The sequence below is a fragment of the Bos indicus genome, chromosome 15 (assembly GCF_029378745.1).
Source record: "Bos indicus isolate NIAB-ARS_2022 breed Sahiwal x Tharparkar chromosome 15, NIAB-ARS_B.indTharparkar_mat_pri_1.0, whole genome shotgun sequence".
In the NCBI taxonomy this organism is placed as follows: domain Eukaryota; kingdom Metazoa; phylum Chordata; class Mammalia; order Artiodactyla; family Bovidae; genus Bos; species Bos indicus.
The window spans coordinates 48,243,172-48,315,260 of record NC_091774.1 but is presented as its reverse complement, the minus strand read 5'-3'; the positions used below and the strand labels follow the sequence as shown (position 1 = coordinate 48,315,260).

General features: G+C 39.1%; 5 protein-coding genes and 1 pseudogene across 5 annotated transcripts; all 6 read left to right on the top strand.

Moving 5' to 3' along the window:
- Positions 1-9,874: 9,874 nt before the first annotated feature.
- Positions 9,875-10,832, top strand: LOC109569412 (olfactory receptor 52H1-like). The gene has a single exon (XM_019974757.2). The coding sequence runs from the start codon at positions 9,875-9,877 to the stop codon at positions 10,814-10,816; it is 942 nt and encodes a 313-aa protein (XP_019830316.2). The 3' UTR covers positions 10,817-10,832.
- A 16,750-nt stretch (positions 10,833-27,582) lies between these two features.
- Positions 27,583-28,532, top strand: LOC109569406 (olfactory receptor 52H1-like; annotated as a pseudogene).
- An 841-nt stretch (positions 28,533-29,373) lies between these two features.
- Positions 29,374-30,702, top strand: LOC109569955 (heterogeneous nuclear ribonucleoprotein A1-like). Its single transcript, XM_070803777.1, has one exon. It carries the CDS (start codon positions 29,399-29,401, stop codon positions 30,359-30,361), a length of 963 nt encoding a protein of 320 aa, XP_070659878.1. The 5' UTR covers positions 29,374-29,398; the 3' UTR covers positions 30,362-30,702.
- An 8,831-nt stretch (positions 30,703-39,533) lies between these two features.
- Positions 39,534-40,484, top strand: LOC109569489 (olfactory receptor 52D1-like). The gene has a single exon (XM_019974845.2). The coding sequence runs from the start codon at positions 39,534-39,536 to the stop codon at positions 40,482-40,484; it is 951 nt and encodes a 316-aa protein (XP_019830404.2).
- A 2,519-nt stretch (positions 40,485-43,003) lies between these two features.
- LOC109569509 (olfactory receptor 52E4-like) lies at positions 43,004-51,691 on the top strand. Its single transcript, XM_070803235.1, is given in 3 exon segments — positions 43,004-43,166; positions 50,663-50,703; positions 50,705-51,691. Coding segments are annotated over 3 exon segments (1,191 nt in total).
- Positions 51,692-69,641: 17,950 nt separating this feature from the next.
- Positions 69,642-70,619, top strand: LOC109569551 (olfactory receptor 52E4-like). Its single transcript, XM_019975020.2, has one exon. It carries the CDS (start codon positions 69,642-69,644, stop codon positions 70,617-70,619), a length of 978 nt encoding a protein of 325 aa, XP_019830579.2.
- The last annotated feature ends 1,470 nt before the right edge of the window (positions 70,620-72,089 follow it).

Here is a 72,089-nt window from a genome sequence, read left to right as displayed (position 1 = left end):
GATTCTGTGCAGGCAAATGCCTGCAGGAATCTGAACATTTTGCAACATCTGGGAAGAGAAGCTCTCTTCATCTGGAGTTTATATCAGGATGTTTGTGTTTCCTGTATAAACTGAGAAAAAGAATCAATATAGGTCAAATAGTAGAATTAGAGAAACACAGATCAGATTCTGAAGACAGTGTTTGAGTATCAAAATTAAACTTTGATTAAAATGGTGACTGCTTCCCCGTTCCAATCCTGCATTCTTTCTCTACTTATTCTAGTCTAATTTGATTTTTGTCATATACACAAAAGAGACCTATTGTGGAGAGGTTTTTTTGTTTTTGTTTTTTCTTTAATTCAGATATTGTCATAGATTTTGGTGACATGGGGAAAGTAAATCTGCAGTAAAGGAGACTAAATACAGTGGTACATACTGGTTAAAATAAATAAAACATTAAATGTAGTGATTAAGAAGATTACATGTCTAAAAAATGTTAAGCATCTGGACTCAGTTCAGTTCAGTTGAGTAGCTCAGTCATGTCCGACTCTTTGTAACTCCATGAATCACAGCACGCCAAGCTTCCCTGTCCATCACAAACTCCTGGAGTTCACTCAGACTCACGTCCATCGAGGCAGTGATGCCATCCAGCCACCTCATCCTCTGTCCTCCCCTTCTCCTTCTGCCCCCAATCCCTTCCAGCATCAGAGTATTTTCCAGTGAGTCAACTCTTCGCATGAGGTAGCCAAAGTACTGGAGTTTCAGCTTCAGCATCATTCTGTCTAAAGAAATCCCAGGGCGGATCTCCTTCAGAATGGACTGGTTGGATCTCCTTGCAGTCCAAGGGACTAAACAGACTCAATAGAGACTAAACTGCAAGTAAATGTCCCAGGTTTTAGAAAGTGAGTGTATACTGGTTTGGTTCAGTTCAGTCGGGTCTGACACTTTGCAACCCCATGAACCGCAGCATGCAAGGCCTCCCTGTCCATCACCAACTCCCGGAGTCTACCCAAACTCATGTCCATTGAGTCGGTGATGCCATCCAACCATCTCATCCTCTGTCATCCCCCTCTCCTCCCACCTTCAATCTTTCCCAACATCAGGGTCTTTTCAAATGAATCAGCTCTTCGCATCAGGTGGCCAAAGTATTGGAGTTTCAGCTTCAACATTAGTCTTTCCAATGAACACCCAGGACTGATTTCTTTTAAGATGGACTGGTTGGATCTCCTTGCAGTCCAAGGGACTCTCAAAAATCTTCTCCACCACCACAGTTTAAAAGCATTAATTCTTTTGTGCTCAGCTTTCTTTATAGTCCAACTCTCACATTCATACATGACCACTGGAAAAACCATAGCCTTGACTAGACGGACCTTTGTGTATATTGGTAACTTTATGGAAATGGGTTACAAGAAAGGAGACAACTGGTTGGTGAATAACAAGTTGCATATTAGATATTCTAAGTTACTCTTTCCTGTGGCTTATTTACTACTAAATATATTATTATATATTTAAGAGACAAAGGTGAGTAGAAATAAAAGAGTTGGAAATCAATTGCACGTGAGTATGCTGAATTTAATGGAGTGGAAGAGATTATCAGCTGTATACAAAATGAGAAGAGAGACACCTGTAAAACACCTACATGGATATATTTGTTTGCTTGTACCCTCAATGAAAACCATATGAATAGCTTGAGGAATATTAGAATTATATTAGGATCATGTATTCATCTTTGATTCTCAAAAGCCTGGTTTAATGCTCAGCACAAAATTTGTATATCACTTCAATTTTGTTTAATAAATGATAGAATCATGAATTATTCAAATCATCTCTTAGGTCACCAGAATTATAGGCTTGTTTTTCCCATAAGTATGTCTCATTTCCATATACTAGAAGCCTTGTGCTTCCACAGAGGTTGGAGATTTTTTACCTTTTTAGAAATCTGACAATATCACATTCTGGTATGATTGGGCTCATTCTTGTCTTTACTTTCTGGCTCTCACATTGAAACCATCTCTATTTCCACAATCAAGGGCTGATGGGGATGTAAATAAGCTTTTTAAGTGGGGGCACCTATCATTTTTTGACTCATATTCTCTTTTTTCTCAGTTGGATGTGAATGGCATCATGAAAAGCTACATATGGGAAGCCAGAGATGGTCCTTTTATACTGGTAAAATAATTTAAAGCTAATAGAGTTATCTGGTGGGCAATTAAGATAAAACAATGCTCAAGGCAGAAAAACAGAGTATATATTTAGCTTAGATTTCTGTTCACAAATCATGGCTAGATTGTTCTGTAAACTTTGAAAGGACCACATTCTATGGTAGAGAATTTTGGTCATAGGAAGTTGAAGAGTTTGTGTCAGAACCAGTATTAGGAATAAGATATTGCAGTATCAAAAGCCTGTGACTTCATAAATTTAACTCACACTGTGTGTAACTATGTAACTCAGGTTCCCATATTTAGTATGTGCTAGACATTACTTTGCCAACAAAGGTCTGTCTAGTCAAGGTTATGGTTTTTCCTGTGGTCATGTATGGATGTGAGAGTTGGACTGTGAAGAAGGCTGAGCGCTGAAGAATTGATGCTTTTGAACTGTGGTGTTGGAGAAGACTCTTGAGAGTCCCTTGGACTACAAGGAGATCCAATCAGTCCATTCTGAAGGAGATCAGCCCTGGATGTTCTTTGGAAGGAATGATGCTAAAGCTGAAACTCCAGTACTCTGGCCACCTCATGCGAAGAGTTGACTCATTGGAAAAGAGTCTGATGTTGGGAGGGATTGGGGGCAGGAGGAGAAGGGATGACAGAGGATGAGATGGCTGGATGGCATCACTTACTCGGTGAGCGTGAGTCTGAGTGAACTACAGGAGTTTGTGATGGACAGGGAGGCCTGGTGTGCTGCGATTCATGGGGTCCCAAAGAGTCGGACATGACTGAATGACTCAACTGAACTGAACTGAACTGGTTTATCATGTGAAAGTTGAGTCTTTACCTGTGAAGCACCTAGAATTAGAGACAACTCCTTTATATTTAACTTTCTGCTCTGGGAATAAAAGAGATACAGTTTTTTATTATCTTTCTGTTTAGATTCCCAAAAACAGACTTGAATCTTAAGGAATATTTTGTCCTTGCTGCAAAGAGTTGATTCATCTTAGCCACATAATTTAGGCACCAGAATGGAAAAGTACCATTTGGTGTGAATTTGCACACCAAATGTGTCAGCATCAGACTCTTTACAAACACATGAGATGCAGTCCCCTATTCATTTAGTGTTCATAATGTCTTCTTTTCCAGTGGTTTCTAATTATTCCCAGAGATCATGAAATATCATGCTGTTCTGAGAACCTCCCTATAAGGGAGCAGCCTTTGAAGACTTGGAGACTCTAGACTTTGTTCTCATATCAGATATGTCACAAACACCCAGGAGCCTGATCCAGCTACATCACATTCTGACATCTTCCTGGGAACACATATCTATGCAGTGATTCCACAAATTAAGTTTTTTAGGTACCAAAGTTTTATTAAATTTATCATTTCATATAATTTCATATTATCTCAAGGAGGAAGAGAGGGAGAGGTTAATGATTTCATTTTGAAAAGAAAACTGTCTTTCTGACAGGTAAAGATTATCTCAAATCACCCAAAGGTAACTGGGACACGAGCACATTTCTCTGCCTCCAAGGTCAGGCATCCACTCTTCCCTTTCCAAGGGTTTCCAAGAAGACAGTTCAAGTGCATAAATGGAGTAGAAGTAAAACTCAACAGTGTGGGGATCAATTTTTGTTTTCTCCAGGGGTGAGACCTTGACTCTGAAGTAGCCAGAAACTTTCCCAAAGGAACAGAAGAGAGTATTTTGAACTCCTGATTTGACAGACATACTATGAGTGTTTAATGGTGAGGCATGCTGCCCCGGAGGGTGTCTGTGGGATTCATGTGATGGAGAAAACCTTAGGAGAAGACTCCATTTCTAAGTGTGGGTAGGGAGAGGGAAGCCCGACACTATGTGCTGATGATGTGATCGTTTTTATGGGGAGTGACCAGGAACTTGGTTCATCCTTTCTTTCACCAGTTCACTACTTCACCATAATCTGGAAAAAAATAGATTATAGTGCTGATTCCTTTGCTTATATTTAATATTGTGAATTTTTAAAAAATCATTTCAGAGCTAACAGATGTGTAATGCTACTGGGATAAGGAGACATCACAGTATTATCAAGCCACCTTGTTCTCAGCATCTTTCAGAATTTTTCATTTTCTAGTTGGTCTCATGTTTTGAGACCCATGTTTTCCCTCCCAACACAACAAACATTGTCTTTGCACTGAAGTTATTCTATAGAGCCCATTCAAAATGTCTCAAATAAAACTACATCATCACTCTAATCCAAAAGTGAAAGTGAAAGTTGCTCAGTCCTGTCCGAATCTTTGTGAGCCCATGGACTTCACAATCCATGGAGGGGGTAGCCTTTCCTTTCTTCAGGGCATCTTCCCAACCCAGGGATCAAACCAAGGTCTCCCACATTGCAGATAGATTCTTTATGAGCTGAGCCACAAGAGAAGCCCGCCCTAACCCAACCCAACCCAACTCTATAATTTTACCATAGTTCACGTGACCTTCCATAATCCCACAGGTAAATCAAATATTGCCATTTCTGTGGATGAGAACATAACATTTCTGTACAATAGGAGATACACCTATCAATGGGATATAACTGATTGCCAGGGTCATAACTGATTGCCCAAAATAATTCCTGGCACTGTGGTCAATTAATCTATGGCAAAGAGGCAAGCATATACAATGGAGAAAAAAGCAGTCTCTTCAATAAGTGGTGCTGGGAAAAACTGGACAGCTTACATATAAAAGAATGAAGTTAGAACACTTTCTCATATACAAAAATAAACTCATAATGGATTAAAGACTAACAATAAGACTTGAAACCATAAAAATATCAGAAAAAATCATAGGCAGAACACTGACAAATTGTAGCGATATTTTGGGGGAATCTGTTCTGGGGCTTCCCAGGTGGCGCAGTGGTAAAGAATCTTCCTGCAATGCAGGAGATGTGGGTTCAATCCCTGGGTGGGGAAGATCCCTTGAAGTAGGAAATGGCAACCCTCTCCAGTATTCTTAATTGGAAAATTTCATGGACAGAGGCATCTGTCAGGCTAGAGTCCATGGGGATCACACGACTGAGCTACTGAGCGCTCCTAAGTCAAAGAAAAAAAAGCAAAAATAAACGGGACCTAACTTAAAACTTTTTGTAGCAAAGGGAACTATTGACAAAATGAAATACAACCTAGAAATGAAAGAAGATTTTTACAAATTATATGTCTGATAAGGTGTTAATATCCAAAATGTATTAACATTAATATAAGCAGCTCATACAACTCAGTATCAAAAGAATCCAATTTAAAGGTAGGCTGAAACTATTTTCAGGGCAGCAAAGGAGACACAGAGAGAACAGACTTATGGACACTAGGGAGGGAGAGAGTGGGATGAATTGCAAGTGACATTGACACATACACATTACCATATGTAAAACAGAAAGCTACTGGGAATGTGCTGTATGATGAGAGGAGCACAAACCAGGTGCTCTGTGATAACCTTAGGGGGTGGTATGGAGTGAGAGGTGGGAGGGAGATTCAAGCGAGGTGGGGGGAGGAAGAGACACGTATATATCTATGGCTGATACATATTGATGTGTGGCAGAAACCAACACAACATTGTAAAACAATTATCCTCCAATTAAAAATAAATTACATGTAAAAAAAAAACTGAGCACAAAGCCTCAAGAGACATGTTTCAGAAGATATACAGATGGCCAATAGGCACATGAAAAGGTGTTCAACATTGCTAGTCATCAGAGAAATGTAAATTAAAACTGCAATGAGATATCATGTCACCTTCACCAGAAAGGCTATCATCAAAAAGAAGAGGAAGGCAGAAGAGAAAAGTCAGAGTGAAGTGTGAATATGGAACATTGCTGGCTTTGAAGATGGAGGAAAGGGACTAGATGCTAGAAAAAGCTAGTGAACAGATTACCTTCTAGAACTTTCAGAATGGAACACAGTCATCTTAATCCCTTGATTTTGGCCCAGTGACACATATGCAAGAATTTTGAATTACAAAACTATAAGATAGTAAATTTGTGCTATTTTAAGCACAAATTTGTTTTAGCAAATAGGAAAAAAGTATTCCACATCCAACCAAAAAAAGGGTATTTGTATTTTTTAAGAACATATGGACATCTTAACCCATTATTGAGGAAATCAAAAGACTTCATTGATTCAGTCATATATCATATTTATACTACTTATAATACAAATATACAGTATTATAAACATATAAAGTAGTTCCATATGAATGTACAGATTCCATGCATTCAAGATAAAAACTCAGAGTGTGTGTGTATGTGTTCTTGTAAGTTCAGAAATTGCTTTTAAAGCTATCATGGTAATGCAAAGTGCCAGGAATGGTTAAAATTTTTTGGAAGAAAAAGTTGGAGCACTTATATTCCAATATCAAGACTAGAAAATTTTAAGTGTAAAGAAAAGTGAAAGTGTTAGTCACTCATTTGTGTCTGACTCTTTGTGACCCCATGGACTGCAGCCCACCAGGGTCCTCTGTCTGTGGAATTTCCTAGACAAGAATACTGAAGTGGGTTGCAATTTCCTTCTGCAGGGGATCTTCCCCACCCAGGGATTGAACCTAGGTCTCCCACATTGCAGGTAGACTCTACCAACTGAGCCATCAGGGAAGCTTTTAAGTGTAAACCTACAATATTTATCCAAGTTTATACAACTAGACTAATTAATGAAAGCCAAAAGTACAGGAACATTCTTAGGCCTATGAGAATTCTGTCTCAACAGACTGAATTTTTTAGACTGAATCTCTCAGGGATCCAATATCCACAGCGTACTGAAACCATCAAACTTCATTCCATCTCAAGGGAGAGAAGTTAATACGTTTGATTCTATTCCTTGCCTGGGAATGGGAAATGGAGGGGATATAACTTATGTTCTGTCTCCTGGGGATATAAGAAAATGCATAAGTGTTTTCTTTCATCTCTTTCAGAATCTCTTCCAGCCTAAAATGTTGCTTTCTTCCTTTAAATTGAAACTTCCTACTATTTCTGTGAAGCAAGAGACAGAAGACAGAGTTTGGTAAGTTGAAAACTATAATTAACTAGAAAGAAGAAAAATGTTACACTGGCTCTGTGATTTTATCAAATAACATAGCCTTGAGTTTATTTAGTGTCCAAGTAGAGGCTGTGCCCTGGAGGACATGACTCTGGGAGGAAGATGTTCCCAAGTACTGTGACCGGTAATGGCAGAGGATTCATAAGCAAAGAAGAGCTCTCTGGGTAAAAGGCTGAGGTCAGTCAAATGATTTTGACTAAGGCAGCAGACTGGTTTGGATGTTTCTTTTTTGACTCCCTTTTGTAGTTTTAATGATTAGGGGTTTATTTTCTCCTTTTATTATAATTTTTTTTCCCTGTGACCCTGAGGAAATGTGCTTCTTTTCAGAAGGCAGTGAATTTATCCTCCAAAGGACTGAGTTGCAATCTAGCTTAAATTTACAGTTACATTTTTGAGCTTTCTTGGTCTATTTATTTTTCATGCTACAAGAGATGATGTCACCATCTTTTTAAGGGAGGATTTTGCAAGGTCTGTTGTTTTCTTTATTCTAAAAAGTTCAGTGCCTGTAGGAGTTCAGTCTGCATTAGATCTGGAGGAGTAATTTAGAATATGTATTCTTGGGCTTCCCTGGTGGCTTAGTGGTAAAGAATCCACCTGCAACGCAAGAGGTCTGGGAAGATTCCACATGCCCATGTACCACAACTATTCAGTCTGTGCTCTAGAGCCCAGGAGCTGTCACTATTGAGCTCATCTGCGGCAACTGCTGAAGCCCACACAACCTAGAGCCCATGCTCCACAAAAAGAGAAGCCATAGCAATGAGAAACCCACAGGCCGAAACTAGAGAGCAGCCTCTGCTCTCCATAACTAGAGAAAAGCCCATGCAGCAACAAACACCCAGCACAGTGAAAAATAAGTGAAATTATTATTATTATTGTTTTAAGTAAAGCAGCCTTAAAAAAAATAGAATATATTTAAGTGGCAGAGAGCTGTCTTTGGACAGTGGGGACTAGTTACATTCCTCCTAAGTAGTTACTTTGTTCACTTAGGCTAATCCAGGGCTCTTGCAACAACCAAAACCATCCCTTGTGAGAAGCTCACTATATAAAGCTTTGAGCAGGAGTAGGAAAGAGATATCTCAAAATTCTACATGGCTCAATCCACTTCTGCCTCCTTGCCCACAAAACTCTAGAAAACTGACAAATCCAATGATACAGAGCTGTTATAGCTTGTCCACAAAATCCACTTCCTTCCTTAAAAACTTTTTGAATGACTTTGTAAATATGTGACGGAGTATAAGAACTAAACCTCTCCGAAACTGGCCTAAAGATGGCTCATGTTGTGCTGGGTCTTTCTGATGCTGTGCTTCCTGGTAACAGTGTTCTGATTCTCTTTTCAAAAGTACTTTATAAAACAGATCACAGAATAGAGTTAAAACTCGAGGGATATTTCCAATACAAAAGTCATCTTAAAGGCCGGCTCTATATGGGTGAACTGAAGATTCCCAAAGATGGATTTGCAGTTCAAGTACTGGCAGATTAGAAAATGAAAACACTGATCAAAACTTTATTAGTCTTTATTTCATCTCTTGGAGGTGAAAATATACTCCACTTGACTTTGCCTAGGTTAAATCACTCTGGCTGATATCTAGTATGGAGGCATTCCCAGACCACAGATGAGTAGAGGTGTCTCCCCAGTTTATGTTAGGAAGCAGATCCTCCAAAGCTTAGGGCATTGCCCCTGAAGTCATAAATTATCCTCTGAGCTCACTGCTCTCTGAGTCACAGAAATGTTGCTCACTTATCTTGTGCATTTCCTGACAGAAGCCTTCTCTTATGGGCTTCCCAGGTGGCACAGTGGTAAAGAATCTGCCTGCCAATGCAAGAGATATAGGAGACTCAAGTTTGATCCCCGGTTTGGGAACATCCTTTGGAGTAGGTAATGGCAACCTGCTCCAGTATTCTTGCTGGGATAATCCCATGGACAGTGGAGCCTCGTGGGCTACAGTTTATGGGGTAGCAAAGAGTCAGACATGACTGAGTCCCCATCCCTTTTCTTAATATTCACATCCCAGTAAGCATACCTTAATCTGAACTGTATTTCAATCTCTATGTAACAAACCTCCCATAGTACACACACACTGGAATATGTCCTTTCTTTTTCTCCACCCCTGTCATTATTTTTCTGCTACTTTATTGAAATACCTCAGCTTATTTTATCAAACCCAGTGTCTAAGACATAATATTTACTCCTTACAGGTCAATTACTCCCTTTTTGTCTTGTCACATCCCATTTAATAATTTTAATATTTTTCTATTTTTTTCTCTCTCTTCCTCTCTGTCTCCCTCATACATGTCTCCTTCTTCCTCCTCATATATAACTTATTTCTTCATTTGAACCTATGCCTATCCTAAATATTCTCCATTGGTTAAAGGGGCATGATTATTTAGGTTTAATCATATGAAATTGCTGACCTACAAAAATAACTATTTCACATGGTTTATTAACAAATGCATAAAGAAATGAAGTGGGGCCAACGGCAAAGCAAAGGGGGAATAACAAGTCAATTCTATAGATGCTAGTTCATCCAGGGGAGAAGGTACTTCTCATAGAGGAACGCTGAATGTGACAGCTGCTGTCCTCAACAGCTCACCACCAGAGTGCTCACCACCAGAGTGGAATTGTTATCTTTCATGATATATTCTGACAGCTGATTTGTCCTCAGGGCTCAAAAACCAGTGCATCCCAGACTGAAAAGACCATGTATAACTTGAGCTGTTACAATCCTGGTTCCTTTATCCTTGCTGGAATACCTGGCCTGGAGAAGTTTCACGTCTGGATCGGGATTCCCTTTTGTGTCATCTATGGTCTGGCTATTGTGGGCAATGGTACTCTCCTCTACCTCATTGTTGTTGAGGACAGCCTCCATGAGCCCATGTTTTTCTTCCTCTCTCTGCTGGCCACCACGGACCTCATCTTGTCTACTGACATGGTGCCCAAACTGCTCAGTAACCTCTGGCTTGGCTCCCAGGAAATAACTTTCACTGGTTGTCTCGCCCAAATGTTCTTCCTCCACTTCAGCTTTGTAGTAGACTCAGCCATCCTGCTGACTATGGCACTGGATCGCTATGTGGCTATCTGCTTCCCCTTGAGATACACCAGCATCCTAGCTCCTCAGGTGATTATCAAGCTTGTGGTGGTCATTGTTGTGAGGAGTTTCTCGGTCATCTTGCCAGATGTCTTTCTGCTGAAGCGGTTGCCTTTCTGTGGAACACGAATCATCCCCCACACATACTGTGAGCATATAGGTGTTGCTAGGCTTTCCTCCACTGACATCTCCATCAACATCTGGTATGGATTTTCAGTGCCTGTCATGACTGTTGCCTCAGATGTGATCTTTATTGCTGTCTCCTATATCTTCATCCTCCGTGCTGTCTTTCATCTCTCATCCCAGGGTGCCCGCCAAAAGGCACTCGGCACCTGTGGTTCACATGTCTGTGTCATCCTCATCTTTTACACACCTGCTGCCTTTTCCATCCTCGCCCATCGCTTTGGGCACAGTGTACCTCGAAATATGCTCATCTTATTTGCCAACTTCTACGTGGCCATCCCTCCTGCTCTAAATCCTGTAGTGTATGGAGTGAAGACCAAGAAGATTCAGGACAAATTTGTTCTCCTCTTTACTTTGAAGAAGACACAATGAGTGGGAAGCATCACTGAAGGAGAAATTTAGGTAATACTGATAAGATAAAATTTTGCATAACATTGGAAGACATAAAATAAAGTTGTATCTACTATTTACTTGAAATTTTAGAGTTCTACTCATGTAATAAAAGTATAAGCATGAGGGAGAGGGGAGAAATAAAGTCTTTGGGACTTCTAGAAAATCAAAGATTTTCTTGATTTAGCTTTTCTCACTACTTGTATGGAGAAACTAATGATGGGTACAGAACAGCAGTAAGAGTAAGGTGTATATATTTCCTATTCCTGATTTTGAGATTTGATGGCTAGATACTTCCTAACATGCAACCTATCCCTGTGTTTCCCAGTTTTTTAATCAAAGGCAAAGCCTCCTGCCTTTTTAACTATTAATTCTTTCTACTACAACTAACAAACTTAGGGGTTCACACTTCAGTCTTGATTCTATACATTATTAATTCCTCCTCCTCTGTCCTTTATTGCTTTTTTAAAAATTTCTTTTTATTTTATTTTATTTAACTTTACAATATTGTATTGGTTTTGCCATATATCAAAATGATATATCAATGCCATAGATCAAAATGAATATATCAAATGCCATAGATCAAAATGAATATGCCACAGGTATACATGTGTTTCCCATCCTGAACCCTCCTCCCTCCTCCCTCCTCCATCCCCATAATGTCCCTCTGGGTAGTCCCAGTGCACCAGCCCCAAGCATCCAGTATTGTGCATCGAAACTGGACTGGAGACTCGTTTCATACATGATATTATACATGTTTCAATGCCATTCTCCCAAATCATTCCACCCTCTCCCTCTCCCACAGAGTCCAAAAGACTGTTCTATATATCAGTGTCTCTTTTGCTGTCTCGTATACAGGGTTATTGTTACCATCTTTCTAAATTCCATATATATGTGTTAGTATATTGTATTGGTGTTTTTCTTTCTGGCTTACTTCACTCTGTATAATAGGCTCCAGTTTCATCCACCTTATTAGAACTGATTCAAATGTATTCTTTTTAATGGCTGAGTAATACTCCATTGTGTATATGTTCCACTGCTTTCTTATCCATTCATCTGCTGATGGACATCTAGGTTGCTTCCATGTCCTGGCTATTATAAACAGTGCTGCGATGAACAATGGGGTACACGTGTCTCTTTCCCTTCTGGTTTCCTCAGTGTGTATGCCCAGCAGTGGGATTGCTGGATCATAAGGCAGTTCTATTTCCAGTTTTCTAAGGAATCTCCACACTGTTCTCCATAGTGGCTGTACTAGTTTGCATTCCCACCAACAGTGTAAGAGGGTTCCCTTTTCTCCACACCCTCTCCAGCATTTATTGCTTGTAGACTTTTGGATCGCAGCCATTCTGACTGGCGTGAAACGGTACCTCATTGTGGTTTTGATTTGCATTTCTCTGATAATGAGTGATGTTGAGCATCTTTTCATGTGTTTGTTAGCCACCTGTATGTCTTCTTTAGAGAAATGTCTATTTAGCTCTTTGGCCCATTTTTTGATTGGGTCATTTATTTTTCTGGAATTGAGCTATAGGAGTTGCTTGTATATTTTTGAGATTAGTTGTTTGTCAGTTGCTTCATTTGCTATTATTTTCTCCCATTCTGAAGGCTGTCTTTTCACCATGCTTATAGTTTCCTTTGTTGTGCAGAAGCTTTTAAGTTTAATTAGGTCCCATTTGTTTATTTTTGCTTTTATTTCCAATATTCTGGGAGGTGGGTCATAGAGGATCCTGCTGTGATGTATGTCGGAGAGTGTTTTGCCTATGTTCTCCTCTAGGAGTTTTATAGTTTCTGGTCTTATGTTGAGATCTTTAATCCATTTTGAGTTTATTTTTGTGTATGGTGTTAGAAAGTGTTCTAGTTTCATTCTTTTACAAGTAGTTGACCAGTTTTCCCAGCACCACTTGTTAAAGAGATTGTCTTTAATCCATTGTATATTCTTGCCTCCTTGTCAAAGATAAGGTGTCCATATGTGCGTGGATTTATCTCTGGGCTTTCTATTTTGTTCCATTGATCTATATTTCTGTCTTTGTGCCAGTACCATACTGTCTTGATGACTGTGGCTTTGTAGTAGAGCCTGAAGTCAGGCAGGTTGATTCCTCCAGTTCCATTCTTCTTTCTCAAGATTGCTTTAGCTATTCGAGGTTTTTTGTATTTCCATACAAATTGTGAAATTATTTCTTCTAGCTCTGTGAAGAATACCATTGGTAGCTTGATAGGGATTGCATTGAATCTATAAATTGCTTTGGGTAGTATACTCATTTTCACTATATTGATTCTTCCAATCCATGAACATTGTATATTTGTCCATCTATTAGTGTCCTCTTTGATTTCTTGCACCAGTGTTTTATACTTTTCTATATATAGTTCTTTAGTTTCTTTAGGTAGATATATTCCTAAGTATTTTATTCTTTCCATTGCAATGGTGAATGGAATTGTTTCCTTAATTTCTCTATTTTCTCATTATTAGTGTATAGGAATGCAAGGGATTTCTGTGTGTTGACTTTATATCCTGCAACTTTACTATATTCATTGATTAGTTCTAGTGATTTTCTGGTGGCGTCTTTAGGGTTTTCTATGTAGAGGATCATGTCATCTGTGAACAGTGAGAGTTTTACTTCTTCTTTTCCAATTTGGATTCCTTTTATTTCTCTTTCTGCTCTGATTGCTGTGGCCAAAACTTCCAAAACTATGTTGAATAGTAATGGTGAAAGTGGGCACCCTTGTCTTGTTCCTGACTTTAGAGGAAATGCTTTCAATTTTTCACCATTGAGGATAATGTTTGCTGTGGGTTTGTCATATATAGCTTTTATTATGTTGAGGTATGTTCCTTCTATTCCTGCTTTCTGGAGAGTTTTTATCATATATGGATGTTGAATTTTGTCAAAGGCTTTCTCTGCATCTATTGAGATAATCATATGATTTTTATTTTTCAATTTGTTAATGTGGTGTATTATGTTGATTGATTTGCAGATATTGAAGAATCCTTGCATCCCTGGGATAAAGCCCACTTGGTCATAGTGTATGATCTTTTTAATGTGTTGTTGGATTCTGATTGCTAGAATTTTGTTAAGGATTTTTGCGTCTATGTTCATCAGTGATATTGGCCTGTAGTTTTCTTTTTTTGTGGCATCTTTGTCCGGTTTTGGTATTAGGGTGATGGTGGCCTCATAGAATGAGTTTGGAAGTTTACCTTCCTCTGCAATTTTCTGAAAGAGTTTGAGTAGGATAGGTGTTAGCTCTTCTCTAAAGTTTTGGTAGAATTCAGCTGTGAAGCCATCTGGACCTGGGCTTTTGTTTGCTGGAAGATTTCTGATTACAGTTTCAATCTCCGTGCTTGTGATGGGTCTGTTAAGATTTTCTATTTCTTCCTGGTCCAGTTTTGGAAAGTTGTACTTTTCTAAGAAATTTGTCCATTTCTTCCCCGTTGTCCATTTTATTGCCTTATAATTGCTGATAGTAGTCTCTTACCATCCTTTGTATTTCTGTGTTGTCTGTTGTGATCTCTCCATTTTCATTTCTAAATTTATTGATTTGATTTTTCTCCCTTTGTTTCTTGACGAGTCTGGCTAATGGTTTGTCAATTTTATTTATCCTTTCAAAGAACCAGCTTTTGGCTTTGTTGATTTTTGCTATGGTCTCTTTTGTTTCTTTTGCATTTATTTCTGCCCTAATTTTTAAGATTTCTTTCCTTCTACTAACCTTGGGGTTCTTCATTTCTGCCTTTTCTAGTTGCTTTAGGTGTAGAGTTAGATTATTTATTTGACTTTTTTCTTGTTTCTTGAGGTATGCCTGTATTGCTATGAATTTTCCCCTTAGGACTGCTTTTACAGTGTCCCACAGGTTTTGGGTTGTTGTGTTTTCATTTTTGTTCATTTCTATGCAAATTTTGATTTCTTTTTTGATTTCTTCTGTGATTTGTTGGTTATTCAGCAGCGTGTTGTTCATCCTCCATATGTTGGAATTTTTAATAGTTTTTCTCCTGTAATTGAGATCTAATCTTACTGCATTGTGGTCAGAAAAGATGCTTGGAATGATTTCAATTTTTCTGAATTTACCAAGGCTAGATTTATGGCCCAGGATGTGATCTATCCTGGAGAAGGTTCCGTGTGTGCTTGAGAAGAAGGTGAAATTCATTGTTTTGGAATGAATTGTCCTATAGATATCAATTAGGTCTAACTGGTCTATTGTATCGTTTAAAATTTGTGTATCCTTGTTAATTCTCTGTTTAGTTGATCTATCCATAGGTGTGAGTGGGGTATTAAAGTCTCCCACTATTATTGTGTTATTGTTAATTTCTGCTTTCATACTTGTTAGTATGTGTCTTACATATTGTGGTGCTCCTATGTTGGGTGCATATATATTTATAATTGTTATATCTTCTTGGATTGATCCTTTGATCATTATGTAGTGACCTTCTTTGTCTCTTTCCACAGCCTTTGTTTTAAAGTCTATTTTATCTGATATGAGTATTGCTACTCCTGCTTTCTTTTGGTCTCTATTTGCATGGAAAATCTTTTTCCAGCCCTTCACTTTCAGTCTGTATGTGTCCCCTGTTTTGAGGTGGGTCTCTTGTAGACAACATATGTAGGGGTCTTGTTTTTGTATCCATTCAGCCAGTCTTTGTCTTTTGCTTGGGGCATTGAACCCATTTATGTTTAAGGTAATTATTGATAAGTATGATCCCATTGCCATTTACTTTATTGTTTGGGGTTTGAATTTATGCACCCTTTTTGTGTTTCCTGTCTAGAGAATATCCTTTAATATTTGTTGGAGAGCTGGTTTGGTGGTGCTGAATTCTCTCAGCTTTTGCTTGTCTGTAAAGCTTTTGATTTCTCCTGCATATTTGAATGAGATCCTTGCTGGGTACAATAATCTGGGCTGTAGGTTATTTTCTTTCATCACTTTAAGTATGTCTTGCCATTCCCTCCTGGCTTGGAGAGTTTCTATTGAAAGATCAGCTGTTATCCTTATGGGAATTCCCTTGTGTGTTATTTGTTGTTTCTCCCTTGCTGCTTTTAATATTTGTTCTTTGTGTTTGATCTTTGTTAATTTGATTAATATGTGTCTTGGGGTGTTTCGCCTTGGGTTTATCCTGTTTGGGACTCTCTGGGTTTCTTGGACTTGGGTGATTATTTCCTTCCCCATTTTAGGGACGTTTTCAACTATTATCTCCTCAAGTATTTTCTCTTGGTCTTTCCTTTTGTCTTCTTCTTCTGGGACCTCTATGATTCGAATGTTGTAGCGTTTAATATTGTCCTGGAGGTCTCTGAGATTATCCTCATTTCTTTTAATTCGTTTTTCTTTTTTCCTCTCTGATTCATTTATTTCTACCATTGTATCTTCTAATTCACTAATCCTATCTTTTGTCTCTGTTATTCTACTATTTTTTGCCTCCAGAGTGTTTTTGATCTCATTTATTGCATTATTCATTATATATTGACTCTTTTTTATTTCTTCTAGGTCCTTGTTAATCCTTTCTTGCATCTTCTCAATCCTTATCTCCAGGCTATGTATCTGTGATTCCATTTTGATTTCAAGATTTTGGATCAATTTCACTATCATTATTCAGAATTCTTTATCAGGTAGATTCCCTATCTCTTCCTCTTTTGTTTGGTTTGGTGGGCATTTATCCTGTTTCTTTACCTGCTGGGTATTCCTTTACCTGCTGGGTCTCTTCATCTCGTTTAAATTACTGTGTTTGGGGTGTCCTTTCTGTATTCTGGCAGTATGTGGAGTTCTCTTTATTGTGGCATTTCCTCACTGTGTGTGGGTTTGTACAGGTGGCTTGTCAAGGTTTCTTGGTTAGGGAAGCTTGTGTCAGTGTTCTGGTGGGTGGATCTGGATTTCTTCTCTCTCCTTTTGAAGACAATGGGTTGCTTTTCTGGGTGCCTGATGTCCTCTGCCAGCATTCAGAAGTTGTTTTGTGGAATTTACTCGGCGTTTAAATATTCTTTTGATGAATTTGTGGGGGAGAAAGTGTTCTCCCCATCCTATTCCTCCGCCATCTTCAATGTCCTAGTCCCTTTATTGCATTTACTTTGCTATTTTCCTTACAAATATCAGATTACAAAAAGTGGATTATCTTTTATATCTATTTTCTTCAATTGAGTGCTCCAATAAATTTTTCACTGCCCTTGGCTCATATTTTACAACTGTAATTTAATTTATACTAATTATATTTAACTTAAAAATTTATATTTGAATATTTAACTTAAATTATTTTGAAAATATATTTAATTTAAAAATAACTTGAGAGAATATTAATTTATTTCACAGATGAGGAAACAGAAACATGATTACCAAAAGACAAATAGAGATTTAAGATCCAAACCCAAGTCTGTCTGATTTTGTGTTTTTTATCCCATTGCTTTTTGGATAGCTACTCACTGGACTGGTTCACAGTCTTCAGAAATTTAATTTTCCAAAACTGACCTGTAAATTCAGTAAGTTTCTCTATAAAAAGTGTTCTTCCTTTCCTGTCTTTCTGTACTGAAAATAGCACCACTTCAAACCTGAATTCCAAAGCTAGGTACCTGTGATTTGTCTTTTATTTTTTCTATGTCACTGTCCAACAAAATGAACTCAGTATTTGAGTTGAATATTTGAGTTTGAAGAGGTTAAAGGCCATTAGAGTGGGTATATACATCACATTCTCACCTTTATCATGGCCAGCTGCTCTGGACTCTTATCTATTACTTATCTCTCTTGAGAGCCTTTCAAAATCATCCTTTTAAATGAGTTCCAACCCTGTTCCATCCAAACCACTTTCTCTATAAAAGCCAAAGTGTTCATTTTACAAGTCAAATATGATCGTGTCACTTTGTGCATTGAAACTCTTCAATAGTTTCCTTCTTTAGATCATGAATAAGTATTGTCCTTAGGATCACTCCAGGGAGTGGAAGACTAATAAAAAGAGCAATCTTCCATGAAAATCAGAACCTTGCACTTAATTTACATTTATTCACACTTTATGTTTATTTTCATTTCATTTACACTTCTCGGACTCTTTGAGCAAGTAATTTCAAAAATGTTTTGTTTTTTTTTCTTTTGGATTGTCATACTCAATATTCTGTTATTTTGCAAAACATTACAAACTCATTGCAGGTAGAATGCATGTTGGGTGGATTTGGGTAGGAGTCATCCCTTCTCTTAAGAAAGTGTCCCAGGATAAAACCGACTGTTCTGAAATCTCAACTTATAAAGAAGCCATGTATACCTGTGGTGGATTCATTTTGATATTTGGCAAAACTAATACAATTATGTAAAGTTTAAAAATAAAATAAAATTAAAAAAAAAGAAGCCATGCTTTTAATCAATACGAACAAATTAAATTCCTTCGAAGTAAATAAGAAGTAAAGAGTAAAACTGACATTCTAAAATAAGATCCTTTGTATATGTGTGTATTGACTTTTTTTTTTTTCTTTTTGTCTGCAACACACTTTAGAGAGTTTAGAAGAGACACATGCAAGGACTGTTTTATTCAGAGCAGTCTCACAAACCATCATACTTATTTGCTTATTATTTATCAATCTACTCCTATATTATGAATTCCTTGAAGGCAGAAAGTTAGACCTAGGCCTCTTCTTACACCCTGTCTTATAAAAATACCTGACGCACCATGTGTTCTCCATAAAGGTTTCATGCATACACAAAATTCATCAGGAACCCCTTCCTTCATGCCATTGTCTCTTGCTTTTCCTTTCGCCTCTATCCAGTTTAGATCCCATAGTGTATCATTTTAGTTATTGTTTGTTTATCCTAAATGCAATTTGTCCTAAAATCAACTGTCTCTCTTATACACTCAGTTGACAAAAGATATTCCAGAAAAACAAAGTTAGCCTTACATTTTGAAGAAGTTGGAAAAAATGATCCCACAGGGCACATTGATATTACCATTAATAAAGTAAGATAATATACCTCCATACTTGCTGACTTTCAGCTTCTCAGATGTATCAGATTTCTTCTTCTCTTTTCTACCTGTGTTTTCTCTTTATTCTTTGCTTAGAAATTCCTTTTCAGGCTTCATTTGAAAATCCTTCCTCAGCTATTCCTCCTTTAACTCTGTGTATTAGATTAGTATCTATTGTATACATTCTCATTGCACAAAGTCCTTTTTATTTCAGGACTTATCATGAGTTTAATAAGATGATTGCTAGTATACATAACTATGTCATTGAGGACCAGGTTAGTTTCTGCCTTTTTTCTATCACATTCCTATCACTTGCAAAGCTCCTAGTTCATTACAGGTATGCAATAAGTATTTGCTGAAGAAAATGATTTTTGCTTAATGAATGAAACCCCTATTTTGCATGATGGATTTATGGAGTCACAGAAAAAGACATTTTGTCCACAGTAAGGTACTAGCTGTTTTTCCACTTATTCATCAAAGCTGTTCTTTAATCTTTTCCAAGTTATTACTTTTCCATAGTTGTGGAAACTGAACATTTCCAGAACAGTTTACATATTGTATTAGAGCACAAAGGAAGAGATGAATGGAACAAGGGATAAATTACAGATTTTGACCACTAGACAGTGAAAGTAGACTACCTCATTGAGCTGACGGGCAGTCGTATTGAAGGTCTTCCTACTGGAAGTCTATACCAATAGACTATACCTACACTGGCTATCTATGATCTTCAAACCTACACTTTGTGTTAGAGATCTGCACCACATTAACAAGGAATTACTAGCTTGCAATCTAAATAATGAGTTGAACACAAAGTGATGATTCTCAACTGATGGAAGATGGACAGAATTGCCAAGCAAGACTGAACACTGCAGTAAATGTCTAAAAAGACATTTCTTTTTAGAAATATCTTCCCACCTGGGAAAATGGCAGCCACAGTGAAAATTGTTTCCAGCATTTTATAGTCTAAGGCTAGAAGTAGATGCATTCCAATTTAACAGACATTTTTTGATTATCCGCTATGAAACAAGGGATTCAAAATAAAATGAAACATTCTCTGCACCAGAAGTTTTAGGAGGCATGGCAGAGTTTCTTTATCAAATTACTGATCAAGCTAAGTCAAGACCCCACTGAAACGCAGGTATGCTACCATCCTAGATTCCAGAATTACCAAGCCGCCACTCGTAAAAGCAGAGGTGTCAGTTCCTAAGCTGGGACAGTGTTAATTTGGCTGGATCCTGGCTCCTGCCCTAGATTGGCCTGGGGCCTTGGGACCTGAGACCCATACTTCCCTCTGGTTTAGAGGTCCTCTTCTAACTTGTCTCTAATCCCTGGAGAGGACAAGGGAAGTACTTTTGCACTCCAGTCCTCCAGATTTTGTTTGTCCTTCTCTATTGTAAGCATGGTCCTATGTCTTTCTCCCTTGTTGTGTTGCCTATTCTCACTAACCCTGGGACTGCTTTTTTTCCCCCTCTGATCCATTTTTTGATTGCTGTGTTTCTACAGTCTTCGGTTCTTACCCTGACTTTGCAAAACAGTTCCAGAACCAGGACTTTCAAGGTATCAACCAGTGGTAAACTTTATTGAGTTTCACTCAGCAGGGAATAAAGCTGGTGAGAAACATAGGTGTTGAGAGGGAAGTGGGGAAAGAGTGGGCTCTAGGAAAAAGGAAAGGCCAAGATTAGAACTTTGAATAAGATTCTATTAATAGACATGATATTTATGGTAAGAGTATGACATGAAAAAGAATTATCTATTAGAAGCTTAATTCTGAGTCCCTCTCCTATTGCTTTCCCCAAAATGTTTCTAGATTTTTCTGAAAAGTAAAAATGTTAAGTGCTGCTGCTGCTAAGTCGCTTCAGTCGTGTCCAACTCTGTGCGACCCCATAGACGGCAGCCTACCAGGCTCCCTCGTCCCTGGGATTCTCCAGGCAAGAATACTGGAGTGGGTTGCCATTTCCTTCTCCAATGCATGAAAGTTAAAAGTGAAAGTGAAGTCGCTCAGTCGTGTCTGACTTTTAGCGACCCTGTGGACTGCAGCCCACCAGGCTCCTCCGTCCATGGGATTTTCCAGGCAAAAGTACTGGAGTGGGTTGCCATTGCCTTCTCCTGTTAAGTGCTAAGGATATTTAAAAGAAATTTAAAGAGAATAAATGGTCATGATAGACTTAGGAATGGTTATAACCAACTGGGGCCCACCATTTGGAAATTAAAGTTTGATATGCTGCCTCAGGGGCTTCCCTGGTAGCTCAGCTGGTAAAGAATCTGCTTGCAATGCAGGAGACCCCAGTTCAATTCCTAAGTCAGGAAGATCCCTTGGAGAAGGGATAGGCTACCCACTCCAGTATTTTTGGGCTTCCGTGGTAGCTCAGATGGTAAAGAATCTGCCTGCAATGCAGAAGACCTGGGTTCGATCTCTGGGTTGGAAAGATCCCCTGGAGGAGGGCATGGCAACCCACTCCAGTGTTCTTGCTTGGAGAATCCCCATGGACAGAGGAGCCTGACAGGCAATAGTCCATGGGGTCACAAAGAGTTGGACATGATTGAGAGACTAGCACAGCATAGCACACCACCTGAGAGACTTAGGATATTTTGTGTAAACGTGGGTTTATATTTGTGAATGCGCTTTTGAATGTGTCCTGTTTTGTAGGATGATGGAGCAAGCACTAAGATATCCACCTGTCCTACACACCATGGAGGGGCACAAATAAATACATAATAGAGGTGAATGGTTACTTTCTGAAATGAGTCTTAAAACAGTCTTTCTGTAACCCATGGACCAACCATGAATATCTCCTTTCTCAAAAGGGACAGAAGGGAGATCTTCACAAAGGCACACAGCATAAAAAGAAAAATAATCATAAGGCATAGATTATAATATTTCATGATCAAGGTGGTATGGAAGGACCTATCCCATATTTAACTTAGTGCTGGAGGAAACAGCATGTGGAGATATAGGACATGCCATTGCAATATACCTAACCTTAGGAGAAGAAGAAGATGCTCAGCAATCAGTCGCAAACCAGTGAAATAAGGTGGGACTAGAATGCGTGCTGAAGACAAGATTCTATTTAGGATTCTGTCATGAGAAGGACTGTAATCAAAGACAGAGACAGTACTGATTATTAAAAAGAATGCATCATAGTGGCTACAGGACAGTTTCAAAAAAGTATGAAAATGTAAAGGCAGGGATCTTTCCATTGTTATCTACTTTGGAGGTAGGTGAGCAACATTCTACTAATTTTTCTCATCTAGCTCTGTCCTACCTTCCAGACCAGCTCAGTGGTTTGTAGTGTCTGGTTTTCCTAGGTCTGTTGGTGGGAGTCTTTACCTGGTTTAGAAGTATTTAATATGAGAAGCAAATTTTCATGCTTTTCTAGATCTTCCATTTTCAGAGTTGAAGTGTAGGAACTTGTTGTGTTTTGGTAGGTTGTGAGGGTACCAGATTGAGGGAGAAGAAGGTGATTGGTAGGGTAGGTACTTGAGTAAACTGTGTTCATGATGAAATCAAGGCAAGTGAAGACCAACAGGACCCCTCGGTCACTCATTTATTCAACAAATATTTATTGAATGCTCTACAGCAGACACTGATATAGAGGTAAAACAATTAAATTAGCAGACATGATATCTGTCCTCTTAAAGTTTAGCATTTATTAAAGGAGAAAGCTAAATAAAATGTGATAAATGTTCTGTTTGGGTAATATGAAGTGCCAGGAATACACCTGGGAATATGTTCTAATTTGAGTATTGTTCAGGAAAGCTTGCTGTGTACCGTAGATGAGTAGAAGTTACCTAGAGAAGGAGAGTCTATTAAGCTGAGAAATGTCCAAGATCAGACTTAGGTGCAAAATAATTCAGACAAAAATATTCTCAGAAACTGAAAGTCATATTGAGGATGACATATTTGGTAGACCAAAGTTATCTTCCTTTTGACATGGGAGACACTTTATGGCCTTTGCCACTTGGAATCTGGTGTTAGTTAATATATTACTTGTTTCAGACTGAACAAAAGAAATCACTGAGGGTCTTTAAAGTGGCATCGAGGAACTACATGATGACAGTGGTGTCAGTAAAGCCATGGGGCCTGATTAGGTAGAAAATCAAGAGCTGTATACAGATTCTTCAGTTATGAGGTATGCCAGTAAGAGATGTATAGATGTGGACACTAGTCACACAACCAGTTAATGTGTGTCTTCAAGTTGATATCCATTTGCTTACCTTATTAGATAGAAAACAAATGGGAATATTTTGAATAATCTTTCCAATCACTCTGTAATGCCAGGAGACAAAGCAGAAGACAAGAGAACACAAGAAAAACTTTGCTTCAAGATTAAAGAGATGAAAGAACGGTGATGTTTCTTTACTACTCTTTCCTTCACTCCTCTATCAATTGACACATTTTACCAATTCTGTCTTCTGTTTCTGAAAGAAATGTATTAATCTCCTCTGTGACATTCGTTCAGGTCTCCATTGTCCACCTCACTGCGGCAAATTATCACACTCTAGTGCTTTTTACACAATATGTTCTCTTTCCATCTGGGCACACATTAGGACTTAAAAGAATTTTACTGTTTCAAAGTTTATAAAATAGTTATAATGGTCTTCAAAAAAACCTAGATTTTCTGGCTTCCTATATGCTCAGAAATCAATTGTATCCTACATAAAATATCTAGTCTTTAAAAGTAATATCAAATGATACTGTTGATTAAATTTAGTCTGGGCACTATTTGGAGGGAGATAGAGCTCTGCCAACCTTTCTTTTTATTTCATGTAAATTGTTTATTCAGGTTTTATTATTATCCATGAATCATATTTGTTAATTTGTATTTTCCTGTGTATCATCGATTTTACTTTACTTGTCAAAACATTAGAATTAATTTTTAAAGTATCACTATTGTTAGAAAATATATATTTTTATCATTAGAGAGTATTTTTATCTTGATTCTAATCATGCTTACGTCTTTCTCATGCTTTTAGAGACTTAATTCAATTGATTACATTTACTGTATGTTTCTCTTTTTAAAATAATTAGTTTCCAATTTTTGACATAATATCAAGTTATGGAGCAAAAGATAATATTTATACTATTCATATTATAGTATTTCTCATTCACTTGAAAGTGAGTTTAAGACTAAAATTTTGAATATTAAAGCAGCATCTAATACTTTTTGAAGTTTTGCCATTTAGTGAGATTGTGCTATATGTACATTTTGTCTTCCTTCTTTATTTAATGTTTGTTGCTTACTTATTTACCTAAATGTATTTATTAAAAGCATTCTTATATGGATTTTAGATACATACCTTTTAAATAAAATTTAGAGGTTTAATTGTGACTTGATTTACATGTACTTTTTTGATTCAGGAGGAATTTTGTTATAGTTAGTGTGAGTTGTGAATCTAGCTACATTTTTTCTACAATAGACAATAAATAATTGTCAAACTATCTGTGGAATAATTCTGTATTTTCTCACTGATTTTTGACTCCTCCAATTGCATATAGTATTCAAGTTATGACTCATTTAGCATCTATATATTTTGCTCTTTGGGCATATTTATTCTTGAGCCATCATTATGCTATGTAATTTATTTATGTTTATTTAATTCATTTTTATATTTATATACTTAATAAGTATATTGAAGTTAATCATGCCATTTTATCCTTAACTCATAAATAATATAGGACTCATTTATTATCATTTAATATGTTCCCAGCATGTATTATATTAATTTTAAATATATTCTGAAATTATATTACCCTTTAAATATAAATCTTAAGTGGATTTTGTTATAATAAAATAACTGGAAGTAATTATTTCTTAATATTTTATTTTTATAAAAGCTCATTTTATAAAACAAATTACATACATATGAAGTTAAAAGTTCAAATTTCTTTCCTCACCTTACCTTTAATTTGAGAAATATTGCTTAAAATAGTTGATGTATATTCCTCCAGCCTTTTGAATGCAAATACCATGAATACCAAATCAACATTAACATAATAACATTATATTGCAATCTTTTTCCACATAAATATATTTTGGCATCTTTTAATTCCCATAAACATAGCTTTACCTTATTCTTTTCTTCAACTCTATATTCTTCCATTGTACAAAGAGATTGTAAATGTTAAAGTCATTTCCATATTAAAAGTTAAACTTGTGTCACCCTTTCAATTTTCATATTTTTATATTATAATTTCACTCAAATTTTAGATTAAATGTTACTACTATGAATATCTTCATGCCATTTTTTTAAATTTGTTTAACTGAATCTTTGGAAATATTCCTTAATCGGAACTACTCTGGGGCAATGAATATGCACATTTTATGTTTTGAAACATATTGCCAAGTGAGTTTCTAAGAATGTTACACAGTAAACCCTTGTAAAATAGTTATAATAGTTCTTCTTTCCTCAGACCCTTAACAGAGTTGGACATCAATGATATAATCAGTATTTATGACTTTTCTAACCCTAGAGTATACCACATCCTTGTTTTATATCGAGTTTAACTATTTATGAGACAGAATATTCTACATATGTGTTAAAGATTAGAATTTATTTTTACATGACTTTGTTTATAATTATTGTCAATTTTCCCACTGAGTCAAAGGACTTTACTGTAGTCATTTCTAAAAATACCTTAAATAAACTTTTTTTTATGACAACGTTTGTATTTTGTAAATCTCTTTGATATTTGGCTTTATAGAAGACAGATGGCTTCTCATATCAGCGTCTAATTTTCATCTCTCATAATACATTATTGTTATACATATCTCTACTACTTTTTTTGAAGATTCTTTTCCCATATAGGCCATTACAGAATATTAAGTAGAGGTCTCTGTGCTACATAAATATATATATTAACAGAATTTTGTATTTTTCATTTGAATTGATCTTTAATTATGCTATTTTTTGTTATGTGATTTACTGCCACCTGTGTAATTTTACTTTTCTGTGCATTGGTCTCTCCTGTAACTGAATTTTTTTTTTTAACTGAATCTATCTTTAATGAAATGGATCCTACCTAGATTTGAGCACAGATGATATTGACACTGCTCCTGACTGCCAGCCTAAGCATTTTTATCTGGAATTACAATCTTTCCACTTCCTTTTACTCACTGGTTAGGAGAGACCCTGCATCACATCTGCCTTTAATTTTTCAAGGAATATTAAATATGTTTGAGTTAGCCTATGCAGAAGTCTTGGTGGGAAATGATGGTATAAGACAGAGCAGTCAATACATGAGTAGTAAAAAGTGGATGTAATATAGAGATACTTAGGGAATCAATGCCTGCAATGTGGTAATTGAAAGATGAATAGGGTGACTGATATGAGGGAGCTATGACTAAGATAATTTCAAGGCTTTTAGATATAGACATTGATGGTATTACACGATTAGTTGCTGAGTTGAAAAACATTATAGGAGAAACAGATCTGGGGCAACGAGAAGAGAAATGTGGTAGTTTGGAACATACTGAGTTGGGTGCACTTGTGAGGTTTTTAAGTGAAGATGGCAGGCATAGGATAACTAGTTGCAAAAAGTATAAGCTAACTAGTTCCAAGACTGAGGAGAAGAATATTTTCAAAATTATAAACTCAACAGTCTTCAACATAGGAGTCACAGTTAAAGTCATGGTGTTTGGAGATATTACCCATGTGGAGTTTGTCAACCTAGGAAGCAACAGACATGGACAGAGCACTGAGAAATACCAACACTCAAGAACAGGTAGAAAAGGGTGGCTCATTCCCTGGTGGCTCAATGGTAAAGAATCCACTTGCCAGTGCAGGAGATTTGGGAAGATTTAACATGCTGCAGAGCAGCTAAGCCCGTGTGCCAGAACTACTGGAGCCAGTGCACCTTAGAGCCCATGCTCCGCGGGAAGAGAAGCCATCGCAATGAGAAGCTGATGCACATCACTCACCACACAAAAAGCCCATGCAGAAATAAAGACCCAGCACAGCCATCAATAAATATTAGTACATAAATAAAATAATGTATTAAAAAAGAACAAGTAGAAAAACAAATGAATACTGAAGTTGGAGTAAAAAATTTCTGTGTCATGTCACAAAATAAGACAGCTTGGAAGAAAGGCTCAACTGTTTGATGAAGTTTCATAAGACTGAGTAATTTTACAGATTAGATAGGATCAAGAAGATCATTGCATAGTGCTGCCAGGAGACTGGGTTCCCTCTGTTGGGGTAGTTTTCCAGGATTAAAAAGCGGGTTCTATTCTTTCAGCAAGACAAATCTGACATAGTAAGTTACTGGAGAATGTCTGATCTTCAAAACTTTTCCAACCTGGGCATATCTGAAGTGGCAGATTAAACGACCTCAATCTTAGATTTTGTAGAAGAATTTTCTTTGTCTTCTCTTTATGTTTGTAAGGTATAGAGAAGAATAAAGAAGAGACTGCATGGTCTGCTTTGGTTTCATATATTAAGCCTATCTTTTCAGCCCCTTGTGACCCTTGGGCTTTACACTGAACTTTTTTCCAAATCCCTCACCAATGATGTTTCTTTGCCTAATATTATTTTTGCACATATTTTCTTATAAAATTTCCTGAGTTGCTGGTCGCCAGGCAGGACTTGCTTTAGAGTTACATGACTTGTATCTCTGGGAAAAATTATTTAGCTACCACTTCTATTATGACTTAAAATTGTGACTAAAAACTTTGCAAATATTTATGAGTAAAGAGAAGATAAGGATAGTTTATCACTTTCTAGAACTGAAAGTGAGCAGATGATACAGGAGAAGGCTCAGAGATGCATGTCTGAAGATAATGTTAACAATCAGTCATGACCTTTTCATTTTCAGTCTGTGAGACACAACCTATCCAAGATCATGATGACCATGTTCAACTTGACCAGCTTCATGAATCCAGGTTCATTCATCCTACTGGGAATCCCAGGACTGGAGCACTTCCACATCTGAATCAGGATTCCCTTCTTTATCATTTACCTTGTGGCTCTCGCAGGCAATAGTGTCCTTCTCTATCTTATATCCATGGAGCGCAGCCTTCACGAGCCCATGTTCTTTTTCCTCTCCATGCTGGCGGCTACAGTTCTCATCCTGTCTAACACATGTGTACCCAAAACATTCAGCATGTTCTGGCTGGGTCCTTAGGAAATCACCTTTCCTGGATGTCTTACTCAGATGTTTTTTCTCCACTATAGCTTTGCCATGGATTCTGCCACCCTGCTGGCCATGGCATTTGATCACTATATTGCTATTTGCTTCCCCCTAAGATATAACACTATTCTCACCCGTCAGGTTATTACTAAGATTGTAATGGGTATTGTCAGCAGGAGCTTCTGTATCATCTTCCCATGCATGTTCCTAGTAAAGCGACTGCCTTTCTGCCAAACACTCATCATTCCACACACATACTGTGAGCACATAGGCATTGCCCAACTCGCCTGTGCAGACATCTCCATCAACATCTGGTATGGTTTTGCTGTGCCTGTAATGACTGTTATATCAGACCTGATCCTCACTGGCATCTCCTACACTCTCATTCTTCGTGCTGTCTTTAACCTCCCATCCCATGATGCCCGCCAGAAAGCCCTCAACACATGGGGCTCCCATATTTATGTCAGCTTATATTCTACATACCATCCATATTCTCTGTCCTCACTCACCATTGTGGTCACAATATTCCTCACTCCTTCCACATATTGATTGCCAACCTCTATGTAGCCATTCCTCCTGCACTCAATCCAATCATCTATGGAGTGAAAACCAAGCAGATTCGGGAGAAGATAATCCTACTTTTCTTCCTTAAAGGGACCCAGTGACATGAAACTGAGAGTTTGGGAAAGAAAACAGGTAACCATATCAATTTTGGAACACATTTCATTTTTTTCAAAGCTAGAATACAATTACAACTTAAATTTTTATGAAATCCTAGAATTCCACTGAGTTGGAAGTGGAACTCCAACTTCACATCATTGTAAGAAGCAATGAGACAAGATAAGGAAGTAGATGTCAAGAAGGGAGATAAAATTAGAAGAAAATGTGTATCTGAAAAGATAGATCAACAAAATGTTTCTATACCATTATGAAGTAGATTTCAGAGTCTTATGGCATAAGAGGAGGATCATGTATAATTTGGATAGACTATTAGTGTTATAAATAGGTTACAAGAGACAAGCAAAGGTCTACCCATTTGGAATATCTTTGTAGGACACTTTCCAGTTGAGAGTTATAAAAGCTAACAAGTGATTACCTTCTTTTAAGAATCATTCAGGAAAATTATTAATCTAAACATGGTTCTCAAACATTGGTTGGTGCCACAATCACCTAGGGAACTTGGCAAAAGTGTAGAGGCCCAGGCTGGACTGTAATTCACTGGGTTTTTGGGTTCTTCAACATTTCTTTGTACAATTCTGATACCTAAGAAATCTTGGACCCTTTCAGATCAAAAGTCTTGGTCCTTTGAAAATCTGTAGACTTGATTCTTGTAGTAACTTCCTTGGCCTGGAAGTAGCATAGTTCTTTATGTTCAGTATAGCTACTTCTTTACTTCTTTCCTCATATTATTTATTATTTCCTCATATTATTCACAACTTGAAATTTCACGTCTTAAAAATATACTATCCTTTCTGCCTGTGGAGGCCGCCGAGAAAGCACCGTTGAAGTCTTCCCTGCCTCCACTGCCATCATGTCTACATCAGAGTCTCCCAAAGAGCCCGAACAGCTGCGGAAGCTCTTCATCGGAGGACTGAGCTTTGAAACTACGGATGAGAGTCTGAGGAGCCATTTTGAGCAATGGGGAACGCTCACAGACTGTGTGGTAATGAGGGATCCAAACACCAAGCGCTCCAGAGGCTTCGGGTTTGTCACATACGCCACGGTGGAGGAGGTAGATGCGGCCATGAATGCAAGGCCACACAAGGTGGACGGAAGAGTTGTGGAACCAAAGAGGGCCGTCTCAAGAGAAGATTCTCAAAGACCTGGTGCCCACTTAACTGTGAAAAAGATTTTTGTTGGTGGCATTAAAGAAGACACTGAAGAACATCACCTGAGAGATTATTTTGAACAGTACGGGAAAATTGAAGTAATTGAAATCATGACTGACCGAGGCAGTGGCAAAAAGAGAGGCTTTGCTTTTGTAACCTTTGATGACCATGACTCCGTAGACAAGATTGTCATTCAGAAATACCACACTGTGAATGGCCACAACTGTGAAGTGAGAAAAGCCCTGTCTAAGCAAGAGATGGCTAGTGCTTCATCCAGCCAGAGAGGTCGAAGTGGTTCTGGAAACTTTGGTGGCGGTCGTGGAGGTGGTTTTGGTGGGAATGACAACTTTGGTCGTGGAGGAAACTTCAGTGGTCGAGGTGGCTTTGGTGGCAGCCGTGGTGGTGGCGGATATGGTGGCAGTGGGGATGGATGTAATGGATTTGGTAATGAAGGAAGCAATTTTGGAGGTGGCGGAAGCTACAATGATTTTGGCAATTACAACAATCAATCTTCAAATTTTGGACCCATGAAAGGAGGAAACTTTGGAGGCAGAAGTTCTGGCCCCTATGCTGGTGGAGGCCAGTACTTTGCCACACCACGAAACCAAGGTGGCTGTGGTGGCTCCAGCAGCAGCAGTAGCTATGGCAGTGGCAGAAGGTTTTAATTACTGCCAGGAAACAAAGCTTAGCAGGAGAGGAGAGCCAGAGAAGTGACAGGGAAGCTACAGGTTACAACAGATTTGTGAACTCAGCCAAGCACAGTGGTGGCAGGGCGTAGCTGCTACAAAGAAGACATGTTTTAGACAATACTCATGTGTATGGGCAAAAAACTCGAGGACTGTACTTGTGACTAATTGTATAACAGGTTATTTCAATTTCTGTTCTGTGGAAAGTGTAAAGCATTCCAACAAAGGGTTTTAATGTAGATTTTTTTTTTTGCACCCATGCTGTTGATTGCTAAATGTAATAGTCTGATCATGACGCTGAATAAATGTCTTTTTTTTTCTTTAAAAAAAAAATATATATATACTATCAATTATCTATACTTATTGCAGTTTTTAAAGAATTTTGACTTTGAGCACAAAAACTTATCAATATTGTTGATTATTTTAATGTCCATAGAGATGACCCTTTAATAACTTGGTGTGGTAGATTGTATTTTCCAAAGATATCCACAATAATAATATATTCCATTGTCTATGCTTTTCTGTGGGAGAAGGCAATGGCACCCCACTACAGTACTCTTGCCTGGAAAATCCCATGGATAGAGGAGCCTGGTAGGCTGCAGTCCATGGGGTCGCTAAGAGTCGGACATGACTGAGCGACTTCAGTTTCACTTTTCACTTTCATGCATTGGAGGAGGAAATGGCAACCCATTCCAGTGTTCTTGCCTGGAGAATCCCAGGGACGGGGGAGCCTAGTGGGCTGCCGTCTATGGGGTCACACATAGTCAGACACGACTGAAGCGACTTAGCAGCAGTAGCAGCGTGCTTTTCTGTAGTGCAAATTTGCCATTCCCATGTTAACAAGTGGAATATAATTCTACTTCTTTTGAATCTGCACTAGACTTAGGGATTCTTTTACAAACAGAACTCAGTGTTAGTAATATTTGAAGCTTCTGAAATTAGACTATAATTTTTTTTTTTTTCTGTTTCTAGCTGAGTCTCTTGAAATACTTGACCTTGGTGTGCTCCCTCTTAGAATCCAACTACTATGCAATGAGCATCCCCAGCAACATGGAGAAGTCATGTCTAAATATTCTGGAGGGTGGCCCCAATTGAGACTCCAGTTAACAGTCAGCAACAACTGCCAGTTATGTTGGTAAGCCATCCAGAGCTTCCAGTCCAGCTGAGACTTCAGGTATCTATAGGATCTCAACTGACATCTCTCTGTAATGTATGAAAGACTAAAAGACAGAATTCTTCATCTAGTCAAAGCCAAGCCATAGAACCATGAGAGTAATAATTTGCTATTTTAGGCCAATAAATATGGGAATGGTTAGTCATGAAACAATAGATAAATATTGTAAAAATTGGTAATAAGGAGTATGGAGTTGGTATACAAAAAAGCCTAAAACATGCAGCATTCACTGTGGAATAAGGCAACAGGCAGAAGGTGAAAGGGCCTTGATGAGGCTGTTAATGAAGTCTTGAAAAACAAAGAGAAAATTATTACTAGAGGCTAGAGACAAATGAGTACTATGTAGTTGTAGAAAGTTTGGTAATATCATATTTGCAATACTGTGAAAAACAGAAAATATAACTAATTAACTGATGCATTTGGCTGAGGAGATTTTGAAGTAGAATACCAAAAATACCAACATTATTTTTATGTCACTTATGATAAAGTACAGATAAAGAGTTATAAGCTAAAATGAAAACTTTCAGTGTTTAATCATTGTTAGAGTAAATGCAAAGAAGTCATGACTGTTTGGGATCAAGGTTTGTTTTTTTTTTTTAATTACCCACACAACAGTCTTTCCAAATGACAAAGGACTCGCAAAAGAAAAAATGCCCTCAGGGTATAATGTCATCTTTAGGATGAGTCTGTAAGATCCTTTGTTAAGAATACAGAAATATTTAAGGATATGCCTAACAAATCTTTTTAATTAGATAAAGAAGCTTCTAAGAATCTTAATCTTCCCAGAGAAGCATAACTCATGCAAAATCAGGCAGGTGGCAATCTGGAAGACATTTGTGGGTATGACTTTTGTCTAATGGGGTAAACACTAAAAGAGTCATAGAAAATCACAATTTTTAAGACAAAATAGACAGAAGCACTGTCATTTTGGACTAAAAGGGACAAAGTACAAAATTAGAAGGGGATTTGGGGTTTTCAACTTTATTCGTCTGGAAATAGACTGAAAAAAGTATTCAGATGTAAACACACCTTGTTTCTCATTGAAAAGCAAAGGTCATATGAAATATAGAGCTAATTGCCTAAAGGGCTTCCCTGGTGGCTCAGACAGTAAAGAATCTGCCCATAATGTGGGAGACCCAGGTTCGATTCCTGGGTCAGGAAGATCCCTTGGAGAAGGGAATGACAACCCACTCCAGTATTCTTGCTTGGAGAATTCCAAGGACAGAGGAGTCTGGAGGGCTACAGTCCATGGGGTCACAAAGTCAGACACAACTGAGTGACTAACACTTAACTTAACCAAGAGCTATGGAAAATCATTCCCAGGGAGTAGAAGTGGGTTCTTATGAAACTGATGATACTTACCTTTGAATGGATTTTAAAAAACTACAATGGACTAGTGACTGTAAGACAATTCTCCCAATATTTTACAAATGAATATTGCAGTTATCCTATCTGTATATCACCATGGTGCGTTGCCTGTGTGAGCAGTTGATTTCTTTCCCATTTCTTTACTCCACAGGTCTTGAGAGGAACTGCACTCAAGGATCTATATGCAAGGAACTGAGCTCAAGGAGTCCTATTCACACGTTGTCCTGATTTAAAGGTTGAAATCCCAGACTTTGAACTAATCCCATAATATGAGTGAGATCTGGAAACCTTAGGGAAAAGGTGAATGCATTTTACATGTAGGAGGAGATCATTATTGTGGCCAAAGGGTACGTTGTTGCAGGTTTTATTTTCCCAAAATGGCCAAAACAATATTTTGCATCCCATGTACTTTCACAATATGGTCTGGCTATCAGAGAAGGCAATGGCAACCCACTCCAGTACTCTTGCCTGGAAAATCCCATGGATGGAGGAGCCTGGTAGGCTGCAGTCTATGGGGTCGCACAGAGTTGGACACAACTGAAGTGACTTAGCAGCAGCAGCAGCAGAATTGCTTCAAAAAGTCCAATATAATTCTACCCCGTCTTATCTGGGCTGCCTTAGAGACTTTGGAAAAAAGAATGCAATAGATGTGATGTTTCATGATATCCAAGACTAGATTTTAAGAAATCTTACATCTTCCTCATTGGTGTTATTGTATTTTTGGACATTCTCTCTAGAACACAGACATTATATTGTGAGAATCCCAACCCACATAGAGGGTTTATGTGATTGACAATCTGTCTGAGCTCCTAGTTAATAGCCAGAATCAATTGCATCAATTTTAATGAAACTTAGAAATGACTACAACTTCATAAAAAATCCGATTGCAGTCATTTGTGTGTGTGAGAGAAATCTCAAATGACAATAGCACATATAATCAATAAATCTACAGAATCATAACAGATAATAATAAGTTGTTTTAAGTCACTACTTTGGGGGAGTAGTTTGTAATGTAGTTATAAATAACTGAAAAAATTTTATTTTTAGTACTCTGATTTTTTTTCCAAAACTGTTAACCATTCTACTTCATCTATTTCATTGTTTGGAAATACATTAGAATTTGTGTTTCCATATATATATATATGGAATGTACATATATATATGTGTGTGTGTGTGTGTGTGTGTATATATATATATATACATATTCTTCATAATCTAAATTATAGGCATTCAGTTCCTGACCCATTACCTCCTGTTTTCTAATTCACTTTCTCTTGAATCTGAATGCAATAATCCTTCAATTTCAATGCAGTAATAATAAAACTCATTACATTTCATATTGCCTCATTTTTTTCTCCTTCTTACCAGCATGAATTTAAGGTTCATTCCTATAATTACTGTTTGGTACAAATGCTTTCTTCTTTTCACTCTCCTTTACCTAGCATGCATGTGCACATGCACACACACACAATATATTGTGCTTTTTCAGTAACAGGACACTTGTCATTTCTATTCTAACTTCATTGGTTAAAACCAGCCACATGTGAACATGTGTGCTGTCACTCAGTCATGTTCCAACTCTTTGCAACCCCATGGATTGTAGCCTGCCAGGCTCCTCTGTCCATGGAATTTTTCAGGCAAGAATACTGGAGCAGGTTGCCATTTCCTCCTCCAGGGGATCTTCTGGACCCAGGGATCGAACCCAGGTCTCCTGAATCTCCTTCGTTGGCAAGCGAATTCTTTTTTTTTTTTTTTTTCCTAATTTTATTTTATTTTTAAACTTTACATAATTGTATTAGTTTTGCCAAATATCAAAATGAATCCGCCACAGGTATACATGTGTTCCCCATCCCGAACCCTCCTCCCTCCTCCCTCCCCATACCATCCCTCTGGGCCGTCCCAGTGCACCAGCCCCAAGCATCCAGCATCATGCATCGAACCTGGACTGGCAACTCGTTTCCTACATGATATTTTACATGTTTCAATGCCATTCTCCCAAATCTTCCCACCCTCTCCCTCTCCCACAGAGTCCATAAGACTGTTCTATACATCAGTGTCTCTTTTGCTGTCTCATACACAGGGTTATTGTTACCATCTTTCTAAATTCCATATATATGCGTTAGTATACTGTATCTATGTTTTTCCTTCTGGCTTACTTCACTCTGTATAATAGGCTCCAGTTTCATCCACCTCATTAGAACTGATTCAAATGTATTCTTTTTAATGGCTGAGTAATGCTCCATTGTGTATATGTACCACAGCTTTCTTATCCATTCATCTGCTGATGGACATCTAGGTTGCTTCCATGTCTTGGCTATTATAAACAGTGCTGCGATGAACATTGGGGTACACGTGTGGGCATACACACTGAGGAAACCAGAAGGGCAAGCAAATTCTTTACCACCAAGCCACTAGGAAGTCCAACCTACCACATTCCCCCATCTAAATACATCAGAAGCACATATACAGAAAGGAAAGACAAGTCAGACATATGAGAATGAAAAACCTCTATTGCAGAATCCAACACAACCTCGACTTGTTTGTCTCTGGTCTCATCTACTACTATTTACCTGACCTCCTTGCTCTTGCCATACTTGCCTTCCTGAATCTTCTCAAACACATCAAATACAGTCTACTTCAGGGCCTTGATAATTCACTTGCTGTAAATGTCCAGGTTTCATGTTGTATCAATTAAATCAGCATGGTTATGGGTAGGATTAACGCATCAGCAGTTTTTATAATAAAAAGCCCCAAGAATTTCCAGTCTATAGTAAAGTTTTGGAACCACCAACTTTAAGTAAAATTAATAGCTTTACTTTACAGTTGAGGAATCTGAGGATCTGAAAAATTGAAAATGTATTTGAAATTTTCCAGTTAGTAAATATCAGAGCTGGGACTCAAATTTGTATATCTCATTCCCATCTGCTATATTTCCTGTATAAAATAGATTCCTCTGTATGTGAGCACTAAAATAAGGGAAATCATCTTTCAAGTTTCTTTATAAATGTATGCTAAGGCCCTTTAGTAGTGTCCAACTCTAATAGTGTTACAACCCTATGGACTGTAGCCCACAAGGCTCCTCTGTCCATGGGATTCTCCAAGCAGGAATACTGGAGTGGGTTGCCGTGCCCTCCTCCAGGGGATCTTCCAGAGACTGTACCATTGTCTTTTACATCTCCTTCACTAGCAAGCAGATAGATTCTTTAACACTAGAGCTACCTGGGAAACCCCAAGTTACTTCACACTTACTCTCAAATCACTTTCCAAAAATCTTGCACAAATTTAAACACCAACTTGCATGAAATTCACAGACAAATTTGGAATAGCATTTTGTACTGAATACGTACTTATAGTTCAATACCAATGAGTCAGATACTAGGTCTGGGGCATGAGAGGGAGAAAAGTGGTGACAGGATAACTAAGATGTTTACAATGATGTGAAATCTGCCCAGTGAGTACACTTGAAATAAATCTGAGTCCACCATGTCTCTTCTTCCTTGGAAAACTATATTCCCATAGCTCAGTCCTAGATAATCTTAGATGATGGTCCTATTCTGGGAGGAAACACCATTGTTTCCTGTCACATATTTCCCAAGTACACACTTTCCATGTTGCCTTAATTTATAGGAATTTTTCTTGACCCAATCAACCTAGCATTCAATTTTGCATTTCCAATCCAAGATACCTAGCTGAACCAAGTGAAAGTTTGATGGAGAACACTGAAGAATATTTCAGAAGACAAATATATAACTTCCTTAGAACATTGTTGGAAAAAACATGTATGTTACACTGGACTGTAACTAACAGTACCTTTGAGTATATAGCTTATCATCTGGTACAATTAGATGAAGGAAAAAAGAACAAAAGTTACCCAAATGGAGTCACAAAATGTTAAGAGAATAAAGACTCAAACTCAAGCTAGAGGAATTCAGATCAAACACAGTGATGATTTTCTTGAGAACAGGAGAACCAAAGGAAGTTGTGCCAAATCCAACTCCAGATAGATCTCTTCCCAGTGTATTTTTATTCCATGTTGCCTGCTTTCTCTTTGAATTTCCCTCTCAACAGTTTGACACAATTTGGCAAAATACTTTTTTTGTCCCCAAGGGCTGAGCAGGTATTAACTTACTGTGAGACAATGATGATCCCTCTTGACTTAAAAAAATGTTCAGCATTTAAGAGAAGACTCTGACATGACTTTGTGTTTCCCTAGAGATCTTCTTTGCAAATTCACTTTTACTTTTAGCAGCTGGGAGCACTGGTGCTCTGAGCCACACCACAGGCCCTGTGGGTCTAAAAAGTCTTCAGAGGGGAGAGATAAATGAGACAAAATCTCAGATCCTGGAAATATACTATTTGTGCTGGATCAAGGTTTCTCTAGTGCAGCTGACCATCAGTGCTGGGAGTAAGTGTTTAATGAACAAGAAGGATAGAAAAAGGTTGAAGACTGTTCTGTAAAGCCAAGAGCAGAGGTATGGAGGAGATAACAGAGGGATAACAATCCTACAAATATACTGATGTCCTTGTCTACTCCAGAAGTCATCTCAGATTGGCACCTGACTCCAGTACAGGATGCACAGTTTCTTGAATCCTTCAAGTATTAAGGTAGCCTTATTGCATACCAAAATGAACCATCAGTAAGTCTTTCTTTTATTTGTATCTCAATTGTTTTGTTGCAGTTAGAGATTTTAGTCCCTTACTATTTTACTTATGGGTTCAAGGTAAGTCAATCAAAGCTCTAGGAGTAGCTTTTCTTAAAGCAATAATGAGGGAAGAATGTCTCATTCTGCATCTTGTTCTCACTCGTATCAGTCAGGCCAGCCAGGCGGGAGTCAGGATACATGCATTTGTTAGAAAGCAACCTTGTACTTAAGTACCTAGGACCCTATAGTGCCCTCAGAAAACCTAGGAAATCAGCAAACTTATTAGATTTCCAATCTCCTCCATGCCTGAGGATTCCATCCTCCAAATCTAATTCTGTCCTACAATTTCTCACACAGAAAGTTTCAAAGCCCCAAAAGCTAGGAATACCTATCTCATTACCCTAGGTTCTGTTTGTCCATGGCAAAATCAGATCTCTGTCTTATTGAATAGTCTAAGAGAAATTCTTCCTTTAACAGAAATGATATGCACTCCTTCATCTTTACTCTTTCTTGGTAGCAGCACAAAACATATTCCCTTTATTTTAAAAGACTGATATATCAGAATTGTCTCTTGGTCCCAAGGGAGATTAATGAGGGGACCTCAATGACATTGCCATATTGATGGGCTCATTGAGGAGCCATCCATCTTGTTTCTTGAGAGCCCACCTAACCTAACTAACTGAGGACTAGTTTTGGCTACCTCTGAAAACAGTTCTTGATTTAAAAGAGGGTAAAACCACAGTGCCTTCAACCATGGCTTATAAGCTCAAGAAAGACCAATATGTCTTTCAACTTGAGGAACTAAATAAAGTTTCCTTTTCTGAAAGGCAAATATATAGTTAGACTAACTGACTCAGACATTTGCAAATGCATGAGCAGTATCAGTGAGTATTGTAACAAATGTTTCTTAAAATATAGGACTGCATTATGTGTTTTATATGATTTTCTCATTTAAGTATTTGAAAAAACCATAAAACATTATTATCTGAAATTTATATTGGCAAACTGAAGACTGAGGAGAATAAAATATTTGCTGAGGATAATCCAGTTAGCAAGTAACAGCAATCAGATCAGATTCTGAACCTGGCAGTCTAAATCTAGTCTCTTACTTTCCAGAGTGGACAACATAAAGAGGGTGACAATCCTGGAAACTGAGTTGTGCAAGAAATGCTTGAAGCATTTGAGGAAAACTCATATTTGGAGACTAAATTTAATTTCCTCAGAGGCACTTTCTCTAAGTAGGAACTGGCTTATGTATGTTTTCTTCATAGCATGCATAACAAGGAAACCACTTTCAAAGGTGTGGGTATAAGAAAACTATAAGTGCTTATGAAGTTATTGGGTTAGTGATAGCAGGCACTGTCACAACCCTTGGACCAAAGGAACAAGAGGAGAAATATGGCTAAAAGAGAAAACCAGAGTCAAAAAGGCTGCTGGCAGAGAGATGTGTCCAGCTTGCAGCAACCTTGCTGGGAGAGAGCTGAAGGAATAAATCCCTGACCTCTCTCCAGTCTCCAGATGGTTTTTCCCATTGTCATATCAAACCAGAAATGAGAGGGCAAGGACTCTATCATTGTAGCCCAGGGTCCCAGGCACCAGAACAAGATAGAAAGTGGCAGAGAATCGACCAAAGGAGAAAAATACAAGATATTCCTCACAGCATGCACTAAGAAAGGTTATATTTGCATGATATTAATAGTTGATGATTTTCACACATTGGAATATTAGGCAGAAATGGAGAGGTTTCACTGCAAGATGAAAATCTTAGAAGGGGGCGTATTAGTTACAAAGCTATTTTAATTACTCAGGAAAGAAATGAGGAAGGCATGATTTGGAGTAGAACTGGTAGAAATGGAAGAAAGGTATGAAATTAAAGATTTGTAGGAGAAATAGATTGTTTCTAGGATGAATTTATTTCACCTTATAATAGCTTTCAGGAAGGTAAAGCCTGATTCTCTGCATCATTATGGTTTCTGCATCTGTCCCCAATGACACTACCTTCCATCCTTCCACGTTTATTCTGCTTGGAATCCCTGGGATGAGAGATCAGCACATTTGGGCTGCCATCCCCTTCTGCTCCATGTATATCCTCGCTCTGGTTGGCAATGGAACTATCCTCTACATCATTAGGAAGGAGAGAACTCTGCACGAGCCAACGTACCTCTTCCTGTGCCTGCTGTCTATCACTGACCTGGTACTTTGTTCAACCACATTGCCCAAAATGCTAACAATCTTCTGGCTTAAGTCCCACATAATATCTTACCAAGGCTGCCTCACCCAGATGTTTTTCGTGCATACAATCTTTGCCACAGAATCAGCTGTTCTGCTGGCCATGGCTTTTGACCGCTACGTGGCTATCTGCCATCCACTTCATTATGCATCCATCCTCAACGCCATGGTGATTGGGAAGATTGGTCTGGCATGTGTGGTCCGTGGCCTTCTCTTTGTTTTCCCCTTTGTCATCCTCATAGAACGCCTACCTTTCTGTGGACATCACATCATCCCTCACACCTACTGTGAACATATGAGCATTGCCAAACTGGCCTGTGCCAGCATCAGGCCCAACACCATTTATGGTCTCACTGTGGCCCTTTCAGTCACTGGCATGGACGTGGTCCTCATCGCCGCTTCCTTTGGCCTAATCCTGCGGGCTGTGCTGCGCCTGCCCTCAAAGGATGCCCAGTTCCGAGCATTTAGCACTTGTGGAGCTCATATATGTGTGATTCTTGTATTCTATGCACCTGCCTTTTTTTCCTTTTTCACCCACCGCTTTGGCCAGCAAGTACCTCCTCACGTGCATATTGTACTTGCAAATCTCTATCTCCTTGTGCCCCCTGTTCTCAACCCCTTGGTCTATGGCATTAACACCAAACAGATCCGCCTGAGAATATTTCACTTTTTTATGGGGAGAAGATAGTTAAGTCTCTCCATAACCCAAGGAAGAACTGGTAAAGCTGTAATTAATTTTCTACTTTCTCAAACATCTCTTATCCTTATACTATAAGTTGCTGTTTCCGCCAATCTTAGCAAGCCAGTTGTTGTTCAGTCACTAGGTCGTGTCTGACTGTGATTGCATGAACTGCACATACCAGGCTTCCCTGTCTATCTTTCACTATCTCCTGGAGTTTGCTCAAACTCATGTCCATTGAATCGATGATGTCATACAACCATCTCATTCTTTTTTGCTCCCTTCTCCTCCTGCCCTAAATCTTTTCCAGCATCAGGGCCTTTTCCAATGAATTAGCTGTTTGCATCATGTGCTGAAGCTGGAGCTTCAGCTTCAGCAACAGTCCTTTCAATGAACATTCAGGATTGATTTCCTTTAGGACTGACTGGTTTGATCTTGTTGCAGTCCAAGGGACTCGAGTTTTCTCCAGCACCACAATGAGAAAGGATCAGTTTTTCAGTGGTCAGCCTGCTTTATGGTCCAACTCTTATATCCGTTCATGACTACTGGAAAAACCATAGCTTTGACTATAAGGACCTTTGTCAGCAAAGTGATATCTCTGATTTTTAATACAGTGTCTAAGTTTGTTATAGATTTTCTTCCAAGGAGCAAGCATCTTTTAATTTTGTGGCTATAGTCACCTTCTGCAGTGATTTTAGAGCCCAAGAAAATAAAATCTGCCACTGTTTCCACTTTTTCCCAACCTATTTGCCAATGAAGTGATGGGACCAGATACTATGATCTTAGTATTTTGACTGTTGAGTTTTAAGCCAGTTTTTCCACTCTCCTCTTTCACCTTCATCAGGAGGCTCTTTAGTTTCTGTGCTTTTTCTGCCATTAGGGTGGTGTCATCTGCATATCTGAGGTTATTGATACTTCTCCCAGCAATCTTGATTCTAGCTTGTGATTCATCCAGCCAGGCATTCACATGATGCACTCTGTATATAAGTTAAATAAGCAGGCTGACAATATACAGCCTTGACATACTCCTTTCCCAATTTTGAACCAGCCCATAGTTCCATGGCCAGTTCCAACAGTTGCTTCTTCCCCTGCCTACAGTTTTCCCAGGAGCCAGGTAAGGTGGTCTGTTATTCCTATCCCTTAAATAATTTTCCACAGTTTGTTCTGATCCACACAGTCACAGCAAGTCAGTACCATGTATTATCTGAGAGGTTTGGAAGAACAGCTCGTTTATACCTGCTACATATATAGAAAATTAGTTTCCTAGAATGCTATTATATGGCCTGTTCATGGGCCTATAGGTCTTGAGTCTTCCTAGGAAAAGATCAGGAAACAATATAGTAACTTTGAATTGGTAGTAAGAACCATAGAAAGTTATTCTTTCTACATAAGAAATCCCATGTGCTGGAAATAGATAAAAAGTGGTCAAAAAAGAACTACTGACTTATAGTCAGCCCCAAGGAACTGAGAATAACACACACACTGATTAATTGATTGTTTACACTTTCTTTGATCAAGAGTGTTTGCAAGAGTGTTTGTTAGTCCTAGGTCAGAGATGGCTGTCAGAGGGCAGGATCTTTTGGATCTGGAATTAGATTTGAAAGAGATGAAGATGACTGCTGGGTGCTTAAATGTGAGAAGTCTGGAAACACATATATCAATGGGAAAGCCACAGCACAAGTTTCTCAACAAATTACTTCAAAGTGACACTTTGTCACTAATATTTACTTTATGACCAATGACCTTTGCATTTTCCCGATATTGTCAGAGCAATTATGTTTTACATGCAAATTATTTTGTGGGTCATTATGGACATATCCTGATATTTTCTTTATCTCATATAGTCAACAACACATTGTGTATCTTAGAAACCCCAGGACACAGAGTTTTCTGCTAACAGTATCCAAATTGACACAATAGAACAATGAAAAGAGATAGAGGCTTACGATCATAAAAGAAGAAAGACAAATATCATTACTAACGAATGACAAGATTTTTCTACAGAGAAAACCCATAAGCCCCTAGAGATAGATTTTTAAAACTAATGATATTTAAAGAAATTTGCTGAGTTCAAAGTAAATAAATAAAATCACGAACTGACACATTTTTATGTAAAGCCACAATTAGGAATGCATATTTTTTAAATTTATAGCAATAGCAACAAAATCTGTGGTACTTTAACAGAAATGTGCATGGTCTCTATGTTAAACAATTAAGAAAGTGTTTGAAATATATTTGAAAAAATAAAAAAGAATATATAGATCGCCCTGCGGAAAGCCAGGTCCTGTAACTGATTCTCCTGACTCCAAGACTTGAGCTTCAAAGGTTTGTCCCAGACACATTCCAGAGAATTTTGTACCAGAACTCAGATGCACAGTCCAGCTGACTACTGATAAATGCCTGAACACTGTTTCGGAAGAGGCCCTTCCCCCATCAGCTACTCTTTCTCTCATCAATTAGAAGAGTTGGATATGGGGGGAGGCAGGAATCCAGGGCCGTGCTTGGTTTCTACTGACCCTTCTTGCTACATGGGACTCGCAGTGTACCCCCTGGCCCCACCCAGCCTGTCCCCTTCTCATACAGCTTTAAAACCTTACTACTTTTCTTTAAAGAGGAACCGGATTGGAGCAAGTGGCTTCCCCTGCCCTGAACACCTTGCATTTCCTGTGGGGGACACAGGAGGCATAGGGGGTAGGGGGTGGTGCATGAACACCATCTCCCAGGGCTTGGGGACGTCTTCCTGGCAACATGGCAACAGGGCTGTTGCACATGTTTGTTTGGAAACCAAGCCGAATGCCTGCCAGGCAGCCAGAGGTCTGGGTGATGGCTGACTCCCCTGCTCAGTTCAGGGGCGCCTGTCCTAGGCCAGCCTGCCATCCCTGGAGCAGGGGGCTACCTCCCAGGGTTCATTCCTGGGTCAGGGTGCCCAGGCGTGTGGCAGGAGGCTCACCTTGGAGAGTCCTTGTCCCAAGCACTGAGGCCCCTGAGGGCTGGAGGGTAGCTGAACAGCTGTGCATTGTAGGAGACAGGGCTGCTATGGATCCCAATGGCCAGGAATCAGCTTGGGAATCTCTGTATGCTGGGGGCACTAGGGGTCTCAGCTTCCCTGGACTTCTCAGACAGCCCTCCTCTTCCCAAAGCTATTGATGGAGCTTCTCTGGGATTGTTTGCCAAACCCCACATTAGACTCCAAGGGTCCAAGACCATTTCCATCTGAACACATGTTTTCCTTTTCTGTAGGAACTTGTGTTTTTGTTTTTGTTTTTTCCAACTAGCACCACACCATGCTTCTGAAGGCCACATTTTGCTTTTCCCCATCACTACACTGAAATAGTAGTTGTACAGTTCCCAATCTTGCCTTGGCTTGCTTGGATAAAACTTTGTATGTATTTTGTAAGACATAGATTCTATATTGTAATGATGCCCTATGCAAAAAGAAAAAAAATTAACAAAATTGTAAATTTTATTGTTTTAATGCATATGCATGTTTAGTGAAGTTTACATTTTGAAATAAAATTTATAATTCATTATTTTAAAAATTAAATAAAAAAATATATTATGAAATTCATGGATATGAAAAATGGTAAAATAGGAAAAAATAGAAATAATAAAAGATAAAGGCATGCATTTATCAGAAGAAATATAGACAAAATTTTTTAATAAAATCAACCTCAACCATCTCAGTACTAAGAAAAAGGCAATGAAAACCACTTTTACACTCCTTAAATTAGCATATACTTAGAACAAAAATCAGAAAATACTAAAAATTAGTGAGGATATAGAGAAATAGCAATACTTATGCATTGCTAATAGGATATTAAATGTGCATCCACTGGTTTCAAGATCAATTTAAAATATTTAGCAAAGTTACAGATATGCATATCTTACAAACCAGAAATTTCACTCCTCAATATTATCCTTTGAGGCACACTGCACAAGTGAACAGCTATCTTTAAATAAGAATATTAAACACCATTTATTTTGGCATTATTATCTTCAAATGTTTGTTTTTACAGTTGAATCAGAATCATTTTGGCAAGATTTCAAATACAATAAATCATTAAAATGTGTTTGGATTTGCCATTAATTTATACATTCATTTAAGAAGTTGTAGCTTTTAAATAGTTGTGCTGGATTCCCTCATGGTACAGTGGATAAGAATCTTCCCGTCAATGCAGGGGAAACGGGTTCAATCTCTAGTCCAAGAGGATTCAACATGGCTTGGAACAGCTGAGCCCGTGTGCCACAACTACTGAGTCCTTGCTCTAGAACACTTGAGCTGCAACTATTGAGCCCAAGTGCCACAAACTACTGAAGTCCAAATGCCCTAGAGCCTGTGCACCACAGGAGAAGCCATCACAGTGTGGAACACTTGCACCACAACAAAGAGTAGCGCCTGATCATGGCAACTAGATAAAGCCCGTGTGCAGCAATGAAGACCCAGTACAACCAATAAATAAATGAATAAATAAATTATTTTTAAAAGATTTGCTTTGTGTGTCTATATATATGGGAAAACAAAAGCAAGTAAAATTTCACAAACTAGGATACATATTTAGTTAATATTTAAATGACATTATTTGCTTAGTCATTCATTCATTTATTTGGCAATTATGTATGCCTACTATGTACCATGAAACTAGAGATCTCTTCAAGAAAATTAGAGATACCAAGGGAATATTTCATGCAAAGATGGGCTCGATAAAGGACAGAAATGGTATGGACCTAACAGAAGCAGAAGATATTAAGAAGAGGTGGAAAGAATACACAGAACTGTAGAAAAAAGAGCTTCATGACCCAGAGAATCATGATGGTGTGATCACTCACCTAGAGCCAGACATCCTGGAGTGTGAAGTCAAGTGGGCCTTAGAAAGCATCACTACGAACAAAGCTAGTGGAGGGGATGGAATTCCAGTTGAACTATTTCAAATCCTGAAAGATGATACTGTGAAAGTGCTGTGCTCAATATGCCAGCAAATTTGGAAAACTCAGCAGAGGCCACAGGACTGGAACAGGTGAGTTTTCATTCCAATTCCAAAGAAAGGCAATGCCAAAGAATGCTCAAACTACCACACAATTGCACTCGTCTCACACGCTAGTAAAGTATTGCTCAAAGTTCTCCAAGCCAGGCTTCAGCAATACACGAACCATAAATTTCCAGATGTTCAAGCTGGTTTTAGAAAAGGCAGAGGAACCAGAGATCAAATTGCCAACATCTGCTGGATCATCAAAGAAGCAAGAAAGTTCTAGAAAAACATCTATTTCTGCTTTATTGACTATGCCAAAGCCTTTGACTGTGTGGATCACAATAAACTGTGGAAAATTCTGAAAGAGATGGAAATACCAGATGACCTGACCTGCCTCTTGAGAAATCTTTATGCAGGTCAGGAAGCAACAGTTAGAACTGGACATGGAACAACAGACTGGTTCCAAATAGGGAAAGGAGTACGTCAAGGCTGTATATTGTCGCCCTGTTTATTTAACTCATACGCAGTGTACGTCATGAGAAACGCTGAACTGGAAGAAACACAAGCTGGAATCAAGATTGCTGGGAGAAATATCAAGAACCTCAGATATGCAGATGACACCACCCTTATGGCAGAAAGTGAAGAGGAACTCAAAAGCCTCTTGATGAAAGTGAAAGTGGAGAGTGAAAAAGTTGGCTTAAAGCTCAACATTCAGAAAATTAAGATCATGGCATCTGATCCATGGGAAATAGAAGGGGAAACAGTGGAAACAGAGACAAACTTAATTTTGGGGGCTCCAAAATCACTGCAGATGGTGAATGCAGCCATGAAATTAAAAGACGCTTACTCCTTGGAAGGAAAGTTATGACCAACCTAGACAGCATATTCAAAAGCAGAGACATTATTTTGCCAACAAAGGTCTGTCTAGTCAAGGCTATGGTTTTTCCTGTGGTCATGTATGGATGTGAGAGTTGGACTGTGAAGAAAGCTGAGTGCTGAAAAATTGGTGCTTTTGAACTGTGGTGTTGGAGAAGACTCTTGAGAGTCCCTTGGACTGCAAGGTGATCCAACCAGTCCATTCTAAAGGAGATCAGTCCTGAGTGTTTATTGGAAGGACTGATGCTGAATCTAAAACTCCAATACTTTGGCCACCGATATGAAGAGTTGACTCATTGGAAAAGACCCTGATGTTGGGAGGAACTGGGGGCAGGAGAAGAAGGGGATGACAGAGGATGAGATGGCTGGATGGAATCACTGACTCGATGGATGTGAGTTTGAGTGAACTCCAGGAGTTGGTGATGGACAGGGAGGCCTGGTGTGCTGCAATTCATGGGGTTGCAAAGAGTTGGACATGACTGAGCAACTGAACTGAACTGAACTGAACTGAACATCGTGAGAAATGCTGGGCTGGATGACGCACAAGCTGGGATCAAAATTGCCGGGAGAAATATCGATAACCTCAGATATGCAGATGACACCACCCTTATGGCAGAAAGTGAAGAAGAACTAAAGGGCCTGTTGAAGAAAGTGAAAGAAGAGAGTGAAAAATTTGCCTTAAAGCTCAATATTTAGAAAACTAAGGTAATGACATCTGGTCCCATCACTTCATGACAAATAGATGGAGAATAAATGGAAACAGTGACAGATTTTATTTTGGGGGGCTCCAAAATCACTACAGCCATGAAATTAAAAGACACTTGCTCCTTGGAAGAAAAGCTATGACCAACCGAGACAACATATTAAAAAGCAAAGACATTACTTTGCCAACAAAGGTCCATCTAGTCAAAGCTATGGTTTTACCAGTAGTCATGTATGGATGTGAGAGTTGGACTGTAAAGAAAGCTGAGCGCTGAAGAACTGATGTTTTTGTACTGTGGTGTTGGAGAAGACTCTTGAGAGTCCCTTGGACTGCAATGAATCCAACCAGTCCATCCTAAAGGAGATCAGTCCTGAATATTCATTGGAAGGACTGATGTTAAAGGTGAATCTCCAATCCTTTGGCCTTCTGATGTGAAGAACTGACTCATTGGAAAAGACCCTGATGCTTTGAAAGATTGAAGGTGTGAGGAGAAGGGGTCAACAGAGGATGAGATGATTGGATGACATCACCTACTCAATGGGCATGAGTTTGAGTAAACTCTGGGAGTTGGTGATGGACAGGGAGACTTGGCATGCTGCATTCCATGGGGTCACAGAGAGTCGGACATGACTGAGCAGCTGAACTCATTGATGTGCCATGTGCTGGGCTGTGCTTATCTCAGTCATGTCTAACTCTTTGCAACTCTATGGACTGTAGCTCACCAGGATCCTCTGTCCATGGAGATTCTCCAGGCCAGAATACTGTAGTGCATTGCCATGCCCTCCTCAAGGGGATCTTCCCAACCCAGGGATTGAACCCAGGGCTCCAGCATTGCAGACAGATTCTTTACCATCTGTGCCATCAGGGAAACCCAAGAATACTGGAGTGGGTAGCCTGTCCCTTCTCCAGGGGATCTTCCCAACCCAGGAATTGAGCCGGGATCTCCTACTTGCAGGCAGATTCTTTACCAGCTGAGCTACCAGGGAAACCTACTATGTGACATATATGATGTTAATGAGAGGGACACACTATTTGCAGAAAAGTTTTGACTAAAATGAGAATCCTCTGGTTGATAATAGAAGGTGCTTGATGGAATTGGGGGCATACTATGAAAAAAGGTTTCTTTAGTAAATGTGTTCAGCTATTTGACAGGCCCGAGGATAAAATAATGACAGGCCCAGGACTAGGAAGAAATGGTTATATTTGATTGCTACCTGTCATTCAGGACCACAGTGGAACATAGAGAAAAACAAATGACCGAGCTCAAGATTTCTGCATGTTATTAGAGTTACAGCTTTCTGTCGGGGAAGCTGTGTGGATCTGTCTATGAACAGGTGCATCTATGTTGGCCCTTATGGTGATGCAGTGGTAAAGAATCTGCCTGCCAATGCAGGTGATACAAGAGATGTGGGTTAGATCCCTGGGTCAGGATGATTTCTTAAAGTAGGAAATGGCAACCCACTCCAATATTCTTGCTTGGAAAATTCCATGGACAGAGGAACCTAGTGAACAACAGTCCATGGGATCACACAAAGTTGGACATGACTGAGAAACTAAGCACATAAGTACATTGATGTACTCTTTCTATTGATGTACTGACTGACCCAACACATTAATTTTGTCACTCACATTCCTCTGTCATTGTTTCACTCTTACTGACACCTGACTGTGAACAAAGTCTTCCTACAGAGCCTGTCTGCAGGCAGAACTTGAACTATATCCGGTTTTAAAATCTGGCTTCCTGAGCCCTATTTCTGATACATCTTTGAAAGATTTTTATGATGGTTTTGTTCTGTTTTGTGCATTTTGCAATGGACTTGGAGAGATACTTTTGAAGACTTTAATAATTTGCTTTTTTTGGAACCATGAGAAAGGAAATATGGTCACATCTGGACTCAGAGATTGAGAGGATACTGAGACAGAAGAGACTGTGGTGCTGAGTGAAGGAAGTGGTATCGAAGAAAATTCCCTGGAGACTGTTTGGATCAAAACTATTAACCTGCGAAAAAAGTTAGAGTGAAGTCAGAAAGCACTGAGGGACAGACAGAACTTGAGACTACTAACACCATTTTACCAGGGTCTCAACAACAGGGTTTGTGACTATTTCATGAGCTTGAATACTTCAGCCAGAAAGCAAAGTCTCCCTGGTTCTCAAATGCTCACACGTGTGGGAATGGGGTCTTTGGGATGTCCAAACTGCAAAGCCCTAATATAGTTCCAGATTCAGATTTAACTTCACCCTCCATCTACAAGATCCCCTGGAGAAGGAAATAAGGACCCACTCTGGAGAAGGCAATGGCACCCCACTCCAGTACTTTTGCCTAGAAAATCCCGTGGACGGAGGAGCCTGGTAGGCTGCAGTCCATGGGGTCACTAGAGTTGGACACGACTGAGTGACTTCACTTTCACTTTTCACTTTCATGCATTGGAGAAGGAAATGGCAACCCACTCCAGTGTTCTTGCCTGGAGAATCCCAGGGATGGGAAGCCTGGTGGGCTGCCGTCTATGGGGTCGCACAGAGTTGGACACAACTAAAGCGACGCAGCAGCAGAAGCAGCCAGTACTCTTGCCTGGGAAAGATCCCATGGACGGAGGAGCCTGGCAGACTATACTCCATGGGGTCGCAAGAGTCAGACACAACTGAGTGACTTCACTTTCACTTTCCCCTCTCTCAAGCTCCTCTAGGACTGCTAAAAACAGGGTTATTCCCAACATCCCTAAGGTCTATCAGCATTATCTTTTGGGAGCTCAGGGCAACCTTCAGCATCAATCCTACAATTAACACAAGTAGTGTGCATGTTTAGGGGATGAAGGAGTAACAAAGAGCTAATTTTGGACACCCTGGGGTCCTTTACTTAAGTTATTTAATGAGACACACCACGGATTCTGGGTGCCTGAAAGAGAGGAGTGGAGAGATGCTGGGCCATGAGTGTGCTCTTCAAGAGGCAAATGAATGTTTGCTAAGACATGCCTGCATACATGTGTATGTACTCACAGACATTTGAAGACGGTGTGTGTACTAGCTTTCCACTCTCTTATTGCCTCACATTCAGATAAGTGATTCTAGGTGAGTGTGGACTTTATATTCACATTCTGGTGGCCTTGTTTCAGAGATTCTGATGATCAAAATCTTACTGCTTGCTTTATTCTAATTCAGCATTACAGTTTCCATGATTCCTAAGCCTGCAATATGTGTATTATTTAGCTGGATAAGAATTCTGCTGTAAGTTTTCAAGTTCTCTTATTTTATAAACAGTTTTTTTGTTGACCAGTTTATTTGGTCTTTGGTTTGTTGAAAAAGGAATGTGATACTTCATCAATTTTTCTCTGTATTTCTATCTATGTCTGTTTCATATACTTTGAGTTATAGTCTTTAGGTGAAAATACATTCAAAAGATATGCAATGTATTCTTATAAATTTAATGACATGTCTTGATAATTATGAATCCGTCTGTCCTTAATAAAATAGTTACTATAAAATATATTCTCTCAGATATAAATTTTATGCCACATTATTACTATTCTACTACCATAGCATATAATTCTTTTCTATTCTAATAAAAATCAGAATTATTTTTGTGTATCTTAATATTCCAACTTTTATTTCTACTTTGCAAATCTTGATTCTTTTTAAAATCCAGGCAAGGTTGTTTCTGAATTGCTCTTTTCAGGTGCTTCACCAGGGGGCCAGCATGACTGACTGCAATGCCTCCCAGGGCCACCCATCTTTCTTCCTTCTCCAAGGCATTCCTGGGATGGAGGACAAACACAAGTGGATCTCTATTCCTTTCTCTTCCATGTACTTTGTCACCATCCTGGGGAACTGCACCATCCTCTTCACCATCTCCACAGAGCACTCCCTGCATAAGCCCATGTTCCTGCTGCTTGGCATGCTGGCCCTCACGGACCTGGGCATGTCCACAACCACCATCCCCAAGGTGCTGTGCATCTTCTGGTTTGACCAGAGTGACATCAGCTTCGAGGGCTGCCTGGTCCAGCTGTTCTTCCTCCACTCCATCTCTGCCTTGCAGTCTGCCATCCTCATGTCCATGGCCTTTGACCGCTATGTGGCCATTTGTGAGCCCCTGCGCTATGCCACCATCCTTTCCAACAGCCGCATTGGGCTCATCGGCCTCGTGAGTTTAGTGCGAGCTGTCCTGCTCATTCTCCCCATGCCCATCCTCCTCCAGAAGATGCCCTTTCATGCCAGGCATGTCATCCCCACCACATACTGTGAGCACATGGCTGTGGTGAAGATGGTGTGTGTGGACACCACGGTCAACAGGGTGTATGGGCTGGTGGTGGCCTTGTTGGTTGCTGGGGTAGACATCTCAGCTATTGCCTCATCTTATGTGCTGATCATCCGGGCTGTAATGCGGCTCTCTTCTAAGGAAGCCCATCAAAAAGCAGTAAATACCTGCACCACACACATCTGTGTCATGCTTATCTCTTATACTCCCTCACTGTTTTCTTTTCTCACTCATCGCTTTGGCCAGGGAATCCCACCTCATGTGCACACCATTCTTGGCAGCCTCTACTTCCTTGTACCTCCAATGCTCAACCCTATTATTTATGCAGTGAAAACCAAAGAGTTTTGGGACAAATTGACAAAATATGGGTGCTGGAGGAAGAAGCTTATAAACATTATCCATGATCAGAAACCTCTCTGATTATTAGTGCTGGTGGGGATGAGAAAAAAAAATAATAAGTAGATGCTGTTCCTGGAGGAATTGGCTCATGGGAAAAATATGTCATACTTTAGATTAGCATCCAAAATCCTTGGACAGATAGGCTAAGACACATGAGACCCCCTGTTCACAGTAATTTCAAAGCAAGGCAGTTATCCTCCGTTAAATAAAAATAATGACATATTCTTCCATAACAGACATACATGTTGGGCAAATTATATGTGGTCATACATGTAAGAACAAGCACTTGGAACAGTAACATACTGTACACATAAAATAGGGTGGTATGTTTCCATAAGAACATAAGAGCAAACAATAACTTGCTCACCACTTTGTCACATCAAGGCTAAGGTGTAATATACCTGTGTGTTTAAGGAGCAATAGAAAGTGGTGAAAGCTTGAGGTGAGTGAGAAGGAACAGGGAAAGTTCTAAATTGCATTTAGGGTCATTATTTTATTATCCCTGCTGCAGAAGGCTTACATTTGGGCATCAAGAATTGTTGCTTCCTTGAAGAACTAGGCAATTTGGGCAGTGAATATCATCTCCAATTAACAGAGAAATTCGAACAGATAGTGAAAAATGGGAAAATTATAATTTTAAAAGGTTCATATGTATTTTAATTAATTTTATATTTTAATTCCTCAAGTCAACTCTCCTACCCTTTTCAACTAATTCCAGTGTCTGTCAGAATCTCTTAAAAAGAAAGAATTCTGAGAAATTCTGTTGATGGTTACAGTTATAAAAGTTGGTTTTATACTGAACATCTTTGGCTAAAGACATCTACAAGGCAATTTCTCTTGGAATATGGGAGGAAGTCATGAACAAGAACTTGAAGCGGCTTCTGGAGCTCTGATCCTCTGCTCGGATATGGGAATTCATTCAGTTTAGAAGTTATTGTTTAAGACTTCTAGACAATGATTATGGATATTCTGCAAATAATTAAAGATGCATGAAGGATGAAACCAAAATGATTCTAGGATTTGTCATCATATTGTAGAACCAATCTATGAAGGCAGAATTTGGTGAAAAAGAATACCCACCATAGGGTCAAGATGGCCACTGTTTAAAGGAGAGTCATGATACTTAAACTACAGGGGAATGAAAAACTTCTCCCGTGTAGTACCAGCTACAATAAATAATAATAAAGGCTTCCAATATACTGAATAATTCAATAACAAGGTCTGAGAAAGGAGGCATATTTCAAATCTTGAAATAATGGGTGCAACCATAAGGAGAAAAAATAAAATTATGGATTTTATAGGAAGTGTGTCTTCTATAAATGGAGAAAACTTGCAGAAGCAATAATGGTTGAGTGCTGCCTATCTCTAACGCATACCAAGAGTAGGTATTTACCCCACCCGCAAACATATAGATGAAAAAAGACCCACAAATTACTCAGCATGATGTTTTATGATTGATCATAATATTTATATTATGTGTTGGAAATGACTAATGTGAACTTTTGAATCTAGGTTATAGAAGGAAATACAGACTTGTTCTCGCCTCTCTGCCTGAGCTTTGCCTTCCTTCCCTTATCCTTTTCATCTCTTCCTCCTCCATCTCTTTTTCCTTCTTCTCTCTCTCACTTATGTGTAAGCATTCCAGCTTCCTTGAAGCTGCCATGATATCATGTACAGATGGAGAGAAATTAATGAGGCTTCCTAGCTCTTCAAGCCCTTACCTATTTATATTCATTCAGCCCAGACACCAGACTTTGGAGTAAGTCAGTATTTAGATGATTTAAGCATTCTGTCTGATACCAAATTGAACTAGCCTTCAAATGCCTCAGCCAGTACCTACAGGAGCAGAAACAAAGTGTCCATCTGAGCACTGACTAAAAAGTCAGATTTGTAAGCAAAATAAAATTGCTGGTTTCTGCTACTAGTTTTCACTAAAATTTATTTATTTATCTGGTTGCACTGGTACTTCATTACTACATGCAGGCTTTCTCTAGTTGAGGTGAGTAGGGAATACTCTTCATTGCAGTGCATGGGTCTCTCATTGCAGTGGTTTCTCTTGTTGCAGAGAATAAGCCTTATTGTACATGGCCTTCAGTCGTTGTGGCACATGGGCATAGTTGCTCCATGGCATGTGGAATCTTCCTGGACCAGAGATCAAAACCATGTTCCCTGTGCTGGCAGGTGGACTCCCATCCACTGTACCACCGTGGAAGTCCTCAACAACTAGTTTTGAAGTGGTTTGTTATCAACAAAAAATAACAGATACCATGATTTACATTAAAATTTTTCCTTATGGTTAATTTAGCCTAATATGACTAAGAAAATGTTTCTCTACCCCGTGTTTATAGTTATCTAGAATTGGCCAAACTGTAAGTCCTGAGAGAGTAATTCCCACAAGATCACTCTCACTTCAGATGTCATTAGCTAGTTCAGGTTCCCCCAGATGATTAAAAATTGGGGGGTCACAATGATTACCCTCATGTTCAATACTCTTCTAGAGAAATCATGAAAACTTAGAAAAATATACTTATGATTAAAATTTTATTATAACAAGAAGATGTAGAGTAAAACAATAGAAGTAGAAGATATACAGAACAGAGTCCAGGAAGAGTCCATATGGGGAGTTTTAGTCATCTTTTCCCTGTGAAATCATTGTTGTTCAGTTGCTAAGTCATGTCCAACTCTTTGCAACCCCATAGACTGCAGCAGACCAGGCTTCCATGTCCTCCACTATGTCCTGGAGTTTGCTCAAACGCTTGTCCCTTGAGCCGCAGTATTGGAACTTCGGCTTCAGCATCAATCCTTCCAATGAATATTCAAGGTTGATTTCCTTTAGGATTGACTGGTTTAATCTCCTCACAGTCCAAGGAACTCTTAAAAGTACTACTTCCTCTTGGTCACCATTTGTGACAATACACAAGGTACTGCCAACCAGGGATACCCACATGAGCCTTTGAGCATAAAGAGTTATAAATATATTAAATACAAATATATTAAACTTTCCTCAACCATCTGAGTAATAAAGTAATTTAGTTAGAACCACTTTCACACTTCTCAGATTAGTAAAATTAAAACAAAATAATCACATAATCAAAGGGACTAGATCTGATAGAGTGCCTGATGAACTATGGACGGAGGTTTGTGACATTGGACAGGAGACAGGCAGCAAGACCATCCCCAAGAAAAAGAAATGCAAAAAAGCAAAACGGATGCCTGAGGAGGCCTTACAAATAGCTGTGAAAAGAAGAGAAGTGAAAAGCAAAGGAGAAAAGGAAAGATATAAACATCTGAATGCAGAGTTCCAAAGAATAGCGAGGAGATATAAGAAAGCCTTCCTCAGCTATCAATGCAAAGAAATGAGGAAAACAATAGAATGGGAAGGACTAGAGATCTCTTCAAAAAATTAGAGATCCCAAGGGAACATTTCATGCAAAGATGGGCTCAGTAAAGGACATAAATGTTAGGGACTTAATAGAAACAGAAGATATTAAGAAGAGGTGGCAAGAATACACAGAAGAACTGTACAAAAAAGATTTTCACAATCCAAATAATCATGATGGTGTGATCACTCACCTAGAGCCAGACATCCTAGAATGTGAAGTCAAGTGGGCCTTAGAAAGCATCACTACGAACAAAGCTAGTGGAGGTGATGGAACACCAGTTGAACTATTTCAAATCCTGAAAGATGATGCTGTGAAAGTGCTGTACTCAATATACCAGCAAATGTGGAAAACTCAGGAGTGGCCACAGGACTGGAAAAGGTCTGTTTTCATCCCAGTCCCAAAGAAAGGCAATGCCAAAGAATGTCAAACTACCGCACAATTGCACTCATCTCACAGGCTAGTAAAGTAATGCTCAAATTTCTCCAAGACAGGCTTCAGCAATACATAAACCTTAAACTTCCAGATGTTCAAGCTGGTTTTAGAAAAGGCAGAGGAACCAGAGATCAAATTGCTGGATCATGGAAAAAGCAAGAGAGTTCCAGAAAAACATCTATTTCTCATTTATTGACTATGCCGAAGCCTTTGACTGTGTGGATCACAATAAACTGTGGAAAATTCTGAAAGAGATGGAAATACCAGATGACCTGACCTGCCTCTTGAGAAATCTGTATGCAGGTCAGGAAGCAACAGTTAGAAATGGACATGGAACAATAGACTGGTTCCAGATAGGAAAAGGGGTACGTCAAGGCTGTATATTGTCACCCTGCTTATTTAACTTATATGCAGAGTACATTATGAGAAATGCTGGGCTGGAGGAAGCACAAGCTGGAATCAAGATTGCCAAGAGAAATATCAATAACCTCAGACATGCAGATGACACCACCCTTATGGCAGAAAGTCAAGAAGAACTAAAGAGACTCTTGATGAAAGTGAAACAGGAAAGTTAAAAAGTTGGCTTAAAGCTCAAAATTCAGAAAACTACGATCATGGCATCTGATCCAATCACTTCATGGGAAATAGATGGGGAAACAGTGGAAACAGTGGCTGACTTTATTTTTGGGGGCTCCAAAATCTCTGCAGATGGTGATTGCAGCCATGAAATTAAAAGACCCTTACTCCTTGGAAGGAAAGTTATGACCAACCTAGACAGCGTATTAAAAAACAGAGACATTACTTTGCCAACAAGGTCTGTCTAGTCAAGGCTAAGATCTTCCTGGTGGCTCATACAGTAAAATGTCTGCCTCCAATGTGGGACACCCAGGTTTGATTCCTGGGTCGGGAAGATCCCCTGGAGAAGGAAATGGCAATCCACTCCAGCACTCTTGCCTGGAAAAACCCCATGGACGGAGGAGCCTGATAGGCTACGGTCTATGGGCTTGCAAATAGTCAGACATGACTGAGCGATTTCACTTCACTTCACTTCAGTCAAGGCTATGGTTTTTCCAGTGGTTATGTATGCACGTGAGAGTTGAACTATAAAGAAAGCTGAGCACAGAAGAATTGATGCTTTTGAACTATGGTGTTGGAGAAGACTCTTGAGAGTCCCTTGGACTGCAAGGAGATCCAACTAGTCCATCCTAAAGGAGATCAGTCCTGGATGTTCATTGGAAGGACTGATGTTGAAGCTGAAACTCCAACATTTTGGCCACTTGATGCAAAGAGCTGACTCATTGGAAAAGACCCTGATGCTGGGAATGATTAAGGGCAGGAGGAGAAGGGGACGACAGAGGATGAGATGGCTGGATGGCATCACCGACTCAATGGACATGAGTTTGGGTGGATTCCAGGAGTTGGTGATGGACAGGGAGGCCTAGTGTGCTCTGATTCATGGGGTCACATAGAGTTGGACACGGCTGAGCAGAACTGAACTGAACTGAACTGAATCAAATAATACTGACAATTAGTGTCAATGTTGAGAAGTAGAAACACTATCATCTCTATATCCTCACTGTTAATATAGAGAAATAGGAATCACAGCTTATGGGATGCTAAATATGGATCAACTACTTTCAAAATCAATTTATTAATCTTTAGAAAAGTTAGAGATATTCTACACCCAGGGAATTTCACTCCAAATATAAGCACTTGAGGCACACTTCACAAGTAAGCAAGATAGCCTCATATTAGAATATTAATAACAGTATTATATTTACAAATAATTATAAACCACCTATGCTCATCAAAGAAAAATGAATTAATTAAATACAATTTTTTCATTCAAACAAAGGAATGAATTAAATGTGGTGTCTTAACTAAATATAATATCTTAACATGCTGCTGCTGCTGCTAAGTCACTTCAGTTGTGTCCGACCCTGTGCGACCCCAGAGACGGCAGCCCACCAAGGTCCCCTGTCCCTGGGATTCTCCAGGCAAGAACACTGGAGTGGGTTGCCATTTCCTTCTCCAATGCAGGAAAGTGAAAAGTGAAAGACAAGTCACTCAGTCGTGTCCAACTCCTAGAGACCCCATGGATTGCAGTCTATCAGGCTCCTCCATCCATGGGATTTTCCAGGCAAGAGTACTGGAATGGGGTGCCATTGCCTTCTCCAAAATAAAACATAGGAGGAGCATATAGATGCATATAGTAGTAATAAAAGATTCATCAGTTCAGTTCAGTCACTCAGTCGTGTCCAACTCTTTGCGACCCCATGAATTGCAGCATGCCTGGCCTCCCTGTCCATCACCAACTCCCAGAGTGCACCCAAACTCATGTCCATCGAGTCAGTGATGCCATCCAGCCATCTCATCCTCTGTCGTCCCCTTCTCTTGCTGCCCCCAATCCCTCCGTGCATCAGAGTCTTTTCCAATGAGTCAACTCTTCACATGAGGTGACCAAAGTATTGGAGTTTCAGCTTTAGCATCAGTCCTTCCAAAGAACACCCAGGACTGATCTCCTTTAGGATGGACTGCCTGGATCTCCTTGCAGTGAAAGGGACTCTCAAGAGTCTTCTCCAACACCACAGTTCAAAAGCATCAATTCTTCTGCACTCAGCTTTCTTCACAACCAACTTTCACATCCATACATGACCACCAGAAAAACCGTAGCCTTGATTAGATGGACCTTTGTTGGTAAAGTAATGTCTCTGCTTTTGAATATGCTGTCTAGGTTGGTCATAACTTTTCTTCCAATGAGTATGCGTCTTTTAACTTCATGGCTGCAATCACCATCTGCAGTGATTTTGGAGCCCCAAAAAATAAAGTCTGACACTGTTTCCACTGTTTCCCCATCTATTTCCCATTAAGTGATGAGACCAGATGCCATGATCTTAGTTTTCTGAATGTTGGGCTTGAAGCCAACATTTTCACTCTCCTCTTTCACTTTCATCAAGAGGCTTTTGAGTTCCTCTTCACTTTCTGCCATAAGGATGGTGTCATCTGCATATCTGAGGTTATTGATATTTCTCTTGGCAATCTTGATTCCAGCTGTGCTTCTTCTAGCTCAGAGTTTCTCATGATGTACTCTGCATATAAGTTAAAGACACAAGGTGACAATATACAGCCTTGACATACTCCTTTTCCTATTTGGAACCAGTCTGTTCCATGTCTGTGGGGAGCCGGCGTGAGGACCTCCACCCGTGGCAAAGGTCATGAGGAAGGAGGCTCGGCATATGCAAAGGCGGATCGAGCCTCAGGAGTCCCCCTGGAAATTCTCATCCATCTACCCCCAAATCCAGAGCCTGCCTACTTTACTACTTTGTGTTCTCACCTACACCTCTGACTTTACGGGGGGTTGTCCCCCACCACCTCTTTTGGAGAAGGAGTTAACTTAGAGCTCCAGTTAATAATAATTCCTGGGCATGATAGGAGTGTTTCAACCTACAAACTCCTCTGAAGGTTCTCTAGCCTGCCTGACAGGCTTGTCTGGCCACATGTGATTGCTCACAGCCTCCCAACCGTGAGAGGCACGAGATGCTTTAAACCTTCTAAAAACAGGTTCTTTAGAGAAGTTAGAAAACTATTAGTATAGTAGAGTGGGCTGATTAGAAATTGTATTGATGAAGGGTTTTTCATTTGTTGAGCCAATGTTCACTGCTAAGTCTCCACATCCCATGCCCTTATACACATTAAAGAATATATAGAAGAAATAAGTATTAACCTTTGATATTAATCACGTTAGACCTTAGGCTAAGTAAATTCTTTCCTTGATTAAAACCCACTACACCCTAACCCTATAGGAATGTAACTTTATTTGGGTGGCATCTGTTTTAAGAATAATCACCTCTGGAGAAATAAGTATTGACTGACCGCTGTCACAAGGAAAGAGTCATAAATTGTCAGCAGGCCCTCCTGGCCAGAAGATGATATAACACCCCTAAGACCTCTGTATATATTTGTATGAAGCACCTGACTTTAATAAAAGTCAGGACTGCTGACCCCGTGTGACTTTTGTATAACATCTCAGTGTATAAAAACAGATCCTGGACAAATAAAAAATGGGATCAGTTCCTCAAAAGACTGGTCTCCCCATGTCCTTCTCTCTCTCAAACTCTGGCTGAGTTTCCATCTGGAGCACGGAGACCGCCAAGCTTACTAATTTTGCCTGGGCTTCTAAGATCTGACTGGGGAGGCCTCAGTGTCTCCTCTGCTTTGGGAGAATGGAAGGACGCCTGTGGCCTATATAAGCGGTGCAAGCTTCTTGTCTTGAAGTTTTATTGGTTTCCTGCATAAACCAAGCTACTCAGCCTCTTTTCTCCACTGAATTTTCCTACTGAAATATCCTCATTCTATTACTCTTTGTATCTCTAATTAATATTTAATTAAAGCTATTATTTCCTGATTGCCAAAGCCGTCTCCCCTTCGAACTCCCTGGATCAGCCAGGGCTGGACCTCGGCACATGTCCAGTTCTAACTGTTGCTTCCTGACTTGCATACAGATTTCTCAAGAGGGAGGTCAGGTGGTCTGATATTCCCATCTCTTTCAGAATTTTCCACAGTTTATTGTGATCCACACAGTCAAAGGCTTTGGCATAGTTAATAAAGCAGAAATAGATGTTTATCTGGAACTCTCTTGCTTTTTCCATGATCCAGTGGATGTTGGCAATTTGATCTCTGGTTCCTCTGTCTTTTCTAAAACCAGCTTGAACATCTGGAAGTTTAAGGTTCATGTATTGCTGAAGCGTGGCTTGGATAATTTTGAGCATTACTTTACTAGCCTGTGAGATGAGTGCAATTGTGTGGTAGTTTGAGCATTCTTTGGCATTGCCTTTCTTTGGGATTGGAATGAAAACTGACCTTTTCCAGTCCTGTGGCCACTCCTGAGTTTTTCAAATTTGCTGGCATATTGAGTGCAGCACTTTCACAGCATCATCTTTTAGGATTTGGAATAGCTCAACTGGAATTCCATCACCTCCACTAGCCTTGTTCATAGTGATATTTTCTAAGGCCCACTTGACTTCACATTCTAGGATGTCTGGCTCTAGGTGAGTGATCACACAATCATGATTATCTTGGTTGTGAAGATCTTTTTTGTACAGTTCTTCTGCTTATTCTTGCCACCTCTTCTTAATATCTTCTGCTTCTCTTAGGTCCATACCATTTTTGTCCTTTATTGAGCCCATCTTTGCATGAAATGTTCCCTTGATATCTCTAATTTTCTTAAGAGATCTTTAGTCATTCCCATTCTGTTGTTTTCCTCTATTTCTTTGCATTGGTCACTGAGGAAGGCTTTCTTATCTCTCCTTGCTATTCTTTGGAACTCTGCATTCAGATGCTTATATCTTTCCTTTTCTCCTTTGCTTTTCACTTCTCTTTTTTCATAGCTATTTGTAAGGCCTCCCAAGACAGCCATTTTGCTTTTTTGCATAATAAATATTTCTCTAGACATACATGCAGAAACATAATTGTATCCCACAAATAAAATGTTATACCTGCATAAACATATGTGTATCTCACAAATAAAATCTCACAAATGATAAAAAATTAAAATTCAGAAAAATGGCATGGCATACACTATCTATATAAAGTTTAAAATATGCTTTAAAATATTATGAATTAACTAAGGATTCATACTTAAGTAGTGAAAATAAAATATATAAAATGTTATGGAAATGGTATGATATAATTCAACTCTGAAGAATAAAAGTAAAACAAATATTACATGAATAAACTGCACTGGAGGCTCTTAATATTTTTGTAGCACTTTGTTTCTTAATCTACATAATGAATATAAGAATGTATTCTATATTGTTCTTTATAAGCTTTGTGTGTCCAAAGTAGACTAAAATAAAAGAAACCTAGATTTGACATTGGTAGGCATGATAACATCATAAGTCATCTGAAAACATACATTTAATTATTAATTATGTTATCTAGAATCTAGCTTTTCTTCAGTGTTTTGAGATATTACCATAGTTGCATAATATACATTATACACTTGGACATCTATGTTGATGCCTTTTGTCCAGTTATTTATTTCTAAACCATAACCTAATTGTTCAAAGTAAAGAGGTTTTATAATGCACTTTAATTTCTAGTAGAATAAGCTCCCCTCTGTTGAATTATTATCTTCAGATATTTGTTTTTCCCATTTAATTTCAGAGTCATTTTGCCAAAATTTCAAGCAAAGTAGATAAAAACTTATGTGAATTTTGCCTTGAATGTACAAATTCATTTAAGGAGAAGTTATAGTCTTCAAACATAGGCATGCTTTTGGTGTTTATAGACACCAGACACAAACAAAAACATGTGAAATCTTATGAAATAGGATACATTTTAGTTCATATTAAAATGAGCTGATTCATCTGCTTGTTCATTCATTTGACATTTATATATGCCCACCATTTAGGCTTACCTGGTGGCTCAGTAGGTAAAGAAGTTGCCTGCAATGCAGGAAACTTGGGTTCAGTCCTTGGGTCAGGAAGGTCCCTGGAGACGGAAATGGCAACCCACTTCAATGTTCTTGTTTGGGGAATCCCATGGACAGAGGAGCCTGGCAGTCTTCAGTCCTTGAGATTGCAAGAGTAGGACATGACTTAGCAAAACTAAACAACCTACTATTTGCCGTATATGATGTTAGTGAGAGGCATACAGGATCTGGAGAGAAATCAGATGGGAATGATTGTCCAGAAAGCTAAGGTTAAAAGTTTTGATTAAAATGAGGATCCTCTGGTCAATAACAGAAGGTGCTTGATAGAATTGGGGACATATTATGCAAGAAAAGTTTCTTTAGTAGCTTTCATGTATTTGACAGAACCAAAGATAAAATAATGGGAAGGAGGACTAGGAAGAAATGATTGTTTTTTTCCTTGTTACCTGTCATTATAGCCCCTCAGGGCCAACTTGGAGTTGACTGAGCCCAGAATTTTTGCCTGTTATTAGAGCCACAGCAGCTGCCTGGCGCTTGAGCAGCAGCTGTGAAGCACTGGAGTGATTGTGAAGTGATACCCCACATCCAAGGACAAAGGAGAAGCCCCAGCAAATGGTAGGAGGGGCAAAATCACAGTTAGAATCAAACCCCATACCCACCAGAGATGCTCAGAGCGCTCAAACATACCTTGTACATGTCAGGACCCAGAGAACTCACAGAGACTGAGACAGAACTGTATGTGAGTGTCTCTTGAAGAGGTATAGGTCAGCAGTGGACTGCTGCAAGGGCAGGGGCTCTGGGTGCAGTAGACCTGGGTATAGCAAAAGCCTTCTTGGAGGAGGTTGCCATTAACTCCACCATAGAGCTGCTAGAACTTACACAGGACTGAGGAAACAGACTTTTCGAGGGTACAAACAGAACCTTATGTGCACCAGGACCCAGGGGAAAGGATCAATGACCCCACAAGAGACTGACCCAGACTTTCCCATGAGTGTCTAGGAATCTCTGGTGGAGGCTTGGGTTGGCAGTGGCCTGATGCAGGGTTGGGGGCACTGAGTGTAGTGGAGCTTGCATGGGACATTTTAAAGGAGGTTGCCATTGTCTTCATTACCCCCACTCTTTGCCCCCCTCAGGTCAAATAACAGGGAGGGAACACAGCCCCACCCTTCAACAAAAAATTGGCTTAAAGGTTTACTGAGCATGGCCCTGACCATCAGAACAAGACCCAGTTTCCCCCTCAGTCTCTCCCATCAGGAAGCTTACATAAGCCTCTTATTCTTCTTCATCAGGGGCAGACAGAATGAAAACCACCATCACAGAAAACTAACCAATTTAATCACAAGGACCACAGCCTTGTCTAACTCAATGAAACTATGAGCCATGCCATGTAGGGTCACCTAAGATGCACGGGTCATGGTGGAGAGTTCTGATAAAACATGGTCCACTGGAGCAGGGAATGACAAGCCACTTCAGTATTCTTGCCTTGAGAACCCCATGAACAGTGTGAAAAGGCAAAAGGATAGGACACCGAAAGATGAACTTGCCAGGTCAGTAGGCACCCAGTATGCTACTGGAGATCAGTGGAGATTTAATCCAAGAAAGAATGAAGAGACAGAGCCAAAGCAAAAACAACACCCAGTTGTGGATGTGACAGGTGATGGAAGCAAGTTCCAATTCTCTAAGAGCAATATTGCATGGGAACCTGGAATGTCAGGTCCATGAATCAAAGCAAATTGGAAGTGGTCAAACAGGAGATGGCAAGAGTGAACATGAACATTTTAGGAATCAGCCAACTAAAATGGACTGGAATGGGTGAATTTATCTCATATGACCATTATATCTACTACTGTGGGCAAGAATCCCTTAGAAGAAATAAAGTAGCCATCAGAGTCAACACATGAGTCTGAAATGAAGGACTTGGGCACAATCTCAGAAACAAGAGTGATCTCTGTTCCTTTCCAAGACAAACCATTCAATATCACAGTAATCCAAGTCTATGCCCCGACCAGTAAAGCTGAAGAAGCTGAATGATTCTATGAAGACCTACAAGACCTTCTAGAACTAACACCCAAAAAAGATGTCCTTTTCATTACAGAGGACTGGAATGCAAAAGTAGGAAGTCAAGAAACACCTGGAGTAACAGGCAAATTTGGCCATGGAGTACAGAATGAAGCAGGGCAAAGGCTAATAGAGTTTTGCCAAGAGAATGCACTGGTCATAGCAAACACCCTCTTCCAATAACAGAAGAGAAGACTCTATACATGGACATCACCAGGTGTTTAATACTGAAATCAGATTGATTATATTCTTTGCAGCCAAAAATGAAGAGGCTCTATACAGTCAGCAAAAACAAGACTGGGAGCTGACTGTGGCTCAGATCATGAACTCCTTCTTACCAAATTCAGAACTAAATTGAATAAAGTAGGGAAAACACTAGACCATTCAGGTATGACCTAAATAAAATCCCTTACAATTATACAGTGGAAGTGAGAAATAGATTTAAGGGACTAGATCTGATAGACAGAGTGCCTAATGAACTATGGACGGAGGTTCGTGACATTGTACAGGAGACGGGGTCAAGACCATGCCCAAGAAAAAGAAATGCAAAAAAGCAAAATGGCTGTCTGAGGAGGCCTTACAAATAGTTGTGAAAAGAAGAGAAGGGAAAAGCAAAAAAGAAAAAGAAGTTACATCCATTTGAATGCAGAGTTCCAAAGAATAGCAAGGAGAGATAAGAAACCCTTCCTCAGTGATCAGTACAAAGACACAGAGGAGAGCAATAGAATGGGAAAGACTAGAGATCTCTTCAAGAAAATTAGAGATACCAAGGGAACATTTCATGCAAAGATGGGCTCAATAAAGGACAAAAATGGTATGGACCTAACAGAAGCAGAAGATATTAAGAAGAGGTAACAAAAATACTCAGAAGAACTATCCAAAAATAATCTTTATGACCCAGATAATCACAATGGTGTGATCACTCACTTAGAGCCAGACATCCTGGAATGTGAATTCAAGTGGGCCTTAGAAAGCATCACTATGAACAAAGCTAGCGGAGGTGATGGAATTCCAGTTGAGCTATTTAAAATTCTAAAAGATGATACTGTGAATTTCAGTTGAGCTATTTAAAATTCTAAAAAATGATGCTGTGAAAATGTTGCACTCAATATGCCAGGAAATTTAGAAAACTCAGCAGCAGCCACAGGACTGGCAAAGGTCAGTTTTTCATTCCAATTCCAAAGAACGGCAATGTCAAAGAATGCTCAAACTACCACACAATTACACTCATCTCACACACTAGTAAAATAGTGCTCAAAATTCTCCAATCCATGCTTCAACATTATGTCAACTATGAACTTCCAGATGTTCAAGCAGGATTTAGAAAAGGCAGAGGAACCAGAGATTAAATTGCCAACATCTGTTGGATCATGGCAATGAACTCTCGAAAAAGGAGGAAGGTTCCAGAAAAACATCTACTGATGCTTTATTGACTATGCCAAAATTTTTGACTATGTGGATCACAACAAACTGGAAAATTCTTCAAGAGATGGGAATAACAGACCACCTGACCTGCCTCCTGAGAAATCTGTATGCAGATCAGGAAGCAACAGTTAGAACTGGACATGGAACAACAGACTGGTTCCAAATAGGGAAAGGAGTACATCAAGGCTGTATCTTGTCACCCTGCTTATTTAACTTAGATGCAAAGTACATCATGAGAAATGCTGGACTGGATGAAGCACAAGCTGGAGTCAAGATTGCTGAGAGAAATAGCAATAACCTCAGATATGCAGATGACACCACCCTTATGGCACAAAGCAAAGAACTAAAAAGCCTTTTGATGAAAGTGAAGGAGGAGAGTGGAAAAGTTGGGTTAAAACCCAACATTCAGAAAACAAGGATAATGGCATCTGGTCCCATCACTTCATGGGAAATAGATTGGAAACAGTGACAGATTTTATTTTGGGGGGCTCCAAAATCACTGCAGATGGTGGTGACTGCAGCCATTGTATTATAAGATGCTTGCTCATCAGCAGAAAAATTATGACCAACCTAAACGGCATATTAAAATGCAGAGATATTGCTTTGCCAACAAATGTCCCTTCTAGTCAAAGCTATGGTTTTTCCAGTAGTCACGTATGGATATGAGAGTTGATTATAAAGAAAGCTGAGTGCCGAAGAATTGATGCTTTTGAACTGTGGTGTTGGAGAAGGCTCTTGAGAGTTCCTTGGATTGCAAGGAGATCCAACCAGTCCATCCTAAAGGAAATCAGTCCTGAATATTCATTGGAAGGACTGATGCTAAAGCTGAAACTCCAATACTTTGGCCACCTCGTGCAAAGAACTGACTCATTGGAAAAGATCCTAATGCTGGGAAAGATTGAAGATGCAAGGAGAAGGTGATGACAGGTGATTAGGTGGTTGGATGGCATTGCCGACTCAATGGACATGAGTTTGAGTAAATTCCAGGAGTTGGTGATGGACAGGGAGGCTTGGGATGCTGTAGTCCACAGGGTTGCAAAGAGTTGGACATGACTGAGTGACTGAACTGAAGTGTACTGAAGAGCCACAGCTTCTGCAGGGGAATCTGTGTGGATGTGTCTATGAGCAGGTGCATCTATGTTTATATTGATGTACTCTTTCTGTTAATATATTGATTGACCCAGCACCTTTATTTTGGCACTCATAGTCCTCTGCCACTGTTTCACTCTTATTGACACTGACTCTGAACAAAGTTGCCCTACAGAGCCTGTCTGCAGGAAGAACTTGCACTACATCAGGATTTAGAATCCAGCTCTCTGAGTCCTATTTCTGTTTAGTCTTTGCGAAATTTTGTGATAGTTTTGTTCTGCATTGTGCATTTTGCGATGGACTTGGCAGCATACTTTTTGATGAACTTTAATACTTTGCTTCCTCTGGTCTCTTGAGAAAAGAAACATTGGCCAAATCTGGATCCAGTGCTTGAGAGCATATAAACAGGCCAGCAAAGATGTATCTGCTTAGAGACACAACCACACAGCTTCCACTGCAGAAAGTTGGGACTCTAATAACATGAGAGACTATAAGGGCTCGGGAAATGTGAGTTGCAGAAAGTGACCTGAGGAGTGTCCATGGAAAAGCCCTTGACCTGCAAATAGGTTAGAGCGAAATTCAGGATATCAACAACAGGGGTTTACCTCTTTTGCATTTATGAGCATGACTACTCCAGCCATGGAGTAAAGCTTTCCTGGCTCTCCTACCTACACATGTATGGGAATGAGGGCCACTAGGATACCAAAACTGCAAAGCCCTAATCTAGTTCTAGATTAAGTTTTAGCTTCACATCCTGTCTCTCAGGCTCCTCCAGGACTGCAAAACCCTGGAAGTTTCCCAGAATCCCTAAAGTCAACCAGCTTTATCTACTGGGAGCACAGGGCAACCTCCAGAGTCAATGTTACACATAATAGTAGTGATGCATAGTGAGTACGTTTGGGGAATCAGGGAGTAAAAAAAGAGCTAATTCTGGGCATTATGGGGGCCTTTACTTAGGTTACTTAAAGAGCCACATCATGAAGAAAGCCTGAAGGTGAGGAATGGAGAAATGTAAGATGATGAATGTGCTCTCCAAGAGGCAAATGGATGTTTACTGATATGCCTACATACATGTGTACACATTCACATGTCCATATTTGAAGACAGTGTGTGGGACTAGTTTTCCACTCTCGTTGCCTTACATTCAGGTAAGTGGCTCTAGGTGAGTAAGGGCTTTATATTCACATTCTGGTGGCCTCATCTCTGAGCTTCAGTTGATCAAAATCTCATCCCTTGTTTCATTCTTATTCATTATTATACATTTCTAGTCACTAGGGTCCCCTTGAGTCCCATATGAACAGTAAATCTGTATTTTTTAAATAATTGTGGATTGCTTTACTGTGTGAAAGTGATACATGTTCTCAAAAAATTTTCCTCATTGATAAATGTATATATTCCTTATCTGCACCATAAGTTTTCTTTTCCATCCCTTTTTTACTTTTTTACAATACTTTTTTTTTTAATTAAAGTATAGTTGACTTACAATATTGTATTAGCTTCAGGTTATAGTTTAGTTATCCAATTTTTTGTAGATTACAAACATAAAGTTTATTATAATATTATTGATTATATTCCCTGTTCTAGGCATTACATCCTTGTGACTTATTTATTTATAACAGGTAATTTGTACCTTTTAGTTCCCTTCACCTTTTTCACCCATTCGTCCACCCTCCCCTCTGGCAACAGTTTGTTCTCTGTATCTTTGAGTCTATTTCTTGCTATTTTTTTTATTTTTTAGATTCCTCATATGAGTGAAAATATACAAATATATTCCAAATAAAAGTGAAAAAAAAATGTAGTTTTCTTTCCCTGTCCGACTTATTTCACTTAGCAAAAACCCCTCTAAATCTATCCACATTGTCCCAAATGGCAAGTTTTTTATGGTTGAATAATATTACACTGTATATATAACATCATAAATGTATATATTTACATTCTTGAATAGAAAATTATATTATAAACCTAAGTTTTATTATTTTTAAAAAACTTTTGTTGACCTATTTGATCTTATTGCTGAGAAGGCTATGTAATATTTTATTAATTTCTCATTGAATTTATTTTTGTTTCACATATTTTAACTTATAGTCTTTAAGTGAAAATACATTAAAAATAGATGCAATATATTCTTAAAATTTAGCATCCTCTGGTAATAAACAATGAATCAATCTGTCCTTAATAAAATAGCTATGATAAAACATATTCTCTTAGATAGTAATTTTATGCCACATTATTACTACTCTAATACTACAATGTGCTACTGTATTATATTGATTATATATATCATGATATCAGAATTATTTTTTATGCTACTTTAAATCCACCTTTTTTCTCATTTATTATTATTTTTTAATTGGAGTCCCAGGTTGTTCTTTTAGACTGCAACATAGAGGGGAATCAGGAGCATGAAGTCAATAGCAGTATTAACATACCAAGGTGTTATTACAAATTATAGCTTATCTAAATATAGTCTAGAAAACAGGGGAGTCAGTGCTTCATAGGATATATTCAACCATAACAGTCTAAATTTCTTGCCAGATGGACACATGCGGGCTTGCAGGAAAATCCAAACTGTGCTGAATCTTCGGTGTTCAACTTTGGAAAACACTGTGGAAACCTACAATTCTGATCAAATGGAAGTCAAACAGTCTGTGGTGGTTTTGAAGATATTCTCTTTTTTTCAGTTTTATTGAGATATATTTGATATACAGCACCTGTATAAGTTTAAAGAATACAGCATAATTTAACTTATATACCTCATGAAATGATTATCACACTAAGGTTTGTGAACATCTCTCATCTCATGTATAAACAAAATTTATTTGACAAAACTAATACAATTATATGAAGTTTAAAAATAAAATTAAATTAAAAAAAATAAAGACATAGAAAAAATATTTTTCCTTTTGATAAGAACTCTTAGGATTTACTCTTAACTGTCATACATATTTATCATACTGCACATTACATCCCTGGTACTAATTATAACAGAAACTTTGTACCTTTTGATTGCCTCCATCCAGCCTCCCCAATTATTTTTGTGTATCTTAATATTCCAACTTTTATTTCTACTTTGCAAATCTTGATTCTTTTTAAAATCCAGGCAAGGTTGTTTCTGAATTGCTCTTTTCAGGTGCTCCACCAGGGGGCCAGCATGACTGACTGCAATGCCTCCCAGGGCCACCCCTCTTTCTTCCTTCTCCAAGGCATTCCTGGGATGGAGGACAAACACAAGTGGATCTCTATTCCTTTCTCGTCCATGTACTTTGTCACCATCCTGGGGAACTGCACCATCCTCTTCACCATCTCCACAGAGCGCTCCCTGCATAAGCCCATGTTCCTGCTGCTTGGCATGCTGGCCCTCACGGACCTGGGCATGTCCACAACCACCATCCCCAAGGTGTTGTGCATCTTCTGGTTTGACCAGAGTGACATCAGCTTCAAGGGCTGCCTGGTCCAGCTGTTCTTCCTCCACTCCATCTCTGCCTTGCAGTCTGCCATCCTCATGTCCATGGCCTTTGACCGCTATGTGGCCATTTGTGAACCCCTGCGCTATGCCACCATCCTTTCCAACAGCCGCATTGGGCTCATCGGCCTCGTGAGTTTAGTGCGGGCTGTCCTGCTCATTCTCCCCATGCCCATCCTCCTCCAGAAGATGCCCTTTCATGCCAGGCATGTCATCCCCACCACGTACTGTGAGCACATGGCTGTGGTGAAGATGGTGTGTGTGGACACCACGGTCAACAGGGTATATGGTCTGGTGGTGGCCTTGTTGGTTGCTGGGGTAGACATCTCAGCTATTGCCTCATCTTATGTGGTGATCATCCGGGCTGTAATGCGGCTCTCTTCTAAGGAAGCCCACCAAAAAGCAGTAAATACCTGCACCACACATATCTGTGTCATGCTTCTCTATTACACCCCTCCACTTTTCTCTTTTCTTGCTCACCGTTTTGGCCATGGCATTCCACCTCATGTGCACACCATTCTTGGCAGCCTCTACTTCCTTGTACCTCCAATGCTCAACCCTATTATTTATGCAGTGAAAACCAAAGAGTTTCGGGACAAATTGACAAAATATGGGTGCTGGAGAAAGGAGCCCATAAATATTACCTATGGTCAGAAACCTGTCTGATTATCTGGCACTGCTGGTTGAAAGAAAATAAAAAATTTCAACATAAATGAAGTTCCTTGAGGAATTAGCTCATGGTAGAAATACATCATATTACAAATTATCTGCCAAAATTCTTAAATTGAGAGTCTAAGACACAGGAGAACTTACTCTCACTATTTCCAAAGCAAGGCTACAATCTCACATTAAATGAAAAAATAATATATTCTCTTCATCTGACGTGGTAATTGGGAAAACTGAATGTGACAATGGACATAAAAGAACTTTGAACAACACACACTGAATGCAAGTAAAATGAGGTGGAATGTTTCCAAATGAAGAGAATATTGGTAGAAGAGAATAGTGGTAGAACTTGTCTACCACTTTTCCAGGAGAAGGAAATGGCAACCCACTCCAGTTTTCTTGCTTGGTAAATCCCATGGACAGAGGAGCCTGGTATGCTGCAGTCCATACGGTCACAAAGAGTCAGACATGACTTAGTGACTAAAACAAAAACAACCACTTTGCCAAGGCTGGTCAAGTTGTGGGGGAAAAGGTTAAGATTATTTGAGGATGAGTGAGTAGGTCAGGGAAAGTACACTAATTTATTATACCTGCTGCAAGAGACTTATGTTTGGTTTACAGGACTTGCTTCTTTGTAGAACTAGGGGCAATATGGACAAGAAACATAATCCCCAATTCCTAGAGAAATTCCAGTGGAAAAGGAGAAATGGGAAGCTCCTAAGCTTAAAAGGTGGATATGCCTTTAAACTAATTTCACATTTTTAAAAATTCTTGTTGTCAACTCTCCTGCTTGTCTCTACTAATTCCAGTGTTTCTTAAGAATCTCTTACTGAGAAAATTCTGAGACTGTTTTGTTATTGCTTGTAGTTATAAGTCAGTTTTACACTGGAAGTCATTGGCTATAGACCTCTGAAAGGCAGTTTCTCTGGGAACACAGAAATGTCATGGGCAAGTTCTTGGACAGTTTGTGGAGCTCAGATCTTGTGCCCAAACTTAGGAATTCATAAAGCTCAGAGGATATTATTTATCACTTTCAGATAATGATTTAGGATATAGTGCAAATCTTTCAAGATGTATGAAGGGTAAAGTCCCAAAATTCTAGGGTTGGTCATTATATTGTAGAAGTAATATTTAAAGACAGAGCTCAGTGAAAAGACACCCTTGAAGCCACATAGCTGCCATTTAGAGGAGACTTTTTTTTTTTTTTTTTTGGCCATGCCTCGCAGCATGTGGGATCTTAGTTTTCTGACTAAAGATTGAGCCCATGCCCTCTGCAGTGGATGCACAGAGCCCTAACCAATGGATCACCAGGGAATTCCCTAAAACGAGACTCTTAAAACACTAATCTAGAGGGAAATAAATGATACTCCTCGAGAGTGATACCAGCTATAATAAATACTAATAAATTATTTATTAAACAATTATATATATTGTTCTTTGAACAATTCATTATATTGTTCAATCCAGTAT

Bases quoted from the DNA above. Each gene is read 5' to 3' on its own strand.
- LOC109569412 (XM_019974757.2), top strand. From the start codon at position 9,875: ATGTATAACTTGAGCTGTTACAATCCTGGTTCCTTTATCCTTGCTGGA.
- LOC109569551 (XM_019975020.2), top strand. From the start codon at position 69,642: ATGACTGACTGCAATGCCTCCCAGGGCCACCCCTCTTTCTTCCTTCTC.
- LOC109569489 (XM_019974845.2), top strand. From the start codon at position 39,534: ATGGTTTCTGCATCTGTCCCCAATGACACTACCTTCCATCCTTCCACG.
- LOC109569955 (XM_070803777.1), top strand. From the start codon at position 29,399: ATGTCTACATCAGAGTCTCCCAAAGAGCCCGAACAGCTGCGGAAGCTC.